Consider the following 60,948-nt stretch of genomic DNA (forward strand, 5'->3'; position numbering starts at 1 on the left):
GTTGCCCAAATGAGGCCCTTTTATAATGCCAGATTTGATGTAAATGGCCATAAGGGCTAGGTTTTTACTATACTAGACCTATGGGCGGGTCTTTTTAAGCTTTAGGGCCCATATGGGGTGTACATATTAATATACACTATAGGATAGTTAGCCCTAATGATGATCTACGTATGTATATGATCGGCCCGCCATTTGGATGCGCCGATCGATAGATGTGATTAAAAGTCTGTTCAACAGTCACCGATAGTCGATCGGGGCCGCGACTATATGGATATGAGTAAGGAAATATCCTTACTCCACAGGTAAAGTTTGGTCGTAAACCGACGGTCTGAAATCTTCAACTTTGCATAAGAGTGGACGACCCAATTCACTTAAGTTTCAGTTCATTCTTTTAGGGTATATGCACTCGTCCTTTGGCTCAAGTTGAGTGGTTCTGGACAATACCCAGGTCCAACTCTCGCGATGGATGTCAAACCTAATAAGACGGACATTATTCTATAGTTTTGGTATTAGTGGCCCACTAACGAGCGGTCTAGAGCTTGTTTGGAAAATCGAGGCATTTTTGTAATGAATTTAGTAGTGAGATTTCTCATGGGTAATGATTAGGGTTTGGATTAACTATGTTCATAGTGTGGCCTATTTATAACTAGTGAAAGTGGAGATTTGGTCATGATTACTCTAAACCATCGGTTTTAGGCCAAAAGAGTAACGGGCTTATTTTGATCTATTAGTTAAGATCCAGGCCATATCTGACTCGACTTAGGTTAGATCTTTAATTTAGTTATGCTTATCTTAATTAGTTAGCAATGAATCAGTTAGATTTGGGCCCTATGTAAGTAAATCATGGGGCTAAACTTGATGTTCAAATGATCGGGCGGATTCGTTGACTTCCTACGGTTGATTAAACGAACTTGTGTGGTTCTTTACTGGTTCCACCCGAGTTTAAATTAACATTGAGTGCTAGTGGTCAGTAAGCGACATTATAAGTTAATTACACAAAAAATTTAAGGATTTTTGAAAATCCAAAACAGTGAAGATTCAGGATATTATAATCTACCCCCCTTAAAAATAATTTCGTCCCCAAAATTGCCTAAGGGTAATAAGTAAAGATATTATCATTTCATTTGCTTAAGTTTTATTGGTTTTGGGTTTACATACGTTTTAGGATATATAATAAATACGATGACCTAGCTCATTGTGATCTACCCCCCCTCAAAAGTTTTCACCTTTGAGGTTTGAAAATAAATGTCAAAATCATCATTATTGCGCTAAGTGTATGATGATAAAGTTTACCTAAGGGTCATATATTCTACTCTTTATGATTGAGCTAATATGTAAAGACAGTTGTAGTAGGCTTTGTCCCCATACATTGATCCTCTGCCTGACCAAGGCAGAAAGATCGTTGTATCCCTTCCTAGTCCTGGTAAATCCTAGTCTTCTGCTTAGTCAAAGCAGTGAGTCCATTGGTATATATTCACCCAGGATCGAGAATTGGGTTAAGCCACGAATACTTCGCAAATGTATGGTTCCATAATTTCGTAGTCCGATTATTCTTAACATTTGAAAAATATCAAAATTTATTAAAATGTTTAAGTTTGACATTTATAATATTTTAGTGGGTGGTGAGTCTCCCACGGTGCTTATGATTAAATAACTATCCTAGAAAGACTTCCAGGAACTTAAGGTTCCTCTTGACTAGGCCACCGTGAGGTAGGCGAACATATCGACCTTCTCCTCGCGGAGGCATTTCCTGTAAGGACGTTCCTTAAGAGGTTAAGCACTAGAGCATTTTCCGTTCAAGGGTCGTACACAATATGTATAATACTTATAGGTCCAATTTTACAAGCACAACAATTATACATACAAGGTATTCACAAACAAGAATAAAACTTCAAGACAATCCATATGTTCATATTAAATCCAAAATTCCATTGCATGGCCAGTTACATTCTACAGTATGGATTTCAAGTGTCACTAGATACCGCAAGCATAAGGGAAATATGGCCTAATCAAAGCGGGAAAGGTTACAACTATCGTTCAATACTTGAAAGTAATTCTACTAGCTTAAACAAACTATTACTTATCCATAAAGTTAAGCCATTATTCTTCTGGGTCGGACAAGGATGAGGGTGCTTCCTCTCCCTTGGATCGGCCTTTTGCTTACTACGTCTTTCTCGGAGGCGGGAGTCGGTCTCTTCTTCCCTGTCACGCCCCAAACTCGAAAACCGGGCTCACAAAATTCCTGACCGCCGAATCCAGTGCTGACAGCCTCCGCAATACCCCATTCTCGGTTCCTTGCGTTTATATGCCAGATTTCGATCCTGGGATGCTACAAGGAGGATTTTTTTTTTGTACATTTAACTCATAATAAGCATAACCACAAGCATACCCGGATCACAAAGGCAACATCATCATCACATATCCACTAATATAAACATTTGAATACAATGCTGAAAGGGAAAAATACATAAATTGAAAATCAAGCTCTAGAAGACCGCTACACGCTCCAAGCTCAACACTGCTGCAACCTAACATCACCTGCACGCATCTATCATGCATAAGCTTATAGAAAGCTTAGAGGGTGGTGTAAGTGTGTGCACAAGATAAGTGCCAAGTACTCAACGCAATGTCATAGTCATACACTACCAAAAATACTGGTAATCCATAAATCGTACATTATCAGAATAAGAAGAAATACTGATAAGGTCATGAATTATCAGGGTAAACAGGAATACTGACAAGATCATAAATCATGCGATAACAAAGTAAGAGGAAATACGGACAATTACATGAGTCAATCAATATCAGAATAAGCAAAATATAGAACAACTATACAAATGAGGAGTCGTAAGGAGCTAGGTATCAGATGCCGAGGATGCGATGCAATACGCAATTCCTGATGAGTCCATGAATAGCATCAGTCGTATCTAGACCATATAATACAAAAAATACAGTAACCCAAAATGTCATATGCCATGAATGTAATGCAATATGCGGTGCAAATGGAACGACCATGCTGGAGTGTGAAGTCGGGATGATAGTACGTAGTATCGCAGGCTATGGGGTCCATCACAAGAGACTTCTATCCAAACCAGTCCCATACCTAAATTTGGATAGTCAGACTCAATGTAGTAAACTCCTGATCTCAGGTTAGTCGTGCGCCCCAACCGAAATCCTGGCCATTGCGAAGGCACACGTAACAACTAGTTGCGCACCACCAACCCGAGTAGATAGTGAATGAATGAATGCATGAATGAGTATGCAACTCCTGCTCACTAAATCCACATGTCAGTACAGTTCATCTCTGGGATCATCACCGGGGTTTAGTACACTCCAAATGGCACTGTCTCTCTCCCAACAGCACAGTCTAAGTGAGCGTAAGAAACCTCACTATCCGCCTGGCCAATAGTCTGCCAATACCTATCCGGCACGTCAATAGCGGACCCATTCACGAGCTGGTCAAACTCAGCCTAGTAATGCCCCCTACCCTCGGGCGGGTAAGGCCACACCCCCTCCCAACCGACCACGACACAGTGGGAGACGCGGCCTCCTGGTATTCGGCACTCGGGCACTCATGTATCCACTCGGTCTCGACGTTGGGGCGTCTCCTAGCCTCGGAGGTTTAGGGATTTTCACTCAGGGACATATATGGCGCCCGTATGCTAGAACCAAATATTTCTGGTTCCCATTGGCCATCCACGATACGCCTGTGGAGACTATGGCCCTGATGTCGCTAGGGCGTACAGTAATCATAATGCGAGATGCATGAATCATACAATCCAGTCATGCATTAATCCTGTGCATACAACGTGCTCAAGTGAGATAACCTCTGCCTATCAGGGAGTCTCATAACAACATGCTCAATGACATATGCAATGATCAACTACATCTCATAACAAACATGCAGATGATGCATATGGGCATGTATCATGATGCTATGTTGTCACATACTTTTAACTGGTATCAACAACCGGCACCGACAATCGACCTCGACAATGTGGACATTTAACCAACATTGCCCCCAAGGAATGGCCCACATAGAGCCAAACATATAATGGGCCCACGGCCTCACACAAAGGCTTGATATACAACACAGTGGGCCTTACTCAAGGGACACATATACATAACAGGTGGGCCCTGCTCATGGGCCTCAAATATATGACATGTGGGCCCTACACATGGGTCTCAAATACATCGAATGGGCCATGCATCATGGGCCGTGAATACATCACAATGGGCCTTTCTCATGGGCCTAACATACATCATAATGGGCTCCATCACCCGACCCTCAAATGCATCGCAATGGGCTCTTCATATAGACCTCATATACATCGCATTGGGCCCCAGACATGGGCTGAACACACATCACGTTGGGTCGCATATACATCACATTGGTCCCCGACAATCGGAATCGGCAATCGGTCACGACACATCATAATCGGTAATTGGCCTCGATCAATAGTCGGCAAACGGCCATGATAAACCAGAATCGCTAATCGATCTCGATCGATAATCGGCAAACGACCATGACAAATCAGAATCGGTTATTGACCTCGATCGGTAATCGGCAAACGGCCACGACAAATTAGAATCGATAATCGACCTCGATTGATAATTGGCAATCGGCCATAACAAATCAGAATCGGTAATTGGCCTCGATCGATAATCGGTAATCGGCCACGACAAATTAGAATCGGCCTATACAATCAGAATTGGCCTATACAATCGGACTAACCAAAGGCCTAAGGGAAGGTCACATGAGGACTTTCAACCATCATTGCCCATCAAGGTGGACATTTAACCACTATTGCCCCAGGGTATGGCCCACTTGGATCTTATCCTATAATGAGGTCCATAGTTTCTAAGAAAATGGATGAGCTTCATAAACATTCCACACTCATTTTGGTGGACTCACATATCCTAATTGAGCCTCATATATACAATGCAATGGGTCATACTTCACAATGGGCCTCACACGAGGGTCTCATAGGCATCACAATGGGCCCTGCACAAGAGTCTCACATACATCACCATGGGCCTCACACAATGGTCTCATGTACATCATTTTGGGCCTTATCGAATGGACCACAATACATCATATCAGGCCTTATTCAAGGGCCTCATATGTCACATCGGGCCTTATCAAATGGGCCCCAAGCACATCACATCGGGCCTCACCAAATGGGCCCCAAATACCTCAAATGGGCCGCACCAACGGGCCTCATATACATCTAGTGAGTCGTATCAACGGGCCACGCAACGGCCTCATATGCATCACAATGGGCCTGATGGGACAGCCCATACGGTTCAGAATAAATGGATAACATGAATATGGACCATATACAACATGGTGGGCCTGAAAGATGGGATAGTGTGTATACAACACACACCTCACGATAGGCCTCATACATTCACAATAAGCCTCAATCAACCAGCAATTGAACCTGATAAAACACATGCTTCGGGTGGGCCTAAGAATTGATGGATGGCAAGGATAAAACATATATCACGGTGGACCGCATCCTAAGAACGGCGTGCACACAAAACATACCTCAGGTGGGTCCCGTCCTAACTGGACGATGTTGATAAAATACATACACCACGGTAGGGCCCACCGTCCTATAAACGTTATAGATAAAACACATACATCATATTGTGGCCCGACTGATGGGTGGCATGGACATACAATATTTACATCAACGTGGGCCCCACACCACCCCGGGACAGATGGATAGAGTGGATATAGAATAAATACATCAAGGTTAGCGTCCACGTCCCCAAACGGATGGACGTTGAGGATACAACACATGCCTCCTATGTGGGCCTCACATAGACTTGCTGATGTGATACACAGCCATACAACTGGTGTGTGGATGGTAGATCAAGTGGGTCCCACGTAATGGACGGTCCTAATATTCATCAGATGGGTGGTGCAGATAAAACACTCACATCAGGGTGGTTTCCACCAATGGACGAACGGCTGGGATGTGCTGGACGTGAAGCACGTGTATTGTAGTGGGGTCCACGCCATCTGGTCAGATGCACGGAGTGGATATACTATACACGCCACAAGTTGGGTCCCACGGCTGCTGTTGCAGCAGGGTAAAGCACATGTACCACGGTGGGTTCCACGTAGGGCCCACCATATAATATCATTTATATTAGTATAATATATATATACACACATATTCATAAAAACATAATATAATATTATATTTGAAAAGGGAGCCCAACGTCCATCGTCGAGGAGGTTGGATGTCCATAACGGACGGTCTGGATGATCTGGTCACCGTGGATAGCAAATATAGCAAGGTGGGTCCCACGTAGCAGATGAACGGTTGGACACATACTCCGTAATCAGATCCACAGAACTCACTCACTGATGTCTAGATATAGCAGCTGTGTAGCCAGGTAATCCCCTCCGTCCAAAGGACAATGGGATATAACACACATATCTGGGTGGTCCCCACAACTGCTGGACACCTATCAGCACGTCCTTTGATGGACGGTCAGGTACAAACGTATCAGGGGTGGGTCTCATCGTTAATGGACGGTGTGGATTAAACCTATGCGTCACGGTGGCCCCACATGACACCGTCCAGCAATGGACGGTGTTGAAAGGCAGCATGGATGAATCACATATATCATGTGTGGGTCCACCGAACTCGCCACTACAATAGAGCAGCTATAAGCTGGTGTGAGACGCACCAGTCAATCCATTTCTCATCAAGTGGGTCCCACGTGGGGCCCATCATATCATGCATACATGTATATATAGTAAATATATATATATTATATATATGTGTAACAACAAAAAAAACTACATGCATTCACACTCCAACGTCCAGGCCTTACTAGACGATCTGGACTGCACACGTCCAGTGGCTCTGGCCCACTGGTCTAGATGTCTTGGATTTACTAGCATGTACATCAGGTCAGAGTGGGGTCCACGGCAGCGTGGCCCACCATCAAGCTAATACTTGTGTATTTCTTCATTCGGCCTGTCCAGACGGACGGGCAGCAATCCCGTCCGCTGGACAGTCCATCGAGGTGGGTCCAACGCATGAACGGCATAGATATGATTCATACTTCATGGTGGGGTCCATTCAGATGGGTCACATGGTTTCATCATCACCACAAGAAAAAGATGAAGAAGAGAGGGAAAGAGAGACGAGATGGAGGGGCCCTGCCACTATGGGCCCCTAACACATACATCAAAGTGGGTTCCACCACAAGTGGGCCATTAAATAAAAAAAATCAATGGTGAATCACCCACCTATGGCCTCCTTCTTTGGCTCCTTAGACTTCTTGGCTCTTAAGCTCCTTTTTTATGGGAGTGAGATGAATTTTGAAGGGTTGGATGGTTGGATGAGGGGTTAGGAAAATGGGTCCCCTCTTGCATTCTTCTCTCCTTAGAGATTTCCTCTCATGGAAGCTTGAAATGGAATGAGATGGAGAGAGAGAGAGTGATGGGATGAAAAATGGGTGGGTGGAATGGGTGTTGTAAGAAAAAGATATGGATGGTATGGGCTTATTTGAATTTTGGTAAAAGAGTGATGGGTAGGGAGAGAGAGTTTGACTTATGGGAAAAGAGGGAGTGGTCATTTGTACTTAAGATAGGGTGAGGTGGCATGGGGTATGGGTGATGTACTTGACTTGATGGATGTGACATGTTGTAGAGATTCTCTCGAAATTCGCAACGTGCGGCGTTTCTTCGGAATGAACGTTGGCTCACATCTCCTGGCCTGGGCATCGGTTTGGTGCACGAGTCGCGGCATTGGAACCGCGGCGACGATGCGGTCGCTATGATATAGGTTTCGGTTCGAGCCAACTTCGGTATGCAGGACTCCGCTTAGGATTGTACGCAATCATTGGATACGGTGCGAAGGTTGCCGGAATTCAACCGGAAGGACCGTGGAAGCCAACGAAACGGTACGAGCTAGGATACGGGCCTCACATTCCCCATGAGGGAAAGAATCACTGGAATGGAGAAGATGGAGGAAGGTTCCTAGGAATGGTTTTGAGATTGGCTTGAGAATGGATTTAAGAGTGGATTTTGTGAGGGAGAAGGAAATGGGTTTGAAGAAATGGGTTTTGGGAATGGAGTTTGGTGTTGGGCATGAGGAAGAAGAGATGGGAGTTTGTTGAAGGGTAGGGATTTGAGGAGTGGTTTGAAGAAATGGGTGTTGAGAAGGGCTGAAGATGGGTTGTCAAAAGGGTTTTGGAGAAATTAGAGTGAGGTGGTTTAGGGGGATGGGTAATGTGGAAGAAGAAGGTGGTAGATTTGAGATTTGGGTTTGAGATTTTGGAAGGGAGAGACTTTCTAAGGGTTTTGAAGCAATGGAGGGGAGTGAGATGAGATTAAAATTAACTTTCTAGGCTTTGGAAAATGAGCCTTGTGTTGGAAAGTGTGAGATGGGATTACCAATCCCATGGATGATGGATTTTTGCTTTATCTAGTTCAATTCAAGTGCTATTTGAAAGTAAATCCTTGCCACTTTTAGCTACTAAATTATTTTTTTATAATTTTTATAGTGATTCATTACTAATTTGAATTTTTTTCTATAAAATTTCATTTTATTTCAAGCTTCATAAAAATTATGAAAATTCCAAAAGTACCAGTCATCCAATACCAATGATTTTCTATTTGTTTCTAAAATACCTCTATATCTTGTAACGTCTTTCATCCTTACAGTAACTAAATTAGTTTCTAAACTTTTATTGTAAGTTATCATTAAGTTTACTCACATATTACAAAATTTCATCTCACTTTGAGTTATAGAAAAATTATTAAAACTCTAGAATTGACATTTGTCTGAAACTAACGATTTTTTTTGTATGATTGCAAAATGTCTCAATTTCTTATACTTTTGGTAACTGAATTATTTTTTAAAATTTTATAATGTTTTATCACTAATTTTAAAGTCATCTCACAAAATTTCACATCATTCAAAGTTGTAAATAGATTATTAAAATTCTAAGAGCAATAGTTGCCCGAAATTAATAATTTTTGTACAATTGGAAAAATATATTATAAATAGATTATAATTTTTATTTTCTTTTTTTCTTTTTTTATATAAAATTAGACTCATCTAGCTTCAGTCTGAATTTTGAATTACCTAAATCGGAGTTGTAATGAAGGAGATATGAATTTTTAAAGTCGACCCAAATTTGCAGGAATTTCCAGCAAGGGTTGTGCCGGCTAGGCGCGGTGGCGCCGGCGGGATGGAGCTCAGGTGGGGGCAGCGCCCGCTAGGTGCATTGGTGCCGGCATGCTGGAGGTTGGGCGGGGGCAGCGCCCGCTAGGCGCAATGGCGCCGAGGAGCCTAGACCGTCGATCTTTCAACACGTGTATCTCACAAACCAGAATGAGTTATTCGACGTGCCATATATGAATTTAGGGTAGAAGAAGCTGTTCCATCCAAATAACATGGTTATTTCGTAAGATTCCATCAGGTTAATGATCAAAAGTTTATTTTACTTATATTTTCACTATTTATAGTAAATTTTTGTTTAATTATAGTTCTTTATTCTTGAACTTTAGGATTTGTGTCTAAAATGAAGGTACATAGAAAAATTAGAAGAATAAAGGGGTGGAAGGTGAGGATTTAAAAGAGATAGGTTAAAAGGAGGAGTTTAGACTTAGGGATTGGGTGGACTGGACTACCTAAATTTCCTAGTTGGTCGAATCGGGTCTTGCCATTAAGTTCCCAAGCTCTTGCCCAAGGATGGGCTGAGACGTGTCGTAAGGCTCCCAGATCGAATTCTAATATTGTCATGTTTTGTCTCCTTAGTCTAAGTCATTCGTAAGTTAGATTCTCCATCTAATACTTGTCGATTCGGTACCTGAGGTGAGTCCTATCGTTTTAGTATAACTATTGCGTCCCCTCCTAAGTCAGCGGATGCGATAGTGAGTTCATGACCCATGACCCAATTGATTCTAGACTACCGCTCTGATACCATCTTGTAACGCCCTAAAAATTTAGGGTCGTGCATGCGCTCGACTCCTAAGTTCCCGAATATCACTTATATCCAATTTCACTGTTTTATGTTTAATCATGTTTAAATGCGCAGCATGGAATCACTTGAATCATGAATCACCATTCACAACTAGTCTACTGGTATGGGAATGACAAAAATATACAAGTCTAAAAAAAATATGATGATGGGTCGCACGAGGTGTTGCCCAACAAAATCACAAAAATATGTTCAAAGGAATGATGAGCTGGGTCCAACACCCAGCGATCCAAGATTCGTCTACTAAGCCGATGGAGAACTGCCCATCAGATGGTAGTAGGACAGCTCGTCCTCCTCATCAAGACTCACGCCATCAGGCTCCTCATGCTCTACGTCACCTGCAAGTACGAGAGAGTCTGGTTGGTGTTTTAAAACATTGTCCCAAAGTGGGAGTGAGTGATCAACTCAGTAGGTTTTATTAGTCTTAAGTTACACAAACATCAATTATATTATGAATCTAATGAAAGGCAAACATTCGTAAATCCTTAGCTAATCTTATTAATGCATATGGGTGATAAATGATATGATGCATGACCTCGCCACAACACTCCCTCGAGCAACTTCGTCTAATGATCGCATATGACTAGCACTCCCTCATTGCGACCTCAACTGCCGAATCGCCAAACCTAGCTAATGCAATGCATGAATAATGCTAACCGAGTATTTAGCTAATTTCGTTCATCCAGCAGATTGGAAAAACTGGTACACCTCACGATATCAATGCCCTTAACTAGTTGTCAGGCCAAGGCCCCTCAACATGCGAGGCCAAGACCCCGCGATCCTTGATCCTATCGGGTTCTCCATCCTCAATTTCAAGCACATGGGGAGTGCTGGGAAAGGGGTCGCTCGCGATCACTACGAGTAGGCTCGTCACTACAGCGTAAGCCGACAACTCGGACACAGTGTCTCATTCCACCATGCCCAGCTCTCGAGACGGTGGATCAGTTTCAAATGGTTATCAATGGGCTTCAGTGGGCGAAGGGTGTTTCAGGTTCCATTTAGGCATGAGCAAACATGGTTAACCATCATAGTTGGTCAGTAATTGGGTTAAACCGAGCGAGTCCAGGCGAGTACGTGACGGACGACATCGGGTACAAGCGACCCACGTAGTCCAACTACTGTTGCCCATTCGCATCCGCCCAAACCCATGGGTTTAGCCTCAGGATAGTCCTACCAACGGGACCACCTTCACTCTCCTCAATTTCCTGACCAACCTAGGGATTTAATGGTATTCAATAACACTTCAACAATTCATGGTTTATCATTTTAACTCAACTATTGCCATGCACTCATACATCAACATAGAATTTCAGATTTTTCTATAAATGTAAGTATTAACAATATTATGAAATGAATGTGCATGTTTGTTGTGAGGGGTTAGCGGAGATCAAGGGCTATAAATCATTCATAGCACAAACATGCATCAAGGATTAATGCTAGCATAACATACATCGAGGACTTATGCAAGCACATATATACAACAAGAATTAATGCAACCTACAAGCTATGAGGAATCATCACACAAGAATCAAGCAATAAATGAACATGCATTCACCAATTTCATGCCCAACTATGTTAAGGAACAATAAACATACCATAATCAATCCGTGTCGATTGAGAGGATCTAAAATGTAAGGTCTTGCTTAGGTTTTCTCTAGATTCTTCCAATACATCATCCAAGCAATCATAATCATTATATTCACACTAAAATTGGTGCTAGGCCACCTAAGAATAATAGTCCGCACCTTGTGCTGTTTTGCCCAACTCATGGCGCTCCTTAGGTTAGAAAATTGGAGAAAATGATTCCTATATCAATTTAGAAGCAATTAGGTAAAATTCATGCAATTTATTTTAGAAAAACCTAAGTTGGGGAGTAGGTTTTGTTTCTTACCTTCCAACTACGAATGAGGTGGATTCAGCAGATGGAAATGATCAACGCTAGGGCTAGATTGGAGGGGACCGATGAAGGGGAGCACTAAAGCCTCCCCCACCCTACTATCTCTTCCTCTCTCTCTCTCTCTCTCTCTCTCTCTCTCTCTCTCTCTCTCTCTCTTCCTCTTTATCTCTTTCTCTCTTTCTTTTCTCTAGGGCAAAATTGTATAGGGAGAGGGGGTGCCCAAATGAGGCCCTTTTATAATGCCAGATTTAGTGTAAATGGCCCTAAGGGCTAGGTTTTTACTATACTAGACCTATGGGAGGGTCTTTCTAAGCTCTAAGGCCCACTCTAGGGTGTACATATTGATATACACCGTAGGATAGTTAGCCCTAATGATGATCTACGTATGTATATGATCGGCCCGCCATTTGGATGCGTCGATCGACAAATATGATTAGAAGTCTGTTCAACGGTCACTGTTAGTCGATCGCGGCCGCGACTATATGCATATGAGCAGGGAAATACCTTACTCCACAGGTAAAGTTTGGTCGTAAACCGACGGTCCGAAATCCTCAACTTTGTATAAGAATGGACAACCCAATTCACTTAAGTTTCGTCCTTTGGCTCAAGTTGAGCAGTTTTGGACAGTACCCAGGTCTGATTCCCACAATGGATGCTAAACCTAGTGAGACGGACATTATTCTATAGTTTTGGTATTAGTGGCCCACTAACGAGCGGTCTAGAGCTTGTTTGGAAAATCGGGGCATTTCTGGAATAAATTTGGTAGTGAAATTTATCGTGAGCAATGATTAGGGTTTAGATTAACTATGTTCATAATGTGGCCTATTTATAATTAGTGAAAGTGGAGATTTGGTCATGATTACTCTAAACCGCCGGTTTTAGGCCAAAAGAATAACGGGGTTATTTTGGTCTATTAGTTAAGATCCGGGCCATATCTGAGTCAGCTTCGGTTAGATCTTTAATTTAGTTATGCTTGTTTTGATTAGTTAGCGATGAGTCGGTTAGATTTGGGCCCTATGTAAGTAAACCATGGGGCTAAACTTGATGTTCAAATAATCGGGTGGATTCGTTGCCTTCCTACGGTTGATTAAACGGACTTGTGTTGTTCTTTACTGGTTACACCCGAGTTTAAACTAACATTGAGTGATAATGGTCAGTAAGTGACATTATAAGTTAATTACACAAAAAAAAAAATTTAAGGATTTTTAAAAATCCAAAACAATGAAAATCCAAGATGTTACGGAGCTATCATAGGGAACTTTTAATCCCAGGTAACACCGGGATTAGGGTTAATGAGACCCTATCTATCAGATGAACAGTCTGGATCGGGTTTCCGTATTCAAAATATCATCCGATCACACCATCAAACGGGCGGTCCCATTCAAACTAGTGTCAGGCGGGAAATTTTGTTTGAAATACAGGAATTTCAATTCCTATCGGGTCAACGTGTGTTTGACCCATTCTCTACATCTCGTGCATGGCGAGTGCACCTCATCTATGTACACGCATGAGTGAAATATGGGGGCCATGCCATGATCCAGTCTGATCAATACCGTTCATTGGTTTTAGATGATCCTATAGTGGTTACAAATTAAAAGTTGCTAGGTTTAAGTGGTTAAATGTTTTCTTTTTAAGCGCTTAAGGTTCTTCTAATGGTAGATCATCCTAGGTTCTAATCGTTAGTGGTTGAAATCTGGGACGTACGTTCCGTGTACTAGGTTTTCTAACTATTATGGACTAAAGATCAATCTATCCCCATCCTTGTAAGGGATTCTGGTTGTAGACTTATCCTTGATGAGGGTTAATCCTTTCAATTAGGTTGTTAGTTTCTAATTTCAACATCAGGGTAGAAATCCTAAGGTGTGTTTAAAGGAAGATAGATTCTTTCTTAGTATCGGGACCCTGCAACTGGTGTAGGTTAGATCATAGTGTTGGAAAGCGGGTGAATGGTCCTAGCAGAAGTTGAAATTTAGGGTAAAATTTGAGGGTTGTTACAGCTATTCCCAAAGCAATTTGAGTTGAATTCAAAATAAGAGGGCTAAACCTGTGGCAAAAAGACTAGGCCTAAAGCAATAAAAGATTACTATAATTTACAAGTGAACACTTAAAAAAGATCTCTCGATATCACCCACCAAACAATTAATATAAACTCCATTCATTCGATGATGAGGCAAGGAATACAATATTCAAGCATATCTCAAGCATACAAATTTATGAATTCACAATCATTATACATCTGGACATGAGAATCAATAATGCAATGAGACATTTGTATGGAAAAAAAAATACATCCGCAGTTCAAGAAATTACATAAGGTGTAAGTGTAAAGGATAAATTTAAAGAAACACAATGTCATAGATTAAGATTCAAGAATTAGAACAAAAGGTTATCATCAATGAAACTCTGTATAATAATTAGATCACAACTCAGGGATTTAAGGAGTCGTTACCAAAGAAAAGGCCTTTGAATCAAGAGGAAAAGAAAATGGGCTATTCCCAAGGTAATTTGAGTTGAATTCAAAATAAGAGGGCTAAACCCGGGGCAAAAAGACTAGGCCCAAAGCAATAAAAGATTATTATAATTTACAAGTGAAGGCTTAAATCAACGACCAAAAAAAAAAAAAAAGATCTCTTAAGATCACTAGTTGCACAATAAAAGAGGAACAAACCTAAAGAACTTGAATTAAGATGTAATGTCCTTGAATTGAAAAGGATGGAGTTCAAAGGTGAAAATTAAACAAGTAGAAGATCACTCACCTGCGTTTGTTGACCTAAATTAGGCTTAAATCGAGCTCGACTTGACTTGACTTGATGCAACTTAGTTGCAACTCAGGGCAATTCAGAGCATGACACTTGCAAGCTATTTAGTAGTAATAAGAATTAAGTCCATAAATAACTAGCATGAAACAATCCTCTTATTCATAGTTTGCTTATTAATTTTCTTCATAGAAATTTAAGAAAAAAGGGCATATATCTAACTTTGATTTTTATTGTTATAAGGCCCTTCTTGTTATTAATTTATACTATACATTAGGCTATCCTTTATGGTACATAGGCATGGTAATGGACTAAGCAACTTGGCTGTAACGTCCCAGATTTTTGCTATTTTGGATCTCCAAAAAATCTTAATTTTTTTTATTATAATTAACTTATGTTGTAACTTACAGACCATTAATACTCAATGTTAGCCTATACGCAGGTAGTATTAGTAAAAAACCGTACAAATCCAATTAATCAACCGTAGGAAGCCAACAAATCCACCCGATCACTTAAACATTGAGTTTAACCACGTGATTTGTTTATATATAGTCTAAATCTGGCCGACCTATCACTAACTAATCAAGACAATCGTAACTAAATAAAGACCTACATAAAGTCGAGACAACTAGAGGTCGGATCTTAATTAATAAACCAAATCAACACAGTTATACTCCTCTAGCCTAAGAATCAACGGTTTAAAGTGATTAGAACCGAATCGCCATTTTCGCTAATTGCGACTAGGCCACACTATAAACTTGGCTAATCCACACCATAATCATCGCACGCAAGAAATCTCAATATCCAATTCATTCCAGAAATGCCCTGATTATCTGAACAAGCTCTATACCGTTTGTTAGTGAGCCACTAAACCCGAGGCTATAGTAATGTGTTCATCCTAATGGGCTTGACGTCTATCCACTACCAAAAAAAGGGGCAAAGGATTCAGACCATGTTATTTTTTTGTTACGGATATAAACCTTAGCTATCATTACTACGGTTTTAATCCATACCTAAAAAGTTGATACACCATTAATAATTAATAGTGTTGTAAGGGGCTCTATGAGGCCTAAAAAAACTATATGTTCTATCTAAGCCGTCTATATATTTGTAAATATTACTTTAGAGGATGAAAAAAAAATCAGCTAGATCAAAGGCTCAAGTGGACCACACGGTAGGAAACATTGATATTAAATTACAGTTGCTTCTTATGGTGTGGTCCACTTGGGCCTTCAATATGCCTGAAATTTTGTATATTAAAGTAAAATAATTTATTAAAATTATGGATCGGAATGGATTAACTAAATACATCATGGTGGGCCCCACAAAGCCCCTGATCTATGTCCGTCTGTCGGAAGACCCCCATATTTGGGCGCCCGCTCAAAATAAAGCCGCGCCTAAACATAGGTATTTCACTCGCTCTCTCTCTCTCTCTCTCTGTGTCATGCCCCTAACTCAGAAAACGGGCTCACAATTTTCGATCACCGAATCTGGCGCCGACAGCCTCCGTATTGCCCCATTCTCGGATCCTAGCACTCACGTGCCCGATTCTGATCCTAAGATCCTACAAGGAGGATTTTCAATATGAAATTTTTTTTGTAATGGAGCATAACCACAAGTATAACCAAGTCATAAAGGCAACATCATCTTCACATATCCACTAATATAATCATTTGAGTATAATGCTGAAAGAAAAATACATAAATCAAAAATCAAGCGTCAGAAGACCGCTGCACACTCCAAGCTCAACATTGTTGTAACCTAACATCACCTGCATCTATCGTGCATAAACTTATAGAAAGCTTAGAGGGTGGTGTATGTGTGTGCACAAGTAAGTGTCAAGTATACCATAAAGCCCATACATCATACATAATCGGAATAAGCGAAAGATCATGAATCATACGATATCAGAGTAAGCAGAAATATACCGGTAAGTCCATGAGTGCTATCAGTTGTACCAAGGCTATGCGATGCAAAACATAATAAGATAATAACATATGTTGAGGATGCAAATGCAATATGCAAATCCTGACGAGCCACGAATACCATCAACCTCATCTAGGCCATATAAGTGTAAAAATATAGTAACTTAAAATGCTAAGTACTGTGGATGCAATGTAATATGTGGTGTGAATGAAATGACCATGCTGAAATATGAAGTCGGGATGATAGTATGTATTATCATAGGCTACGGGGTCCACCACAAGGACTTCTATCCAAACCAGTCCCATACCTAAATTTAGATAGTCAGACTCAATGTGGTAGACTCCTGATCTCAGGTTAGTCATGCGCCACCGAAATCCTGGCCATACAAAGGTACACGTAACAAACAGTTACGCACCACCAGCCCGAATGAATAGTGAATGAATGAATGAATGGATATGTAATTCCTGCTCAATATGTTCACATATCAGTACGGTTGCTCTCTGGGAAAATCACTAGAGTCTATTACACTCCACTCCGACTGCCTCCTCCTTAGTTGTACAACCTAGCGAGTGAAAGAGACCTCACTATCCGCCTACCAATATCGGGCCAGGCTAGTCGATAGCGGACCCATTTATGAGCTGGTCATACTTAGCCTAGCTTATAGTCCCCTCAATCAGGCAGATAAGGCCACACCCACTTCCAACCGACCACGACACAATGGGAGACACGACCTCATGGTATAGTTAACAACGCTCATATTCCACTCGGTTTAGACGTTGGAGCGTCTCCTGGTACCAAGGAGGTTCTAGAATTTTCACCCAAGGACATCCTAAGTGCCCACAGTGCTAGAACCAAGTATTTTCAGTGTCTCATTTAACCATTCACGATGTGCCTGTGGAGGCCACGACCCTGATGTCGCTAGGGCATACAATGAACAAGTCACATATATGTGAGATGCATGAGTCACACTATCTAGTTATACATCAATCCTGCAAATACAACGCGATAATGTGAGCACTCCGTCTCATAAGGAGTCTCGTAAATAGTCTGCCCAATGGCATATACTATGATCAAACATTCCTCATATCAAGCATACATATGATGCGTATGGGCATGAATCATGGAGTTATACTAAGCATTTTATATGGTGATGAACTATCCTCACAATGAAGATGGGCCTTGATGGCCTATGCACAACAAGTATGGGCCTATCAATGGGCCCTAGGGAGGGTTATAATGCGAACATTTAACCAACATTATTCTTATGATGTGGACGTCAAACCAACATCGCTCCCAAGGCACGGCCCACCATAAATGTCATTACATAACCCATGGTGGAATCACACAATGCAATAGACCTTGTATACATCCCATTGGGCCTCGACCCATGGGCCTCAAATACATTAAATGGGCCTCATAACATGGGTCTCATAAATATCAAGGTGGGCCTCAACAATGGGCCTTAAATGCATCACAATGGGCCTCAACCCATAGGTCATAATACATCACAATAGGCCTTAACCCATGGGACTAATACATCTCAATGGGCCTTAACCCATGGGCCCCTAATACATCACAATGGGCCTCAACCCATGGGCCTTACATATATCAAAGTGGGCCTCAACCACAGGCCACAAATACATCGAATGGGCCTCATAACATGGGCCTTACATTCACATCCAAGTGGGCCTCAACAACGGCCTCATACACATCAAGGTGAGCCTCAACAATGGGCCACAAATATAATAAGATGGGCCTAATCTGTCATGCCCTAAACTAAAAAATCGAGCTCACAAAATTTTCGATCGCCGAATCCGGCGCCGAAGCCTCCGTAGAACCCCATTCTCGGCTCCCAGCGCCCATTCGCCAGGTTCCGATCCGGGATGCTACGAGGAGGATTTTTCAACATCAGTTTGATTCGTAATAAGCATAACCAAAGGCATAACCCACAAACAACAACCAAAAACTCCATCACATTTTCACTATGATAAAAAACTTTACAAGTACAATAAGCATAAAGGGAAATACAATGATGATGAACAAAAACTTCAAAATGATCTGCCACGCGCCCAAGCCTCAGCGCTGCTGCGATCCAACATCACCTGCACGTAACGGTCATGCATAAGCTCATAGAAAGGTTAGAGGGTGGTGAAAGTGTATGCTCAAGGTGGTAATGCAGTTATGCAGTATCAGAGTAATGTGGAACATGCTGATGAATGCCAAGAATACCATTAGCCGTACCAAGGCCATGCGGTGCAAAGAATGATGTCGGCCATACCAAGGCCATGCAATGCGAAATGCAACTCAAGCATACAAATCCTAATCTAAGTCCACATATCGATACAGCTCAAAATCTGGAATATCACCAGGGTCTAGTACACTCCAAGCCAGATTGTAGCCCCATCGCGCGCAATAAGGTGAGTGAAAAAGACCTTACTATCCACCTGCCAATATCGAGCTCGGCTCGCCAATAGCGGACCCATTCCTCGAGCTGGTCAGACTCAACCTAGCTTTGCCCCCTCCTCTCGGGCGAGTAAGGCCGCACCCCCTTCCAACCGACCACGACAGAGTGGAAAGCGCAGCCATCTGGTAATCGGCACTCAGCGCTCATGCACCCACTCGGTCTAGACGTTGAAGCAACATCTTGGTACCATAAGGGTTTTGGGACTTTCATCCAAGGATATCTATAGCACCCCATGTGGAACAATATTTTCAGCATCCAATCCTGCCAACCACGATACGTCAGTGGAGGTTACGGCCCTGATGTCGCTAGGGCGTACAGCAACCATATCACATGATGCGAATGCATGAATCATACTATCCAATCATACAGCAATCCTGCGTGTATCATGCACTCATGTAGGGCAATACCGCCTATCCGGGAGCCCATAAACAATCTGTCCGAGGGCATATGCTATGATCAGTCACTCCTCATATCAAGCATACATATGATGCGTATGATCGTGAATCATGGAACTATACTAAGCAGGTCATATGTTAATGGATGCAGTTCATAACGAAGATGGGCTTAGACAGACTACACATTACATGTACGGGCCTATAACGAGCCCTAGGGTGAGTCATAATGTGGACATTTAACCAACACTATACTTGCAATGTGGACGTCAAACCAACATTACTCTCAAAGCATAGCCCGTCGTAAACATTATTGCATAAACCATGATAGGACCACACATTGCAATGGACCTTAGGGACATCCATTGGGCCTTCAATATATCAAATGGGTCGTATCACATGGGCCTTACATTTATCAAATGGGCCGTATTAATGGGCCTCACCAACGGACCTTATGTACATTGCAATGGGCCATAGCCCATGGGCCTTAAAATACATCACAATGGGCCTAATCACATGGGCCTTATGTGTATCAAATGGGCCTCACCAATTGGGCCCCATATGCACATCAAATGGGCCTCAACCCATAAGCCCCAATATATTTTTAATGGGCCTTATATATATATATCAAAGTGGGCCTCAACCATGGGCCACAAGTAAACTGAGATGAGCCTCCCACCACCAGTATATTATATATAATATAATAAACAATATATATATAATACATACAATATTATATATAATATAATATTTTATATATATATATAAATATATACACACACACGTACACACCCACACACGCACGCACACACACACATGCACACCCACCGTCCCTGGACGGTGGGGATAGAACACAAACATCACAGTGGGCTCCACCATCCGCCTGGACGGTGGGAGTGAAACACATAATCACCGTGGGCTCCATATGGGGCCCACCATAATGTTTACTTACCATCCAGTCCGCAGATAAGGTCCCACGGACCCAAATGAGTAGGAAGAAAAAATCTCAGCTGGATCCACAACTTCTGTGGCCCAGAAAAGGGGTCCCAAGGGCAGACGTTTATTCCCACTATTTCCTACGGTGTGGGCCACCTGAGCTTTAGATCATGCTGATTTTTGAAGTGGGCCCACTTCAGAGAGTGGCCCACCCAATGAACGGCGTGGATGACAGATATACATCATGGTGGGGCCCACGGCAAGGGCCGTGGGTTGTAGTTCGCCCGCCTGCCCGTCGCACACAGCAGCAGGTGCTGCCTGCGCTATTGACAACGGCAGCAGCAATGCTGCTGCCTATTTTTTTTATTTTAAAAACATATTTTCTTACGGTTTTTCAGGTGTGCGGCCCATATCGTGCAAATCCACTCCAGCCATTGGTCTCTATAGACTATGACAAGCCCATCGAGCCCAATATTGGACATGTCCTGGTGCGTAAGGAATTTCAAGTAAATTTGAAAGGTGAAAATCACCATTTTTAACGCTATGGTCCACTAGATACTCGGATCAACCTCATTTCTTGGCTCAACGCCTAAAATAGTCTGAGGAAAAGGATGGACGGCGTGGATTGAACACATGCATCAAGGTGGGGCCTACATGAGTGGGTCACCCATAAGTTTGGAAAATAAGCTGATATTTATGTTTTCCCTTTTTGTCCAGCGTCCAGGGATGCTGGACGGTCTGGCAGTGCACATGCCTTGGGGTGGGCCCTGTTTATATGGGCCACCAAATGATGAATGTTGTGGGTACTACACATATAAGGTGGGCTCCACTTGAAGATGGTTTGGGTAAAATACATGTTTCAGGGTGGGATCCATCCAAGTGGGCCATACAACCATGTTATGATCACATAAAAAACTGAAATAGAGAGGGCGAGAGAAAGATAGAGAGTGGGACACGCATGATGGAGGGACCCCGGCACTATGGGCCCTCCCTTGCACTAAATCATACATCAAGTGAGTCCCATTATACATAGGCCCATTAAATCAAAATCCAACGGTGGAGACCCTTCTCCACTAAATTAGACAGTCTAGATGACCCTAAATATGCAAGAAAAATAAACATCATGATGGGGTCCATGGAGAATAGCCCCATCATGGAATGATCATGATGATCCAAGTGGGCCATCGGCCACATCTTAGGGTTCAAAGTGAGATCCCAACCATTGATCAGTTGGCCTCACTTGACCCATCTTAAAAACATTAAAATTATCCTATCAAAGCACCCACCGCTTGATCTTCTTTCTCCCTTGGCTTCCTTAGCTCCTTGTGCTTCTCTTTGATGGAGGAAGATGAGAAATGGATGGCTAGGATGGGAGATCTAGGGATGGAAAGGTGGGCCTCACATATGCATTTTTCTCACCATGGGAGGGCTTGGACGTGAGGAGTTCTTGGTTGCTTAGGAATGACTTTGAAAATGAGAGAGAGAGACTTGTAAAGGGAGAGAGAGAGAGAGTGATGGGTGACGGATGTGTTGATGTGGTGAGTGATGGGTGTAAGAGGCTTTTTGACTTTTGTGGCTAATGGTGTAAGACAAGTATGGCTTATGTAAGAACTTTTTGACTTTGGGGCTTGCTTGGGAAAGGGTGAAAGGTGATGTGTACTTGACATGATGGGATGGATTGATTGATTGATTGAGGTGACATCTCGTAGAGATTCTCTCAAGTTTTGCAACGCGCGGCGTTTTCCTCGCAACGAACGCTAGCCCACATCTCCCGACCAGGGTATCACCTCGGCGCGCGAGTCGCGACATCGGAACCGCGGCGACAGTGCAGTCGTTATGGTAAAGATCTTCGGTTGAGTCGACTCAGGTTGACGGCATGAGAATCAAGGTCGCGCGCAAATACCGGTTAAGGGTCGAAGGTTGCCGAAATTCGACCGGGAAGACCGCGGAAGTCTAAGGAACGGTACGGTCTAGGATACGGGGCTTACATAATCACTTGGGCCTTATATATATACTAAGGTGGGCTTTAATGGACGACCACAAATAAATCAAGATGGGCCTCATCCACATACCAAGGTGGGCCTCAATGAACGACCACAAATAAACTAAAATGAGCCTCATACATATACCAAGGTGGGCCTCAATGGAGGGCCACAAATAAACCAAATTGGGCCTCATACATATACCAAGGTGGGCCTCAATGGAGGGCCACAAATAAACCAAATTTGACCTCATACATATACCAAGGTGGGCCTCAATGGAGGGCCACAAATAAATCAAGACGGGCTCCATACATATACAAAGGTGGGGTTCACTTGAACTATAGATCTGTCTTATTTTTAGTCTCAAGCCTTAAAATGCGCTTTCAAAAGGGTTGGACGGCTCCGATGCAACACATGCATCATGGTGGGTCCCCCCGTCCAGTGATGTGGACGGTGTGGAGAGAGCACATACATCAGCGGGGTCCCACTGTCCAGTGGTGTGGACGGTGGTGACAAAACCATGCACCATGCTACGTTCCACCATCCAGTGGACGGTGTGAATAAAACACATACATCACTGTGAGTCCCACGTGGGGCCCACCATAACGTTTGCTTTCCATCCAACCTGTTGATAAGGTCACACGGACTTGAATGAAAAGGGAAAACAAATTTCATCTTGATTAAAAGCTCCTGTGACCCAGAAAAAAGGTTTCAATGGCAGCCGTTCAATCTCACTATTTCCTATGATGTGGGCCACCTGAGCCTCAGATAGGGCTGATTTTTGGATATGGCCCACAGACCTAAGGGGCCCACAGAATGGACGGAGTGGATATACAACATACATTAGGGTGGGGCCCACAGCTGGGACCGTAGGTCCCCGCTCGTCCGCCCGCCCGCCACGCAGCAAGCGCTGCCTGTGCCTCTGACAGTAGCAATGTTAGCTGCTGCATGTTTTTTTTCTATTATTATTTTTATTTCCTTTGGTTTTTCATAGGTGGGGCCCACATTAGGGAAATCTGACCCCGCCATTGATCCCCATAGCTTAAGACAAGCAAAACGAGACCAATATTCAATATATTTTGGGGTACAGAAACGTCAGGGTGAATTTCAATGGTAAAGCCACTGTTTGTTATGCTATGGCCCACCAGAAACTCGGATTGGCCCCTTTGGCTCAACGCCTAAAATGAGCTGGGGAACGGAATAGACGATGTGGATTTAATCAATGCAACAGGGTGGGGCCTGTGTGAGTAGTCCACCCAAAAGCCTTAAAATCCCTTTTTTTTGCTGCAGTCAGTACACCCACCATCTGTTCACATTTCACTTTACATTTTGCAACCACATTCAGCGTCCAGGGATGCTGGACAGTTTGCATACAATTAAAGTGGGTCCCACAGGGACGTGGCCCAATTAAATCAATTTGTTATTTGTGTTTTCCACTCCTATAAGGTAGGGCCCACATGACTTGGATGGTTTAGATAAAATATACATTAAGGTGGGGCACATCCGGGTGGGCTATATAATCACATCATCACACACAAAACAAATGAAAAGGAGAGGGAGAGAGAGACAGAGAGAGAGAGAGAAAGGGACACGTGATGATGGAGGGACCCCAGTACTATAGGCCCTCCATGATCTACAACATACATCAAGTGGGTCCCATTACATGTGGGCCCACCGATCAAAATCAACAGTGGAGATCCTCTCTCCACTAAAATGTAATGGTCTAGATGACCTTATTCATGCAAGGAAACAAACATCATGATGGGGTCCATGGAGAATGGCCCCATCATGGAATGATCATGAAGATCGAGGTGGGCCATCAGCCATATCTTAGGGTCCGAAGTGAGATCTATACCATTGATTGGTAGGCCTCACTTGACCCATCATAAGAACATGAAAATCTAACCTATAGAAGCACCCACCGTTCAATCTTCTTAGTCCATTGGAAGGCCGATCTCCTTGTGCTCCACTTTGATGGTGGATGATGAGGAATTAAGGGTTAGGATGAAGGATTTGAGATAGGAAAGTGGGCCACACAACACTCTTTTCTCTCATGAAAGACCATGGACATCCACATTTTTTTCTCTCTTTGGTTGCTTGGAAATTGTGTAAAGAAAAGAGAGAGAAAGATGAGATGTAAGGAGAGAGAGTGATGGATGTAAGTGATGGGTGAGGTGATGTTGTACTTGACATATATGAGTGTGTAAGAGAGAGGGTGACAAAGAGTTGACTTGGTGGTTACTTGACTTGGGGAGAAAGAAAGCATTGATTGATTGATTTGAGTGATTGATTGATAAGACATGATGTAGAGATTCTCTTGGGATTACAACCGCACGGCATTTTTTCGAAATAAACACTAGCCCACATCTCTTAGCTAGGGTGTCGGATCGGTGTGCGAGTTGCGGTGTTGAAACCGCGGCGACGGTGCGGGCATAATGGTACAAGTCTCGGATTAAGCCGACTCAAATCTATAGGATATGACTTAGGGTCACACGCAAACATTGATTATAAGTCGCAGTTTGCCAGAATTCGATGGGAATGATCGCGGGATTCGACGGAACAGTATAGGCTAGGATACGGGTCTTACTCTCTCTCTCTCTCTCTCTCTCTCTCTCTCTCTCTCTCTCTCTCTCTCTCTCCGTTCCCTAATCAGAGCTTTCCCTAAGCTCTTCTTTCCTAATCCTCTCTCTCCCTCCCGATCTCTACTCTATCTCTCTCATTCTCCTCCCTCTCTCTCCAATGCATCAGCCGTGAACGCCTCGCGAGGTGGGTTTTTTCAAAGAGGGTTCGTGATCCTGACCCGGTTCCTCAACCTCCCGATTTTCATCTCCCTCCTGAAGAAAGCGGAAGAGGAATTCGGATCCCAGATGTGCGGTGGCCTGGTTTTGCCCTGCGAGGTGGGTTTTTTCAAAGGGGTTTTGAAGATTCCTGATATGATGTGCATTTTGTTTCCATTTTCTGTAGTATTTAAGCTGGTTTCTTTTGTGTTTCACCTACAGATTTTTTTCGATAGATGAACAACTTACTTGCTATTATGGATTCCCAAGATGTCGTGGGGTTGTCAATGACATTGAAGCAGAGGAACCTGCCATCTGACTGAACCTGCCATCTGACTATACCTTTTGTTGATATTGTAGGAGAGTAAATTAGAGATGGTTTTGCATATCTATTCTTGAACTTGAAATATAGACATACGGCTTCTGTTGCTGCAGGAAACCATGGGATTCCGGTCATTGTTGTCGGCAATCGTTTTGGGAATGCAAATGGCATGGCTCCTCATGCACAGTAATTGATTAAACTCTAGTTTAGACTATTTACATGTTTGTTGTAGCAAAGTGAATGCGTGTATGCGGGTCTTTAGAAATTTTATTATACTCTCTTTTTTTTTGTCAATCTGTTTTAGCTTTGCTGTTTACAAGGCATTGTATAAAATCTTCAGGATCTATTCCTATTTCTCTACTTTCTAGTTGCAGCAAAAAATAGTTGGAAAGGTTCATTTCCTCTCTCCATGTGCATGTTGCCTCTCTTCTTCGACATATGGTTGGATCAATTGGTACGTTTAAAAATTTAAATTTATTAGAATTTTTTTTCCTTATATGCACCTATTTACTACTTATCTTTTTTGTAGATTTTAATTGCATTCATGTTGTTTTAACAGTAGTGTTTCTTGTTTACAGATTTTACATTCCCATTTGTAGTTGTGCAAGGACAAACATTATATTCCACAATGGGACCCATGGTTCTGTAATCCAGACCATTGGCCTATTACATCGAACTGCAGATTGATGAAGGCCTGAAAATCTCCGTGATGGGAAATTCACAGGCACCGATCTTTAGATAAATTTCATTTGGATGGAGACCGGCACTCTAATTTTCAACCAAAATGTACTCTTTTTTTTTGCCACAATCAAAAGGCTAGAATTGTCCCGGCTAAAAGAATTTAATACTCTACACAAGGAAGAATGTAACAGACCAATGGTCCGGACTGCCTATTTGGCTTCATGGAAATAGAAATGAAGGAAACAATGTTTCTTAAAATGCCATTTATAAATGTTGAGAAAGGTAAAATAGTTTGTCTTAAGGCCAGTTTGAATAAATTGCAAATTGGAGAATGCAACTAGTTTGCATCAACAAGGAATTTATACCTATTTGGGAAGCAATTGCATTTACCGGCTATATTCTCATTCCTTTTATGCAGAGAAGGATTGTTGGTCTTCATCAGAATACATCAGTTGGATCAACTGACATAACTAAATGTTTTCCTTAAAAAAAAAAAAAATCTTTTTTCTTCACCATGAGCTTGGAGGAAGATTATACTGTGGTTTTGACCAAATCTATATGCCTATTTTCATATCAAATACAAAATTCAAGGGTGTTTGATGAATTTGAGTTGAATGGATCACTTTGGGAATTTGGAAAAACATGCAAGATAGATAAATAATCATTTTTGGTTGTTTGGGTTTCTTCTTTTGTTTTGTATTTTCAATGTAATGGGCCCCAATTAACCCAATCATATTTGATGCGTGTTCTATTAGGGCCCATTTGGATGATTCTCCTGTTATTCGTGTTTTAACCCCTTTTTTCCACTGATTTTTTTTAATCAATTTTTTCTTATCTTTTTTATTTTTAGTGTGAATGATACATGATTAGGTTGCTTGTGCTCATGCTTGGAGGAGTAAGGAAAGAAAAGTTGATTCAGGCATCTTTGGACATTTTTGGGCATTTTGTGCCTTATTATTATTATTATTGTGGTTTACTCTTTATCCTAATTAGGTTGCTTGTGCTCATGCTTGAAATTATTAGAAGCATCTTTTTTTACGACAACATGTATGTAACTTGTTTATATATAAGCATGTATTTATTGTCTTTTTTAAAATTTGCAGTTTTTTTTTTCATTTTTTCTTTTCTTTTTGCTGTTTAAGGTCAGGTAGGTCAGGCTAACAGAAACCATTAATGCCCCATCAAATGTATGCCACAAAATACGAATAATACACATGTTTTCCTTTTTTACTACATATAAATGTGCGTGTCTTTTTACCACAGAAACCATCAGAAATAGCTATTTACTACTTATAAATGGGATTGAATGCCTACCGTTGACAATCACTTGGGGAAAGCAGTTGGTAGCTTATTGTAGGTCTAGTGCAATGTGTTTCAAGGTGTAGCAGGGGAAGTTGCTTTGACTTCAGGTGGTGGATTGAAGAAGCTATCTTTATTAACTGATAACTATGAAGAGGTTGCAATGGTAAATAATTTATACTAACTCTCTTACCTGATATTCTCCCAATTTCCATTTTCTTTTATGCTCATTTCTTACCACACTAATGCCAATGTTTTACTCAAACTCTTTAAGTGCATCATAAGAATACAATTCCATGAATGTAAAGTGGGCCAAGCATAGGCTAAGGTTTGACCCATTTTCTATTTAAGGCAGAGTGGAAAACATAACCTGCCTTTATGCAGGCTGTCATTTCCCACTTTTGATGCTACAAATCACAACTGAGGTAAGAACACGAAGGTCCTATTCTTATCTCACATGTGAGTTGGGCACAGCCACCTATCATGAGATATTGATGGTTTAATTGACATTGGAGTAATTATTCCAATGCAATTAGTAGCAGTCCTTGTGTTTTGCATGAGTTGGACACAGCACACCTATATATATATATATATATATATATATATATATATGTATATATATATATATATATATATATATATATATATTGATTTTTATTTATGTTTTATTTTATTTCTAGCTTTCTTTTTTAAGAAAAAACTTGATTTGGAATTTCTTTTTCTTTAGAATAAAATTCTGAGTTTGTAGTAAATTTTAGAAGCATAACTGATGCATGCCCAAAATCAGGTATGTAGTAAAATTTAGTTAGTTGTTCAAGGTTTGTGTAAGAGTAATAAAATTCATGCCATTATATATGTATCTTGTCATGTATCAGCTAGGGTGGTAACTGACCGAACATCAGGATATTTGAAGGGCTTTGGGTTTGTCACATGCCCTATGATTGAAGAGATGGAGCAGGGCATAAAGGGAATGGATGGTCAGGTAATTGCTCATTGCCTAGGGGCTGCAATGTTCCTCATTACTTTCAGATGTGTTGCATTGGTTTGTACCAAGCAACACTCAATGTCTTTAAACGTGCTTTGGTTGCTACAGCTACATCACTGATAGAGCCAGCGACCCCCTTCTATTTTGGTATTTATCAATGGTAAGACATTGTTTTCTAGGTGTAACCCATATATATGATGAATAAATGGGATGATTTTTACACTAGGTGATCCTCATAGTGGGCCAACGTATTAAAAGTTTTGGATGTTACATTCACTTAATAGGTTGGAAGTTATATGTTGGATGTTACATCTATGGGATAAGGGTTCCCGGAATGCAACACAGAAGAAGAAAGGAAAACAAGGTATTGAAGATAGCATTCTATCTTTCTTCAACATCTTTGGTGTAGGTCTTTCGGTTCATCAAGTCAACGAGCTGACTCAGTTGACCCGATGAGATTTTGAGCTGAGTCATCAGGTTTAGGAATGCAAGCCTCAGTTTGGTGTAGGTTTTATGTTACCCTGTTTTTAGATATTGAGTCATCAGATTTTTTTCTGGTAGTGAGTGTATTTCATTTCAGGCTGGTTAACTGTCATATAGACCATACATTTTCTATTAAATAAAATAAAATTGTTGAAATTGCTGCTGAGCCTGAGGATGCGAATGAGGCCGGGGCTTGCAGCCTGGCTACACATGATTCAGATATGCTTTCTTTCCTTTATATTATGATTTAGATGTGTATAGACATTCTATGAGTTTTTACAATCCACGCATTTGAATCATCATATATGCTTATGATTTTAATGCACCAAAAACCACCCAGGCAATCTCAGCCCTGCAAATGCGTCAGCATATCAAGCTCATGGACTTGACATGGATATGTTTGATGTCGCCTAAGTGCGGAACTAGTTGTCCATTCCAATGTTACCAAGATCACCAACCCACCTCATTCTTTTGACAAAAAAGAAAATGAAAAAGAAAAAAAGGTGGCACTTCTAGCAATCATAGATATTATTGTCCTCAGCCCCTAGAGTCTGCATTTGGATGTTCTAATTTCTTTGTGCATGCAGTTTTTTTCCATTGAATTCAATATTAGTGAGTTTCTCAAATGTAGGATGTTTTGCTAGCAGTGATTTCTTTGTTCTGATTCCTTTTACTTTATACCAATGTTTTTATTCTCAAAGTTTAATTTATCTATTTCATTATGGCGTTTTCTCATAGGATGCAAGCTTTGGTTGAGGACTACATTTTCAGTGGAGGCATTTTCTCTATGTCGGTATTTCAGTATGCTAATGAGGAAAAAAGCTCTCAAGGTTAGTTCATTTCCACTTAAAACATCGAATAACTAGATAAATCAGCCGGTATGTACATTGATCAGTTGGTAGTTTTTTGGCTTTATCTCGTTTTTCTACAGTGGAGCCTGAATTCATAGATAAATCAGCTGGTATGTACATTGCTCACTTGTTCGATACTACCCAAACTGCACTTCTGTTTTGTTGTTGATTTATAGGTTTGATCTAGAACTGTAGATATTTCCATGGGATGTGTCTCGCATTTGAGCATCAACATGGGCAAAAGCAATCCCAACAAAAACAAGACTGATTCAATTCCATCTTCAATAGACAACAAGGTGCATTCTTGGACACACTTCTTATTGTAATTGGTGCATTCTTGCACATGTTTATTTTTAAATTTCGATGCAGTCAATTGTGAAAGGATTTATGACTTTGAAAATGAAAGAGAGAGGCTCATTATGGAGAAGGATGCAATCATTCAAGAGCATGCTTCCCTGGAAAATCAATTGGTTTCTTTACCAACACAGATAAACAGCCTCACTGCAAAAGTAGATAACCTTACAAGCAAGGTGCTTAAACTTACAATCTAACCCTTTTTGCTGAACACAAAAAGCATGCGTCTTTAAACTTACAATCTAACCCTTTTTGCTGAACACAAAACGCATGCGTCTTTATTACCTTTCCTATTCAGGTTAGTTCCATAAAGAAGGAATATGATCAAGCCCAATCTGAGCTCAATTTGAGTCATTCAAAGATGAAAGAATTTGACGCTAAGATTAGTGTCATTGGCAAGGAGCAACAAAAGCTTCAACATAAAATTAGTGATGCAAATGTTGAGAGGAAAAAATTGGAAAATGAGGTACTTGCAGTGGTTATTCTGTTCCTATTTTATTTAACTTGCTTGATCTATGAAATTGTGTATGTGTTCTTGATAGAAACTCACTACAAGTACCTAATCCTAATCTCAACTCCCTAACCTAAACCTAAACCTAAACTTGAAAATCCAAACCTAAACCCGATCTCGAACCCGAACCCGATTTCCTAAACCTAAACCTTAACCTATTCTCAATTCCTTAAAGCTATAACCTATAACCTATAACATATAACCTAAACCTAAACCTTAACCTATTCTCAATTCCTTAAAGCTATAACCTATAACCTATAACATATAACCTAAACATAAACCTTAACCTAAACCTATAACCTAAACCTAAACCTTAACCTAAACCTAAACCTATAACCTTAACCTAAACCAAAACCTATAAACTAAACCTTAACCCATAACCTATAACCTAAACTTATAACCGATAACTTAACCTTAACCTAAACCTATAACCTATAACCTAAATGTATTCTCAAATCCCTAAACCTAAACCTACACCTAATCCTAATCTCAACTCCCTAACCTAAACCTAAACTTAAACTTGAAAACCCAAACCTAAACTCGATCTCGAACCCGAACCTGATTTCCTAAACCTAAACCTTAACCTATTCTCAATTCCCTAAAGTTATAACCTATAACCTACACCTAAACCTATAACCTAAACCTAAACCTAAAACCTAAACCTAAACCTAAAACCTAAATGTATTCTCAAATCCTTAAACCCAAACCTACACCTAATCCTAATCACAACTCCTTAACCTAAACCTAAACTTGAAAACCCAAACTAAACCCGATCTCAAACCCGAACCCGATTTCTTAAACCTAAACCTTAACCTATTCTCAATTCCCTAAAGCTTTAACCTATAACCTATAACCTATAGCCTAAACCTTTAACCTAAACCTAAACCTTAACCTAAACCTAAACCAAAACCTATAACCTTAACCTATAACCTATAACCTATAACCTAAACTTATAATCTATAACCTAAACTTATAACCTATAACCTAAAACCTAAACCTAAACCTATAACCTAAAACCTAAACCTAAACCTAAAACTTAAATGTATTCTCAAATCCCTAAACCTAAACTTACACCTAATCCTCATCTCAACTCCCTAACCTAAACCTAAACCTAAACTTGAAAACCCAAACCTAAACCCGATCCCGAACCCGAACCCGATTTCCTAAACCTAAACCTTAACCTATTCTCAATTCCCTAAAGCTATAACTTATAACCTATAACCTAAACCTAAGCTAAACCTATAACCTTAACCTAAACCTAAAACCTAAACCTAAACCTAAACCTAAACCTATAACCTTAACCTAAACCTAGGTTTTGAGTTTAAAAGTCCATCCTAGGTTTGAACACATTACTCATGTTGGATTTTGCCATAGTTTAGAAGATTTGTAGGTACATTTTTTATTTCTTCATATATAAGTGTTTTTTTTATCTTTCTTACTTTTGAGATGTGTACAAAGGCATGCTTGTTCGATTGTGTCTACAAATGCTATTTTATACAGGCTGACAAGCTAAAGAAGTCAGTGGAGGATGAAATTCATTTTCTCAAGGGAAGGGTTTCAGAACTTGAAAGTGATCTTGTGTCGAAGTCCACAGAAGTTACATCTGCAGTTTCAAGGAAAGAAGAAGCTCTATCTTCTGCATTTGCTGAAATTGACCGTCTAAAGGAAGAAAATTCTATAAAAATATGAGCATTATTGAATGCATATGGAAGGTGTTTACTGTGTTGGAGTGTATTTGTTCCTTGCACATGAGGGCATGCCTTAGTTGTAATTCTTATAATAGGTTGAGCAAAGTGAAGTATTGTTTATTTAGAAATGTGAATGTAGGATGCATTGTATGATTTGATTGTTATTTGTAATAAATGCATCATTTTTTTATGATTACATTTTATATACTATTTCTATCAGCATTAAGCTTATATGAGTTATCAATCACAGCAGGTTCTTGCAATGGAAACAGGTCGTATTATTACAATTTAAAAAAAAAATAGCTACAAATATAATCCGTAGCTATAGCTACTGCTTTTGTCCGTAACTATTGGTATCTATTGCTACGAATATTATTGGTGCTAATGGTATTTATTGGTACGGATAAAATCCCTTTTGCTACGAATATGATCCGTAGCATGTCCTTCGCTATTGGTAGGGTAGCTAAAGGTATTGCTACGGATATAATTCGTAGCTATTGGTATCTATTGCTACGGATATAATCTGTAGCTATTGGTATCTATTGCTACGGATTATATCCGTAGCTATTGGTATCTATTGTTACGGATATAATCCGTAGCTATACCTTTAGTTGCCCCACCAATAGCGACGGACGTGCTACGGATCATATCCGTAGCAAAAGGGCTTTTGCTACGGTTTTTTGCCGTAGCCTTTGCCCATTTTTCTTGTAGTGATCGCGGGATATCGAGCCGAGATCACGTCTCAAACTGTTCAACTTAGACTCACAAGGCGAGTGCTTGGGTTGTGCGAATACCTTATATGAAAATCTTAAACTTAAGTGAAACTAGCCCTTTTACTGTTTCGCAAAGTTGTAACTTTTGAACCATCAATTTATGGTCAAAGCCAGTGTACCTACTAAAGATATTTCTCCACACATATCCATATAGGTATAGACCCAATTGATGCTCGGTGACTGTTGATCTAGTTTAGAGCTTTTTCGGTTGATCGGTACGTCCGATCATCGGATGGTTGTATCCAAACATAAATCGCCTTGTGGGACACATATGTCATGGCTTAGATTGACCCATATGCTTTCTATTGGGTCTCATTAATGGGAAAAAAACCCCTCAAGGGTCAATATAATGAGTAAAGGGCCATTAGGGCCATTGGCATCACTTCTAGTATTATAAATACTCATTCATTTCATGTCCCCTCTCCCCATATGAATTTTGAGCCTAGCTTTAAAGAGAGAAGAGAAAGAGGATAAATGAGAGGAGAGGGAGAGAGAGAGAGAGACAGAGAGAGATTGGAAGTGTGAGGATTTATACACCTTCACCCTCTCATCTCTTCTATAGCAATATTACCCTTCGTTGGTGTCGATTCGGCGATGATTGAAGGTAAGTATTGAGTCATGTTTGTGGGTTTAGGTCTTGTATCTAATTCATTCTAACTCTTACAAGCTTGCATACTTAGGTTTTCGATGATCTTTCCCTAATGCCCTAACCGTACGAGCACCGAAAGTCGAGCGAATCGTCACAAGATGCAGACCATTATCTATAGGTTATCTTTTATCGACCTTTGAGGGTCTCAGTTAATAATTAGTTGCTTGTAGATGAATTTTTGTATGCTAACATGTTATCATTTTGATTTTACTATAATATATACTATTGGTTGGATATGGATGCTCACATGTTTGATGAAATGTCTCAGTGATGGAATGTGTTGCTTTGTCGATGCTCACATGTTTGATAAAATGTCTAAGTGGTGGAACGTGTTGCTTTGTCAATGCTCACATGCTTTATTTAATGCTTAAGTGATTATATTACTTTATACATGCGCACATGTTTGATTTAATGCCTTAGTGAACATAGTACCCTATGGATGCTTACATGTTCGGTGAAATGCTTAAGTGGTTGTGTAGTAGAACACATGCTATAATTGTGTGATGCAGCTAGAGTTTAGTCCATAGAAATACTTAGGATTGCGACGATGTTGGGTCAGTCGATAAATCACCCAAATCAAGGGGTTTTCCAATTAAGTCAACCACCCTAGCCTCGTTCAATCGACCCTGCTCAAACATGGATGACCGATAGTAGTTGGACTACATGGGATGCTTGCGACTAATGCTGGTTGCGCTGAGGTTCTCCCAGTTCAATCAAATTAGTCCGCTAGCCGACTGATCATGTATGTTTACAATGTATGATATGATCAAATTGAATCTAAGATACCCCATTCTCAGTGGATGAGTCCATTCATAACTGTTAGTATGATACGATCCCACTAAGACTCATGAGTCGGGCATGGTGGTATGAGAAACTGTGTCCGAGCTGTCAGCCTATTCTGGGGTGATGAGCCTCCCCGTAGTGACCAATGAATACTAATGGATGTAAAAGATTGTTGTTCGAATGGCCCAAGTCAAATCTATGGCCAATGATTCCGTACCAGAGTACCGTTCGAACGATCCTAGCATGAATGGAATTGGTTGACAAGCCCTTTCCTTTATGTGTTTTGATTTTATGTGACAAGCCCATACCTCGGAACTGAGTGATCATACTCGGTATTTGGGTAACAACTCATACCGAATTGATCCTCATATATTTGGGTATCATGATGTTCCTTAGAATTACTGATTCATGGTATAAATGGGTGATATCTAAATTCGGATAAAGGGACACCAGTTAGGAGCTGCTACTACCGTAATGAGCCACGTGATCCGGATAAAGACTCATGATATAATGCCAGTATCTTAGTTTCACCAATATGCTGAATGAATAGAACTTAATAATTACTCAGATAACATACGCATTCACCACATTGCATTAGATAGGATTTTGTAACTTAGCATTAGAGTCACTTATGAGGGAGTGTTGTTGTCACACCCCAAACCTGAAAATCGGATTCACAAGAATCTCGATCGCCGAATATGGTGCCGACAGCCTCCATAGTATCCCATTCTCGGCTCCTAGCGTTCATATGCCAGATTCCGATCCTGGGATCCTACAAGGAGGATTTTTTTTTTGCCAATGTACATTTAACTCGTAATAAGCATAACCACAAGATTACCCAATTCACAAGGGTAACATCATCAGCACATATCCACTAATATAATCATTTGAGTACAATGCTAAAAGGAAAATACATAAATTGAAAATCAAGCTCCGGAAGACCGCTGCACGCTTCAAGCTCAACACTGCTGCAATCTAAACATAACCTACACGCATCTATCGTGCATAAGCTTATAGAAAGCTTAGAGGGTGGTGTAAGTGTGTGCACAATGTAAGTGTCAAGTATTCAATACCATGCCATCATTATACAATACTGGAAACACTGGTAATTCCATAAATCATACAATATCGGAATAAGTAGAAATGCTGACAAGATCATGAATTATCAGAGTAAGTAGAAATACTGACAAGATCATAAATCATATGCTAACAGAGTAAGCGGAAATACGGACAAGTCCACGAGTCAATCAATATCAGAATACGCAATATAGAACAGCTATGCAAATGAGGAGTCATAAAGAGCCAAATATCAGTTGCCAAGGATACGATGCAATATGCGGTGCGAATGGAATGATCATGCTGGAGTGTGGAGTCTAGATGATAGTACGTAGTATCGCAGGCTATGGAATCCATCATAAGGGACTTCTATCCCAACCAGTCCCATACCTAAATTTAGATAGTCAGACTCGATGTGGTAAACTCCTGATCTCAGGTTAGTCGCCCGCCCCAACCGGAATCCTTGCCATTGTGAAGGCAGACGTAACAAATAGTTGCTCACCACTAACCCGATGGATAGTGAATGAATGAATGCATGAATGAGTATGCAACTCCTACTCACTAAATCCACATATCAGTACAGTTCATCTCTGGGATCATCACCGGGGTTTAGTACACTTCAAATGGCATTGCCACTCTCCTAGCCGCACAGTCCAAGTGAGCGTAAGAAACCTCACTATCCGCCTGGCCAATAGTCTGCCAATACCTATCCAGCACGTCGATAGCGGACCCACTTACAAGCTGGTCAAACTCAGCCTAGTATTGCCCCCTACCCTCGGGCGGGTAAGGCCACACCCCCTCCCATTCGACCACGACACAGTGGGAGACGCGGCCTCCTGGTATTCAGTACTCAGGTGCTCATGTATCCACTCGGTCTCAACTTTAGGGCGTCTCCTGGCCACGGAGGTTTAGGAATTTTCACCCAAGGACATCTATGGCGCCCGTATGCTAAAACCAAACATTTTCGGTGTCCCATTTAGTCATCCACGATATGCCTGTGGAGGTTACGGCCCTGATGTCGCTAGGGCATACAGTAATCATAATGCGAGATGCATGAGTCATACAATCTAGTCATGCATCAATCCTGTGCATACCGCGTGCTCATGTGAGATAACCTCTGCCTATCAGGGAGTCCCATAACAACATGCTCAATGACATATGCAGTAATCAACCACATCTCATAACAAACATGCAGATGATGCGTATGGGCATGTATCATGATGCTATACTGTCACATACTCATAATCGGTATCAACAACCGGCATCGACAATCGACCTCGACAATGTGGACATTTAACCAACATTGCCCCCAAGGAATGGACCTCATGGATTCTAACATATAGTGGACCCATGACCTCACACAAGGGCCAAATATACAACACCATGGGCCTCACTCAAGAGTTTAATATACATCACGATGGGCCTCTCACATAGGCCTAACATATATCACAATAGGCTCCATCGCCTAGCCCTCAAATGCATCACAATGGGCCTCATCACATAGGCCTCATATACATCACATTAGGCCTTAAACACGGGCAGAATACACATCATAACAGGCCTCAAATACGAGCCGCATATACATCACATTGGGCCTTGTTGAGGGTCAAATATTGCATATCAGACCCAGTTATTGCATGAATTTACAAGCATGATACCGTTTAATAGCCTGATTTAATCGTGTTTGTGATGCAGAGTGTATTTACAAGCATGAACTGAAAAAGGGTGCTTAAACTATGGATTTAACACTCTGATGACACCCAAGGCAAGGGACGGACTCCAGGAGACCAAGATCGATGGAATTACACACCAGGGATACGAGGAAATCAAGCCATTCACGTTAAAGAGGCCCAAAATTGGTGAAAAATGCAAGATCACATAGTTCTCGCCATCTGATTGGCTCAAAACTTCACATATGGCCTGAGGGCCATAAATTAACCGTACATATCAAATTTCAGCCCTCGGATCACTATGGAAGTACCCCAACTGACAGATCAACCCATAAACCGTTGATTCTGGGCCCACCTGATATCTGGAACTGTCTCAACTTTGGTCTCGATGGTTTAAATAAGATGAGAAAATGAATGGATGGATCAGATTTTTGAAACACATCACAAGGGGGCTCGTATGTAAGGTGTGTACACTGCACGTGTACACGTACGCGAGGCACCGAACCAGTTAAAGCGGGTCAGCGCCTGCTGACCCGCGTCTTCTTCCCAAAAATGACAACTGTCGTTTGACGCTGTAACGGATGGACGCTGTCCGTTTTGCGGACGCTAGTGGGCCCCACACAGTCCTAGTGGACAATCCAAACCGTCCATCTTGTAGAGGGCCATGAATTCTTCAAACCTATGCTGAACTTTTGGACCCATGCAAGCACACGTGCGCGATACAGAGGCCATAAGTGGACTGCCCTGCAACGTTCAAATTGATGTTTGGATGATTTCTTCTCTGATTCTGAGTCAATGGACATGAAAAACCATCCGTTTCTTACCGAAATTTCGAGGGCAATCTAATGGACGGGGTGGATTTCTTTAAAAACACCTCTGTGGAGCCTACCAATCACATCAGCGCCGGACGTGCGAAAGGCTACGCACGTCCACCGAATTTGATTTTTCAGGCAATTGTGGCCCACCATCTTTGATCATATGGCAGATCTGAACCGTCCATCGTGTAGGCCAGCCAAAATACTTCCAAGAGACGTTGATTTTACAGGAATAACGCAAGAAGCGCGAGAGTTATGAAGCCCCGAACTTGGCTGCGAAAAGGCTTTCGCTGCGCATGCGATAGCTTCCCAAATCCGATTTCCACCACTCCAAAAGCTATAAAAAGAGTTCCAAATGTGGAGAAGAGGGTGTGCTTGAATAGGGGACGTCAGATAGAGAAAGAGAGGCGGAGAGAGAAGTGTTTGGAAGTTTTATAGATTTTTTCTTTATTTTTCTTCTTTTTCCTATGAATTATGTCGAGATTTAGTCTGATTATGTTAGGCTAAACCTCTTAGCTAGAGCTAAGAGGTGAAGCTTGTGGCGTGATGGGAGTTTCTACAGGTTTGATTTGAACTGAACTGATTGACTCTGTTTTGATTTGAGAAATTCTTTTAGTCATTAATGGTTTGTTGTGATTTAAATTACAGTAGATCTGTGATGGCTTGAATAATTTCTTTCCTTTTATTTTGATGTTCGGAAACCCTATTGTTCGCCATCGTCTCATAGACATGGTTGGATGATGGAATCCTTCCTAACACTCATACATCTTTTAGTTGGTTATGGATTGGTCTAAGTTCTGTTGTTTACCTTGTCTCTTAGGCATGGATTTGTGATGGAATCATACCTAATTCTTATACCTTTCATCTCTTGAAATTATATCAAGTAAGTTCAGTATAATATTCATGAAGCAGGCATAAGATCTCCCTGATCTCTACAAGTGGATCCTTTGAATCCCTAGTTCCCTTTCTCTGAATTCTTTAAGTTTAGATTAATATTTCACCATTATTCTTCAAATCACAATTAGTTTAGATTTCATCTTAGCCTAGTTCTAGATCTGGTTATTTTCAGATAACGTACAGGTTTCAGTCCCTGTGGATTCGACCTCGGTCTTACTGAATTTATTACTACATCACAACCCTACACTTGGGGTGTGAACAAGTTTTTGGCGCCGTTGCCGGGGATTGACGGCTACGTTTCCTAAAGTTAACTGGTTTTAGGATTAGTTTAAGAATAAGACTTTTCTGATTTTTAGGATTTATTTTAGAATTTTCTAATTCTAGGTTTTTCTTTAATTTTTAGAAATTTTCTATTTAAATAACTTTCTATTTTTAGATAGTTTTCCTTTTTTTAGAAACTAACCCAACTTTCTTATTTTGTAGGATTCTGAGATAGGTTTCTAAATTGGTAATTTCTCTCTTCCTTACTATTTCTAGATTAGGATTCCTTTTTAGTAAGTTTCTAATTCTAACTCTTTTAGAATCTAATTTTGTTTCCTATTTTATTTTTAAAAATTTTCTATTTTAAGACTTTCTGTTTAGAAACTAACTTTTTTGTTTTGTAGGCTTATTAGAAATTTCTAATTCGGTATGCTCTTTCTAAATTTCTACTTTCTAATTTAGAAATTCTTCCTTGTTTCTTTTTATTTCTATATTTCTCTTCTTAGGAATTTTATAGGCTTGCTATTCTTAGAAACTAACTTGTTTTGTTCTATTTTGCAGGTTTCAATTTAGGGACTCCAATTTGGTAACTTCCTTCCAACCCTCTTTCTCTTTTTAGATTTTTATTTCCCTTCATAGGATTAGGGTTAGAATTTGATTGAGGGCTGCGAGTGTTTCATGCCCAAGTGGGCTCGTGACAACACTCGACGTCTCTTGACTGAAGGAGGATTAGTTGAGGGGTTAACTGTCCATCGTAGGACTAGACACCGCTCGAAATCCCCTGAGTTAATTGAGGATATGGCTGGAAATCAACCTCTTCTACCCCAACCTAGGGTAAAAGATCTCCAGGATGAGAATGAGGTGCATCAAGCACCCCCGCCTCGTACCTTATGAGATTACTTACAACCGGCGGGGGTGAGTACGCCCTCATGCATGGTTTTCCTGAGAATGCAGGACACATGGATATCAAACCAAGGGTGATCCAACTCCTCCCTAAATTTCATGGGCTTGAGTCAGAGAATCCTTACTTACATTTAAAAGAATTTGACGAGATCATAGCTACCTTATACTTTCCTAACGTGTCTGATGACACAGTCAGGTTGAAACTCTTTCCCTTTTCTTTGAAAGAGAAAGCCAAGACGTGGTTACATTCACTACGTCCTCGATCAATTGGCAGATGGAATGACATGACAAGGGAGTTCATTAAGAAGTTTTTCCCATACCATAAGACGAACACCCTAAGAAAGTCGATCATGAACTTCGCCCAAAGGGAAGATGAAACATTCTTCCAATGTTGGGAGCGGTTCAAGGATCTTGTCAGTTCATGCCCACAACATGGTTTTGAAACGTGGCGCATCACGAACTTTTTCTATGATGGACTAACATCTCCCATGCGCCAATTAGTCGAGACGATGTGTAATGGGGAGTTTATGAATAAAGGAGTCGATGAAATGTGGGATTACTTTGATAAACTTGCTGAGAACACACAAACATGGGACATCTCCCCTAGACCTAGTACTACGTTTAGGCCGACTCATTCCAAGGAAAGGGGTGGAATGTATCTCCTGAGAGAAGACGATAATATTAATGCTAAGGTAGCTAATCTCACTAGGAAACTCGAGGCCATGGAATTTAAGAAGGATAAGGCTAAGGAAATTGTTTGTAGCATCTGTGGTTGCAACATTCATACTACTGAAAACTGTCCAACTATCTCTGCCTTTCAAGAGGTATTAAATGAGCAATCCAATGCTATAAGCAATTACCAAAGACCTTTCAGTGGGCCCACCTCTAACACATACAATCCTGGCTGGAGAAATCATCCCAACTTCAGTTGGAGGAATGGACAAACCGCTACACCTCAAGGTTACCTAAATCAAAATCCAGCTCAAGAGAAACCTCAAGAGGATTCGGTTCTAAAATATTTTCAAAAGCAAGAGCTTTTCAATCAGGGTATGCTACAGGCCTTCCAAGACCTAACAAAAGCAATACAAGGACTTAAGGCTGAACATACGATTGGGAACAAGTGGAGCTTCCCAGCTCAACCTCTTCCCAATTCTAAATCGCAATATGAAGTTAGCGACTCAAGCTCTTCAAATCAGATGGAGCAAGCTAAATCCATTACCACTCTTAGGAGTGGAAAGATCATTGACAAAACCATTCCGGTTAGGGCTGAAAAGCCTAAGGACCCGGAAGTGGATAAAGAAGATGGATCTAGCCATGCCCCACCAGAGTTAGAACCGGAACCTCAAGGAAAGCCGATTGCTCCATTTCTCCAATGGTTGGTTGCACCAAAATCTCTCTCTAACTCTCAGGATATTCTAGAGGTGTTGAAATAAGTGAAGGTCAACATTTCACTACATGATACCGTGAAACAAATACCTTCATATGCCAAATTCCTGAAAGACTTATGTACGACCAAAAGACGGCAAAATATTCAAAAGAAAATCTTCCTGACTGAGAAAGTGAGTGTCATCCTAAAGCAAGATGTGCCGTAAAAATTCAAAGACTCCGGTAGCCCAACCATATCATGTGTAATTGGGGACAATCGAATTGATCACGCACTTCTTGACTTAGGAGCGAGCGTTAATCTTATCCCCTAGTCGGTATATAAATAGTTGAACTTAGGTGAATTAAAACCCACCTTAACCACACTACAACTTGCTGATCGCTCTGTTCGTATACCAAGAGGGATAATTGAGGATGTGTTGGTCCAGGTTGATCGATTTTACTACCCAGTTGATTCATCATCCTGGATACCGAACCCATCGGTAACACAAGCACTCAGATTCCCCTCATTCTTGGTCGCCCATTCCTTGCCACTTCAAACGCAATTATCAATTACAGGAATGGTGTCATGAGTATGTCTTTTGGGAATATGACATTAGAAATGAATATCTTTTTCAACACGGCCAGACGGATAGAGGAAGATGACGATATCTACGTTATTAACATGATCGATACTTTCGTAGATGACAGGACACCCCTTACCTTATCCTCTGATCCTCTAAAGACGTGTCTGGCCCACTCTCATGAGTTTGATGATGATATAATTAGGGAGACGTGTGCCATGCTTGATGCAGTACCGGTCCTTGAAGTTAACCGGTGGAGGCCACAATTTGAAGAGTTACCCCAAACTGATGAAGTACCTCTACCGTCTAACTTCAAGCCACCGAAGCTTGACCTAAAACCTTTACCCTCTGATTTAAAATATGTATACTTAGGTCAAGATGAGACATACCCGGTGGTGATTTCTATCCACCTTGAGAAAGAACAAGAGAGTATGCTCATTACTCTCCTGGAGCATAAGGGAGCCCTTGGATGGACAATCGCGGACCTCAAGGGAATCGACCCCTCGATTTGTACTCACCGCATATATCTTGAGGATAATGCGAAGACCGTTCGGCAACCACAACATAGACTAAATCCAAACGTGAAGGAAGTGATTAAGGCCGAGGTTCTTAAACTATTGGATGTGGGTATCATATACCCTATATCTGATAGTCAATGGGTGAGTCCAACTCAGGTGGTTCCTAAGAAGTCCGGGATCACCATCGTAGCCAATGCCAATAATGAACTCGTACCGACTAGAGTCACTACTGGTTGGAGGATGTGCATTGACTACAGAAAATTAAATACCATCACGAGGAAAGACCACTTTCCTTTGCCCTTTATTGATCAGATCTTGGAAAGGTTAGCTGGTCATTCCTATTACAGTTTCCTTGATGGGTATTCGGGCTACAACCAGATAGAGATCGCCCTTGAAGATCAAGAAAAGACTACGTTTACATGTCCCTACGGCACCTTTGCTTACCAAAGGATGCCGTTTGGACTATGTAATGCTCCTGCCACCTTCCAGCGATGTATGATGAGCATATTTTCTGACATGGTGGGGCAATATTTAGAGGTCTTCATGGACGATTTCTCTGTCTTCGGTCCATCTTTCAGCGAGTGCTTGGAAAGTCTTAAATACGTGCTGAAAAGATGTGAAGAAAAGAACTTAGTACTTAATTGGGAGAAGTGTCATTTCATGGTTCAGAAGGGAATTGTCCTTGGGCACATTATTTCATCCAAAGGAATCGAGGTGGATAAGGCAAAGATCGATCTTATCTCTAACCTACCTCCACCCAGAACATAAGGGACGTGCGATCCTTCCTGGGACACGCCGGGTTTTACAGAAGATTCATAAAGGACTTTAGTCTCATCTCTGGTCCTCTATGTAATCTACTTCAAAAGGATGTACCATACGAGTGGACTGAACCATGTCAGGAAGCTTTCACTAAGCTTAAGGGCATATTGACTAGTGCACCCATCATACAGCCACCTGACTGGAGCATTCCTTTTGAACTTATGTGTGATGCGTCTGATTATGCTCTTGGGGCAGTTCTAGGCCAGAGAAAAGATAAGAAACCCTACGTTATTCATTACGCAAGTAAGACTCTAAATCCTGCCCAAGTGAACTACTCGACTACGGAAAAGGAACTCTTAGCCGTAGTGTTCGCCTTGGACAAATTTAGGTCCTACTTGATTGGATCCAAGATCATTATTTACACTGATCACGCAGCACTTAAGTATCTTCTGTCTAAGAATGATGCTAAGCCCCGCCTGATACGATGGATCCTCCTACTCCAGGAATTTGACCTAGAGATAAAAGATAAAAATGGAGTAGAGAACGTAGTGGCTGACCATCTTTCTCGCCTTAATCCCTCTGATTCCCTTAAAACAACACATATCAATGACATGTTCCCCGATGAACAATTGTTCAGAGTCTCCCATTCACCTTGGTTCGCTGATATTGCTAATTATCTTGCCACAGGTTCCATACTGACACATTGGACTGCGCAAGACAAGAAGAAATTTTTCACCAAGGTACGTAACTTTTTCTGGGATGATCCGTATTTGTTTAAATATTGCCCAGACCAAATCCTGAGGGGATGTGTGCCAGACGATGAGCATCAAAGTATCATCTCCTTTTGTCACTCACAGGCCTGTGGTGGTCACTTTTCTGCTAAAAAGACCACAGCCAAGATTTTGCAGTGTGGCTTTTACTAGCCCACTATGTTCAGGGACACTCACGAGTTTTGCAAAGCTTGTGAGCGTTATCAAAAATTAGGAGCATTGTCCCGTCGAAATATGATGCCTTTGAATCTCATTCTTATCATCGAGGCATTTGATTGCTGGGGCATCGATTTCATGGGACCATTTCTTCAATCTTTTGGAAATCTATATATTTTGCTCGCTGTAGACTATGTCACTAAGTGGGTTGAAGCGATTCCATGTCGGAATAATGACCATCGTACGGTCATTAAATTCCTAAAAGAGAACATCCTTTCCCGATTCAGAACGCCTCGAGCTATCATTAGTGATGGGGGCTCACACTTTTGTAATAGGCCATTCGAGAGTTTAATGAAGAAATATGATATCTCTCATAAGGTGAGCACCCCATATCACTTACAGACAAGTGGGCAAGTTAAGATTTCTAATAGGGAGATCAAACACATTTTGGAGAAAACGGTTAACCCTGACCATAAGGATTGGTCAATCCGATTGACTGATGCCTTATGGGCTTACCGTACTGCGTTTAAAACCTCTATTGGAATGTCTCCCTGTAGACTTGTCTATGGGAAGGCTTGCCACTTGCCTGTGGAGTTGGAACATAGAGCCTACTGGGCAATTAAAAAATTGAATTTCAATCTGGACAACGCTGGCTCGCTACGCAAACTTCAATTGAATGAACTCGAAGAAATCCGTAACGATGCATACGAGAACTCGAGAATTTATAAGGACAGAATGAAGGCGTTTCATGACCAACGTCTTCTATGAAAATCATTCACACTTGGTCAGAAAGTCTTTTTATATAATTTTCGGTTACATCTCTTTCCAGGTAAGCTTTGATCTCGTTGGACTGGCCCTTACATTGTGGTCACTGCATATCCTCATGGGGCCGTTGAGATAAGAGATCCGGACAATGGCAAGGAGTTTAAAGTAAATGGACATCGCTTAAAGCCATTTGTCGAGAAATTTGATTCAGAGGACATGTCCATACCTCTGACTGATTCTGTTTACCAAGATTGACCTCCTAGTCTGATGGAGGTATAGGTAGGTTTCCTGTTTTCTTAGGACTAGGATATTTTCCTGTATACTATTTTAGGATAGACTGTAAACTTAGCGCTCCTGGGAGCCAACCCAGCTTTTCATTCTGTTTCATTTTTCTAGTTAGTTAGTTCAATGTTTGTGGGTAACATTGCTGCAAACCCTCACGAGACTACAACTCGTCCACTAGGGGCAACCTAGGGGTTTAAAGGCTTGTTACATACGCTAAATGCAATCGAGAGTACCTACGAAAGTGGTGTAGGTAGGATTTCATTTTTGTGATTTTTATTTTACTTCTGTTGGTTTCTCTCTTGTGCTAACCCGATCTTACGTAGATATCTTTGGAAAGTCTTTTGATTCTTTCGTCCAGGTACTATCTTTCCATCACTCCTCTTATATTTTGTTGTCCCATGTGCATTGCATGCTTATTTCTTTTACATTGAGGACAATGTAGATTTTAGGTTGGGGGTGGGAGACTAGGTTTCCTAATCAGCATTTTTTTGGTCTTGAGCAAAAATTGTGAAATTTTTTTAATTTTTCTGGACTTTCTTGTGAATTCGAAGGGATTTTGACAGCCATCTAGGGCACTTGGAATTTCAAGATACGTGATGTTGGTAAATTAATACGCTTGGATTCAGTATCTGTTGGATTTTATAGTTAAGTTTGAATTGTTAATCCAAAATTAGAAGTTGTAAACATTGATTGAGTTATGATCTCACATGTCACATCTCGCTTTCACATTAAGGTTTCAGTTTGATATTGAAGGATTTACTTGGTACTCACTAAGCTTAAAAGGAACCAACCTGAGAAATTGAAAGGATTGGGCGAATGGTCTACACCATAGGTTTGCTCCCTATAGGTGTAGATTTAATTCCCTATGAATGATATGTGAAAATTTTGGGTGTACAGTCTTCATCATAGGTTTGCTCCCTGTAGGTGAGGATTTGATTCCCCTTCTTGGCGTCACTTTTAATGAAAAAATCAAAAGCTGAAGGAATGAAAAGATGATCTGTGAGGCAAGTTTTGGTTATCATGAATCTTCTTATTGGTTACCAATGATATCCTAAAATAGAGAAGTGAAATTTAATGATGATAAGCTGAGATTACACTGTATGCTCATAGATCTCAATGATTAGAATTTTTCTAATTAATGGAATAATACTTTGAACTTGATTATGAAGTTTACCGTGCGCTTGAGTCTAGGAGAAAGTAATATCCAACATTCATGAATCTGGGAATTCTCATATCTGGATTATTCTACAAAAATCACTCGAGTTTATAGAAGTTGTTCTGTAATTCTCAACTTACTTTTCGCATATTTTGCTCGGGACTAGCAAAATGCTAGTTGAGGGTTGTGTTGAGGATCAAATATTGCATATCAGACCCAGTAATTACATGGATTTACAAGCATGATACCGTTTAATAGCCTGATTTAATCGTGTTTGTGATGCAGAGTGTATTTACAAGCATGAACTGAAAAAGTGTGCTTAAACCATGGATTTAACGCTCTGATGACACCTAAGGCAAGGGACGGACTCCAGGGGACCAAGATCGATGGAATTATATACCAGGGATCTAAGGAAATCAAGCCATTCACGTTAAAGAGGCCCGAAATTGGTGAAAAATGCAAGATCACATAGTTCTCGCCATCTGATTGGCTCAAAACTTCACATATGGCCTGAAGGCCATAAATTAACCGTACATATCAAATTTCAGCCCTCGGATCACTATGGAAGTACCCCAACTGACAGATCAGCCCATAAACCGTTGATTCTGGGCCCACCTGATATCTAAACCGTTGATTCTGGGCCCACCTGATATCTGGAACTGTCTCAACTTTGGTCTCGACGGTTTAAATAAGATGAGAAAATGAACGGATAGATCAGATTTTTGAAACACATCACAGGGGGGCTCGTATGTGAGGTGTGTACACTGCACGTGTACACGTACGCGAGGCACCGAACCAGCTAAAGCGAGTCAGTGCCTGCTGACCCGCGTCTTCTTCCCAAAAACGGCAACTGCCGTTTGACGCTGTAATGGACGAACGCTGTCCATTTTACGGACGCTAGTGGGCCCCACACATTATCCCAGTGGACAATCCAAACCGTCCATCTTGTAGAGGGACATGAATTCTTCAAACCTATGCTGAACTTTTGGACCCATGCAAGCACACGTGCGCGATACAGAGGCCATAAGTAGACTGCCCTGCAACGTTCAAATTGATGTATAGATGATTTCTTCTCTGATTCTGAGTAAATGGACATGAAAAACCATCCGTTTCTTACCGAAATTTCGAGGGCAATCTAATGGACGGGGTGGATTTCCTTGAAAACACCTCTGTGGAGCCCACCAATCACATCAGCGCCGGACATGCGAAAGGCTACGCACGTCCGCGAAATTTAATTTTCCAGGCAATTGTGGCCTACCATCTTTGATCATATGGCAGATCTGAACCGTCCATCATGTAGGCCAGCCAAAATACTTCTAAGAGACGTTGATTTTACAGGAATAACATAAGAAACGCGAGAGTTATGAAGCCTCGAACTTGGCTGCGAAAAGGCTTTCGCTGCGCGTGCGATAGCTTCCCAAATCTGATTTTCACCACTCCAAAAGCTATAAAAAAAGTTCCAAATGTGGAGAAGAGGGTGTGCTTGAATAGGGGACGTCAGATAGAGAAAGAGAGGCGGAGAGAGAAGTGTTTGGAAGTTTTATCGATTTTTTCTTTATTTTTCTTCTTTTTCCTATGAATTATGTCGAGATTTAGTCTGATTATGTTAGGCTAAACCTCTTAGCTAGAGCTAAAAGGTGAAGCTTGTGGCGTGATGGGAGCTTCTACAGGTTTGATTTGAACTAAACTAATTGACTCTGTTTTGATTTAAGAAATTCTTTTAGTCATTAATGGTTTGTTGTGATTTAAATTACAGTAGATCTATGATGGCTTGAATAATTCCTTTCCTTTTATTTTGATGTTCGGAAACCCTGTTGTTCGCCATCGTCTCATAGACATGGTTGGATGATGGAATCCTTCCTAACACTCATACATCTTTTAGTTGGTTATGGATTGGTCTAAGTTCTGTTGTTTACCTTGTCTCTTAGGCATGGATTTGTGATGGAATCATACCTAATCTTATACCTTTCATCTCTTGAGATTATATCAAGTAAGTTCAGTATAATATCTATGAAGCAGGCATAAGATCTCCCTGATCTCTACAAGTGGATCCTCTGAATCCCTAGTTCCCTTTCTCTGAATTCTTTAAGTTTAGATTAATATTTCACCATTATTCCTCAAATCACAATTGGTTTAGATTTCATCTTAGCCTAGTTCTAGATCTGGTTATTTTCAGATAACGTACAGGTTTTAGTCCCTGTGGATTCGACCTCGGTCTTACCGAGTTTATTACTACATCACAACCCTGCACTTGAGGTGTGAACAGGCCTCAAACACGGGCAGAATATACACACAATCGGAATCCACAATCGGCCACGATGATTGGCCTCAATCGATAATCAGTCAATTGGCCACGACAATCATAATCGGCAATCAGCCACAATAATCGGTCAGTCGGCCACAACAATCATAATCAGCAATCAGCCATGATAATCGGCCTCGATTAATAATCGGTCAATCGGCCACGACAATCATAATCGGTAATCGGCCACGATAATCAGCCTTGATCGATAATCGGTCAATTGGCCACGATAATCGGCCTCAATCGATAATCGGTAATCGGCCAGGATAATCGGCCTCAATTGATAATCGGTCAATCGGCCACGACAATCATAATCGGCAATCAGCCACGATAATCGGCCTCGATAGATAATCGGTCAATTGGCCACGACAATCATAATCGGTAATCGGTCACGATAATCGGCCTCGATCGATAATCGGTCAATCGGCCATGACAATCATAATCGGTAATCGGCCTCGATGATAATCGGTCAATCGGCTATGACAATCATAATCGGTAATCAGCCACGATAATTGGCCTCGATCGATAATCAGTCAATCGACCACGACAATCATAATCGGTAATTGGCCACGATAATCGACCTCGATGATAATCGGTCAATCGGCTATGACAATCATAATCGGTAATGGGCCACGATAATCGGCCTCGATCGATAATCAGTCAATCGGCCACGACAATCATAATCGGGAATCGGCCTCGATAATCGGCCTTGATGATAATCGGTCAATCGGCTATGACAATCATAATCAGTAATCGGCCACGATAATCGGCCTCGATCGATAATTGGTCAATCGGCCTCTACGCAAGGTAGGATCCATAGATAAACAATCGATCAACCATAATATAAAGATCGGTCTTCGACCGTAGTTATATCAAATCCGATAGCACGAAACCATCTATCTAGGGTGGATGAGGCCCATTTATTTGGGTTAACCCATGAAGAGAGTAGCCTAACAAGGCCTAATGGAAGGTCACAATGAGGACGTCTAACCGTCATTGCCCATCAATGTGGACATCTAACCAACATTGCTCCCAAGGAGTGACCTACATAGGGCCAAACATAAGGTGGGCCCATGGCTTCACATACAATCATGATGAGCCTCATTTACATCACATCAACCTCATCATATGGGCCATCTTGTATATCAAATCGGGGTCACACTAATGGGCCTCATATATATCAAGGTGGGCCTCAATGGACGGGCCACAAGTACATCAGATGGGCCTCAATAATGGGCCTTATATATATCAAAGTGGGCCTCAACGGACGGGCCACAAGTACATCAAGATGGGCCTCAATAATGGGCCTTATATATATCAAATCGGGGTCGCACCAATGGGCCTAGCATATGTCACAATGGCCGCTTAATGGACCACACCAATGCAAAATAGGTGAGCCCTGCACATGCAGTAAATGGGCCCCACCAGATAGTTGACGTGGATATAGAATGCATACATCAGGTGGGTCACACGTCCCACGGATAGTGTGGATAAGGCATATATCATGGTGGTCCCCCGTCCTTAGACGGCGTGGATGAAATCATATATCTATGCAGACCACACGTCCATCGAATGGACAGATAGTGCGAATACAACACATCATGGGCCTAATACATATCACAATGGGCCTTGCCCATAGGCCTAAGATTCAAGCAGGTGGGCCCATCATATGGACCTTAAATACGAGGCAGGTGGGCCCCGCTCATGGGCCAAAAGTACATCATGATGGGCCTCATGGATGGGCCGCACCAATGGGCCTCAAATGGGCTTGGTCCATATCAAAAATCATTTCAATAGTTGTAGGTGTAACATGCGTATCACTGTACACTATCATTCTATGGGGCACATGGCCACAAATGATGGTCAGCACTGCCAAACATTGCTCAGGTAATTCAACACCTTCCAAACATTCACTATAAGAAAAATGGGCTTTAGCCTCAGTTCAAAACTGAGGCTAAAAAGGTTTAAAACTGAGACTAAAGTCTTTAACCTCAGTTTTGCCTCGGTTATCCAAACCGAGGTTGAAACCCCCGTGGCTAAAGGCTTTAGCCTCAGTTTTAACAACAGAGGCTAAAATGACTTTTATAGCCTTAGTTCTTCAAGTGAGGGTAAAAAGACTTTTTTAGCTTCAGTTTTCTCGAAATGAGGCTAAATCAAAATTTTAGCCTCCATTATTTCCAACTAAGACTAAATCCAAATTTTAGCCTCAATTGCCTCCAACCGAAGTTAAATCTATTTTTAACTTCGGTTCTCAACAACTGAGGCTAAAGCCTTTAGCCACGGGAGTTGTAGTTTCAGTTTAGGCAACTAAGGCAAAATTGAGACTAAAGATAGATTCAGCCTTTGTTGGCATCAACCGAGGCTAAAATCAATTTTTAACATCATTTATCAATAATCGAGGATAAATCTAGTTTTTGTCAACAAAAGCTAACAATATTATAATCAACCAATGATTGAATCTGTGCATGTTTCACCCATTTAACATCCATCAAGACAACAATCAACAAAACAATTAATGGTCAATTTAAAGTTTTCAAAACAAACAAACAAACTGCCACATAGCCTTCCACATTCAGTAAGGTCCCCTTCCACGTGACTATTTTCTCTCGGATCGGAGCATCATTTCCATGAGTTACCATCAATCCTGTAAAAAGGAAAACAGAAAACTAAATTATGATGAATATCATTAGCTTAGAAAGAAGAGCATGATCAGTCTTAAAATACTCACCGGAGGTTATTGTTTAATTTTCTCAACATGTGATTCCTGTACTCAGCGCTTAGTAGTTGAGTACAAACACGCACGCATGTATATGTACGTATAGTGTCAGATATGTACCGAGCAATCAAGCCACCAAAATTCGATAGCTTACCAAGCTACTCGGGGTACCAAAACCAAATGTGGAAGCAGATTATCACCATGTAAGATCAACCTGCAAATCTTAAGCAGCCAGATCCTATGTTGGATATCTATTAAGTAAGCATCACATTTGTTGTTAATGCAGAGCTGGACACAAACCTATGCAGTAGCAAAAAAAATTGGGAGGGGGGAGGCCAATTTTGTCCAGCAGTTTTGTATAGAGCAGTGAATAAAATAGGAAGGTGATGGAACAGCAATGCATGCAAACGCTTCATGGGGAAAACTAGTCGAGGAAATGCAAGTTGGATGTACGACAGCCCAAAAAAAAATAAATTTGAAGGCAGGGAAATTCTGGAACCTAAAGGAGCAAAAGATCCTTTCAGAGGTGATGAGGTAAACAGCTAGCATCAGTTGCATAAAATTCAGAGAACTTGGACTCAAATGTAGCAGAGACCCCATGATGTTGTAAAACTTGACCTCTCAGAAGACCATAGATGGGACATGCTATTAATTCCCAAGAGGTGGTGAGATAAACCACTATCATCAGTTGCATAAAAGTCAGAAGACTTGGACTCAAATGTAGCACAGACCCTATGATTTTGTAAAACTTGACCTCCCAAAAGACCATTAATGGAACATGCTATTAACGCCCAAAAGACCTAGTCCTTCACAATGGACATCATCAACCACAGAAAGTGATAATGGTACATCTGATCCTGCAAAAGAATTTATGGTTTTTTCCTGGTTGTCATCCGGATACCCATTTTCCTCACAGTCATCAGAAGATGAAGTGCTTCTGAGAAGCAAAGCCCATGACTCTCCTCACCACCATTTCTGCAACAGAATAAATACAATTAAGGCATTGTGTTCCGAGCTGGAGGATAACCAAAATTATAACATGACATCACCCACTCCTCTTCAAGACCTCTGACATCACCAACCCCAATCTTGCAATGCAAGCTTCTAAATAGATTTCAGAAATTCTAGGGAGAATGAATTTTTAAGACCCATGACCTGAGTTCCTGAGCCTGGCTCAGTTGCCAGAATGACCATCTGAAGATTGCTCTAGCATATCTGCGAGTTCCCAGAATCTAATGTTCAATATTCAGAAATTTCAATCTTGATAAATAGAAGAAATTACATGAAACTTTAGCTAGTGGTGTCAGAAATAATGTAACAGTCCCAAATGATTGGCAAAAATAAAAAACTGTGAGAAGCAAGCTTGCATTTGCAGGAAAATGAAAGGGCAGAAAAATTGGAATATAAGAAAATGTCAAGTCCCAGAAGCACCTCAGCTAAGGTTAAAGAAATGCAAAATAAAATTATAGTCCCCAACAAAGCTCTCAAGTGTTTTATTATCATAGTTTTCTTAAGCACCAGTCATTAGATTCATGGAAGTTATTTCAACATTGTTGATTATAGTTAGTAACTTGTACATGCCAATATTACAACTAGACTGCATATGAGGGGGCAGAATAAAACTGAAAGGTTAGCACTTGTATTAAACAAGCAAACACGCCAAGGAAAGGCACGTTTTCTATAGATGGTGAGATGACCATTCCAGCTTGGAACAGAGGCTCTCCAGCAAACCTTAAGCAGAATTTTAAAAAATGAAAGAACCATTGCCAACAGCAAGCAGGCTGAACCAAGCACGCCTGCTGATTGACCAGCAAGACTGGCAATACGTAAAAGAAAGGGTGTGGAGACAGACAAACTGGATGTGCCACATGCATGGCAGCCATTCACATACAATTCTAGAAAACTAATCCCCAAATGAAACACGGATATAAATTAACCACGGTCATAGAGATGAAAAAATTTTACGAAGAAGAAAAATTCTTGGCCTTAAGTTGCCCAGTCTAACATTCTAACAAATCATTGTTAGACTTGTTAACATTAAATCACAAATTTCGACATTGAATGTGGGAATAAAATGGCCAACAGTAAGCAAAAGCAATAAATGTCTCCCTGATGGGCATGTATGGACCCTGGACCTGGGTAGCTGAGGCCAACTCCTCTGCACTAGAATCTCCATTCTTGAATTTGCCAGGTCGCCTTGGGACAAAAAACCAGCTTGGCCTTATATTCAATAAATGAAAACAAACAGGAAAAAAGCTCCATCAAAAAAGAAAAAGAAAAAAAAAAAAAAAGAAGAAAACCCATGAGCTAAAAAACATCAAAATAAAAACCCAGAGTACAAATATATTACACAAGAGAAGGACAAAAAAAACATTATAAAGTACATCAATATAATTAAAAAGTAAAAAACATCAAATGATGTTTTGCCTATCCATTTCAAGGAGACAAATAATACATCAATATAATTAAAAAGTAAAAAACATCAAATGATGTTTTGCCTATCCATTTCAAGGAAACAATTATTTGTCTAAAAAGCGGAACAAATCTGCACAACTTGCACTATCCACAGGATACAACTTGGGATTCCATCAAGAAAAATATCTACAAGTAGCATCTATACAACCAAGCATGTGAAGGAGAATATCCCATGCAGTAGAGTTTCTTACCGGAGTTTCACCCTTTTGGACTGGAGGAGCATACTCAGGATCTCCTGGTTCAGCAAAATTCCTCACAAACTGTGCCATGCCTACAAAGAAACAGAAAAATGAATTTGCATACTATGACGATCACTGATATCATATATTAAATGTTCTCACCAAAGGTACCAAATATTTGGAATCTGGATAAATTTATATTAGATGACGATCACTGATATCATAAGTAAGAATTTGTTATCCTAGATGATCTTGACAAGCAAATCATTTGCATACTGCATTTAGAGATTGTAATTTAGGGCTATGTGACTTTAAACTATATTTAATGTTCCTTATGTTTGCCCTTCCCCAATACAATCTGACATCTTGTTCTCGTCCCTTTAAGATGCTTCCTTTCATTCTGATTAAGTGCATAGCAATCTGTCTTATCGTATGTATTCAACCTTAAGTCTGGCACAACTCATCTCTCAATGTACCTCTTGTAGCACAGATGGGTCTTCAGAAATTATAGATGAAAGTTTGATTAGTCTATCAAGTCCACCTTGGCTGACCTGGCATTCATAGCAATATAAATCATCATCAACATTATTATCATTGGCCTACAACAAAAATTATAATAACTTCAAATAAAACGAAAGCTAAAACATTGTGCTTATAATTAGTAAAGCCATTCATAGCAAGTAACTTAAAACATTGTGCTTATAATTAGATTTGTGCCAGGTTGGCATGTAGAGCCACAGAGGAGTGAACCACTTACATGTATGCATCATTAAAGCTTACAAGAGGGAGAGGCTACCTAATATAAGCCATACCTTAAAGTAAGATGATTGAAACGAACCAATATCAGATTCCTCCTACTGATTTCCTTATCATGAACTTCAACCGATATCAGATTCCTTCTACTGATTTTCCCTCTTAACTTCCCAAACGCAATTGAGTCGGCAACATTTCTTTTAACTGCTTGTGATCCTCATTAGAGATGTTATAGGAGATGTTATAAGAGACTTCAAGAGGAACAAGGAAGTGAGATTTTCATCTAAAATATGAGATGGCTAATGAAGGAAAATACATACACTGCTTATAATCTCCATTGCAATCCTCCGTCTCTTTTAACTGCTCCACTGCTTCAGTCTTCATTCACAAAGTTCTGATCTGACATCTCTGCAAACACCCAAATTCTCTTAGGTTTAAATTTACATGATACGAAGCATTTGCAGGCTGTCAATCTTCTTCGTTCTGCTTCTCTCTCTCTCTCTCTCTCTCTCTCTCTCTCTCTCTCTCTCTCTCTCCTTTTTAAATTTTTTTTTTTTAAATTTTAAATTTTAAATTTTTTTTTTAAAATTTTTACAGATCTGATCTAAAAGCTTAGACTGCCAACAATCCAAGTTAAAGATATGATGGCGCTGGAGCAGATTTTTCAATCCTTCGAGCTCTTTACAATGTGAGATTTTTTAGGAAAGCACTAATCCGTTTATCTACAGATCTAGATAACAGGGAGACTCAAAATTTTGGGGAAAAAAAAACAATAGATCTTGTTCCAGTACTAAGATTTGAACCTATTTCACCTAAAATCCTTATCCGGTTACAGATTTACGGGATACGGAACCAAATTCCTCTCTAAACCAGACGATCTAGGGTTCTCGATCGAGAAAAAATAGAAAAACAACAAAGAAATTCCAAACAAATCAAGAAAAATGAAATTGAGAGCTAGAACATCCGATCTTCAACGAGATTTAACGAGAAAATGCGGGAATAAGAGCAATACCGACCTGCACGTCCGAGAAACGAGAATTCCGAAGCTCCTTTCGCCATCAATCGACGAAATGGTTGGAACTGAAGAAAGAAACGGCGATTTCCGAGCAAAAATCGAGAGAAATGAGGGTTTTGGGAGACTTGCTTGGATTCGCTGAGAGACCTTTTGCCCGAAATGCCTCTGAGTGAGAGGAACGGTGGCTTGCTTTTGTAGCTGAGCTTTACGCGAAATAACGAAAACGCAAGGTCGTAAGTACTCATGCTCCTTTCTCAGTATATTGGCACGTGCGTGGGGTAATATTGGCCTCAATTTTCCATAACCGAGGCAAAAAGGGCATTGAACGAGAGAGCTCTGCAGGGCCACCATGACACGGCATCCGCTCCATCCATCTCCCATGATAGATTATTTTAGAATGGGGACCCAAAATAATAGGCTCATTCAACACTCCAATGATCCATAATGCATGGATCAGTAATAATGGGACCATTTACCTTTGAAATCTTATCGTGGCCCACTGTGATGAGTTCGGTAGCCTCAAGAAGGCTTCACTGATAGACGTGTTCAAGAAATTATTTTTCGGCCCACTTTCGTAAATGAGTTTTCAAAAATGATGGACAAACTTTTAGCCTCGGTTATCAACCAACCGAGGCAAAATGACAGACTTTTGGCCTCAGTTACTCACCAACCGAGATAAAAGGGTAGATATTTGGCCTCAGTTGTTCACCAATTGAGGCAAAAGGGCAGACTTTTAGCCTCGGTTGCTCACCAACTGAGGCAAAAGGGCAAACTTTTGGCCTCAGTTTCTCACCAACCGAGGCAACATGGGAGACTTTTGGCCTCAGTTTTCAATAATCGAGGCAAAAGGGTAGACTTTTGGCCTCAGTTGCTCACCAACCGAGACAAAAGGGTAGACTTTTGGCCTCATTTTTCAATAATCGAGGCAAAAAGGCAGGCTTTTGGCCTCAGTTTTCAATAACCGAGGCAAAAGGGCAGACTTTTGGCCTCAGTTGCTCACCAACCGAGGCAAAAGGGCAGACTTTTGGCCTCAGTTTCTCACCAACCGAGGCAAAAGGGCAGACTTTTAGCCTAAGTTTCTCAACAACCGAGGCAAAAAGACAGACTTTTAGCCTCAGTTGCTCACCAACCGAGGCAAAATGGCAGACTTTTGGCCTCTGTTTCTCACCAACCGAGGCAAAAGGGTAGACTTTTGGCCTCAATTTCTCATCAACTGAGGCAAAAGAGCAGACTTTTGGCCTCCGTTCTCAACAACCAAGGCAAAAGCGCAGACTTTTAGCCTCAGTTGCTCACCAACCGAGGCAAAAGAGCAGACTTTTAGCCTCAGTTGCTCACCAACCGGCAAAATGGCAGACTTTTAGCCTCAGTTTCTCACCAACCGAGGCAATAGGGCAGAGTTTTGGCCTCAGTTTCTCATCAACCGAGGCAAAAAGTGAATTTTTAACCTCAATTCCTTTATAACTGAGGCTAAAAACCATATTTAGCCTCCTTTTTTTGAACCGAGGCTAAAAAATTGAGGCTAAAGGCCTACTTTCTTGTAATGATTTCCTATGTAAATCGGCACTGTCCAAACATCATTCAGCTCATCAGCACCGTCCAAATATTGTCCAGCACATTTGGACAGTGTGGATGAAACAAATACATCACAGTGTGGCCATATGGCAAAACAGGTGGACGGCTTGGAGATAACATACAACAAATGGGACCCACAGAACTTGCTAATGTGGCACATCGCCAACATAGCTGGAGTGAGGTACACTGATTGATCTACACACAGTAAGCGGGTCCCACATCCCCGAAACAGTTGGACAGAGTGGATACAGAATAAATACATAAGGTGGGCAACGTTAGACGGCCTAGATGAAACATATATATCATATGGCTCCACACGTGTGGGGCCCACAAGAAACGAATGGATGGTGGGATATAACATATTCATCTGACTAGACCCACTGTAATTGGGACGTCAACACAGCAGCTACATTAACTGGTGTTTACGTACACCAACCATTCCTTTTAACACGTAGGTCCCATGTGGGGCCCACCATAATGTGTATTTTTCCATCCAATCCACTCATAAGGTCACAAGGGCTTGATTAAAGAGGAAAAACAAATTTAATATCGATCCAAAACTTCTGTGACCCAAAACAATGTTTCAATGGTAAACGTTCAATCCACTATAATTTTTGGTGGTGTGGATCACTTGAGAAACATGTACGGATGATTTTTGGGGAATCCCAGTTCCCAAAGGGGACCCATCCAATGCATGGTGTATAACATACATAGTGGTGGGGCCTGTGGTGTGGCCCACCTTCCCATTCCTAGACAAGCAGCAAGGATGCTGCTTGCTGCAGCGTCCAGAGGACGCTGACAGCAACAGTGTCCCATGCATATTTTCTTTTATTTTATTTTATTTGTTTTTTTTATATGTGGGGCCCACTTCAGGGGAATCCATGCCGACTATTGGTCTCCCTGGCTCATAACAAAACTAACTACTCCAATATACAACATTTTTCGACACATAAAAAACATCACAGCGGGCCTTAACTGTTTAAATCACCTAAAACCACTGTTTCCTACATCATGGCCCGCCAGAGGTTTAGATCGGCTTCACATTTCGGCTCAACGCCTAAAATGAGATGGGAAAAAGGGTGGACGGTGTGGATCAGATACATACATCAAGGTGAGGGCTACATGAGTGGCCCATCCAAAAAGTTGAAATCAAACTGATATTTGTTTTTTTTTTCCTAAGTCCAGAGACGGTGTAAATAAAACACATGCGCTGGGGTCCACCGTCCTGAGCTGACGGTGAGGCTGCACAACACAGTCATTGAAGTAGGCCCCACGTCCTTGCTGGACGGTGGGGGTACACCACATACATCAGGGTGGGGTCCACATAGGTAGCCCACCCAGCTTAAAATCAAGCTGATATTTGCATTTTTTTCTATGGCCAGGCCGGCCCAAAATCAGCCAGCATGGCTGCTGGTTGTTGGGCAGCAAGGTAGACCGATCCCACAGGATGGACGATCTGAATGCTACATGCATCATCAGGTGGGCCACTCATCATAAAAGAAAAGGAAAGAGAGGGGGAGAGAAGCACCCACCTTCTTTCTTCTTCTTTTTTCTCCGTCGTGCTCTAAAGCTCCAATGAGGCTTCTTCAATGGTGGAGATGGGCTTCTAATAGTTGGATTGAAGGTGATTTAAGGTGAATGTGGATGGAAATGGAAGGGCTGTCATGGACGTTTGGGAGTTCTCCTTGATGGAATGGGAAGAAAGAGAGGGAGAGAGATAAGAGAGAGGAGTCATTGCTTGTCATAATGATGGCCATCATAAATGCCTAGGTAAGGAGGTAAGGGAAGGTGTTGACTTAAGAGGATGAGCCATTATTACTTGTGTAAGGACATGACACCTAAGGAATGGTGTCATAGCGATAGGTAGGTCCCACAATGTGCGGTCCACAATCATTATAATGCGCGGGCCACAACTTCTTATTTAAGTGTCGCTTTGACGCACGAGACGCAGCATTGGAACCGCGGCAACAATGCGGTCATGACGGTACAAGTTTCGAGTCGAGCCGGCTCAAATATACTAGACACGACTCAAGATCAGTGCAAATGTCAATAACAGATCGCGGGTCACCGGAATTCGACCGAAAGGACCGCGGAAGCCTGCGAAGCGATACAGTATAGGATACGGGTCTTACAGTTGTCTTTTGCGAAATAGGCAGTGAAGTTGCTTTTGAAGGAGTGTTGGATTGAAAGATACATACGTCATTACATAATCTCATTCATACATTTAACAAGAGTATTTAAGAAATATTTGACTTCTTGTTTTATCATTACCTGCATTGATTGGGTTGATAATATGTGTAACTTAGAACTAATGAAACCACTAAGTTAGCTACTCACTCCCACTTGAGACGGTGTTTTAAAACACCAACTCTGCATATCAATGATGCGGGTACTAATGAGACCTCAGGCGGGTAGGCTTGTGCAACCACCGTTATGTTTTGGAGAATTGGGCGTAAACTTAAAGTTTTACACTTTAATTGCCTTGGGTATGTATATTGGGGCTTATATAATTCCCATTTTGGGTGATCATCACTATTGAAATTGTATTTTTTACTATTAGTCCTATATTTTTGAATCTTTCTTTATCTCTACCTCGTTTTGGATCCACTAAGTAAATTGCCTTACTCTAATTATCCATGTGTGGAATGAATGTGAATCTGAATGAGGTTACATGTGCATTCTCATTAGGTTAACACCCGGAAACTCGGGATCGGGGTCTCTGTACTTGGGTGCCAATTTTTGGGGCATTATATTGGCCTTGTAGGGCTAGAGCTCGGGCCCCTAAACTTGGCCTAAGGACTAGGCCCAAACTTGGAATTAAGCTCAGTGCCTGAGCTGATCCAAGCCAGATCCAATGATTAAGGGCTCGGCCCAGTCCATTGGCCCAAGTGGGTCACCATTATACAACATTATGAACAGTCACTTTAAAGGTTTCCATTCATCATACATGCATAATTAAAAGTTATTTTCAATTGGAGTTTATGTTTCTATGATACAAACAAATTTATATAATGACCTTAACGGAGATAGAGGGGATATCTGAAATTTTTCTTAAAATTTAGGTACCACCATTTTTCCTTATAAAGTTGTTGATATGGTCAAATGTAAATATGCCTCAGAGGTCACTTTCATTGTCGTTCTTCTCATAGCATTACTATATCCACGAAAGAGAAAGGCACACAGTCAAAATGTTATATTATCTCAATTCATGTTACATTCCAAGCCATGACATATGACAAGTCATTAATTTCATTCCAAGGGAATAACCCTTGATTTTACTGTAAGATATAAATAAAGGCATATCTCATATAAATAAAGGAGTGCAAAATACTTAACATCAATAAATAATTGAAATAAGCTTACCACTCACAGGGAGTTGAAGTAGTCCTTAATATGAGTTGCAAGACTAATAAATGAGAGACAAACAATCCACAAAACAAAAAATTTATGTGG

The 60,948-nt window shown here is 41.0% G+C and overlaps 1 protein-coding gene, 1 long non-coding RNA gene and 1 other non-coding gene across 7 annotated transcripts; 1 reads left to right on the top strand and 2 right to left on the bottom strand.

The window, feature by feature from the left end:
• Positions 1-28,103: 28,103 nt before the first annotated feature.
• Positions 28,104-32,440, top strand: LOC131223611 (nuclear-pore anchor-like). 5 transcript variants are annotated; one of them, XM_058219056.1, is made up of 3 exons: positions 28,104-28,236; positions 28,363-28,431; positions 32,134-32,440. In XM_058219056.1, the coding sequence occupies exons 1-3, from the start codon at positions 28,219-28,221 to the stop codon at positions 32,320-32,322; spliced, it is 276 nt and encodes a 91-aa protein (XP_058075039.1). In that variant the 5' UTR covers positions 28,104-28,218; the 3' UTR covers positions 32,323-32,440. The 5 variants fall into 5 exon arrangements, 4 of the variants coding, with proteins under 4 accessions (XP_058075039.1, XP_058075038.1, XP_058075036.1 ...); XM_058219055.1 differs by having other exon boundaries at positions 28,106-28,236; positions 28,329-28,431; XM_058219053.1 differs by lacking the exons at positions 28,104-28,236; positions 28,363-28,431 and adding exons at positions 29,276-29,747; positions 29,964-30,064.
• An 8,020-nt stretch (positions 32,441-40,460) lies between these two features.
• On the bottom strand, positions 40,461-40,567 carry LOC131224511 (small nucleolar RNA R71). Its single transcript, XR_009160989.1, has one exon. It is a non-coding gene; the product is annotated as a small nucleolar RNA R71 (small nucleolar RNA).
• A 13,044-nt stretch (positions 40,568-53,611) lies between these two features.
• Positions 53,612-56,115, bottom strand: LOC131224102 (uncharacterized). Its single transcript, XR_009160832.1, has 5 exons — positions 55,925-56,115; positions 54,968-55,051; positions 54,632-54,706; positions 54,168-54,247; positions 53,612-53,721 (listed from the first exon to the last, which is right to left on the bottom strand). It is a non-coding gene; the product is annotated as an uncharacterized LOC131224102 (long non-coding RNA).
• Positions 56,116-60,948: the final 4,833 nt, after the last annotated feature.

Source organism: Magnolia sinica, chromosome 13 (assembly GCF_029962835.1).
Source record: "Magnolia sinica isolate HGM2019 chromosome 13, MsV1, whole genome shotgun sequence".
NCBI lineage: Eukaryota > Viridiplantae > Streptophyta > Magnoliopsida > Magnoliales > Magnoliaceae > Magnolia > Magnolia sinica.

Bases quoted from the DNA above. Each gene is read 5' to 3' on its own strand.
- LOC131223611 (XM_058219053.1), top strand. From the start codon at position 29,639: ATGGCGTTTTCTCATAGGATGCAAGCTTTGGTTGAGGACTACATTTTC. The intron at 29,748-29,963 runs GTTAGTTCATTT...CTAGAACTGTAG, and splicing joins TGAGGAAAAAAGCTCTCAAG to ATATTTCCATGGGATGTGTC. The intron at 30,065-32,133 runs GTGCATTCTTGG...TATTTTATACAG, and splicing joins CATCTTCAATAGACAACAAG to GCTGACAAGCTAAAGAAGTC.